This window comes from Pipra filicauda, unplaced genomic scaffold (genome assembly GCF_003945595.2).
Source record: "Pipra filicauda isolate LSUMZ 115617 unplaced genomic scaffold, ASM394559v2 scaffold9_size5747161_pilon, whole genome shotgun sequence".
Lineage (NCBI taxonomy): Eukaryota > Metazoa > Chordata > Aves > Passeriformes > Pipridae > Pipra > Pipra filicauda.
The window spans coordinates 2,045,171-2,105,202 of NW_024105198.1; the positions used below are offsets into that span (position 1 = coordinate 2,045,171).

The window sequence follows — 60,032 nt, forward strand, 5'->3', positions numbered from 1 at the left end:
AGACTAAAGGTGCTCCTCAAACATATTGAATAGATTCAATTATTTATTTCCTGTGGGGATTCCTGTAACCATTCATTTTTAATGGAGCCTAATTAAGAGTTCCCCAACGGGTTTTTTACTTTTGTAAATATTTCAGATGAGCTCGGGTTTCCAGGAAAATCCTCCACACACACATATACACAAAAATAAAAAAAAAACCAACAACAACAACACAAACAAAACCGAAGCGGAGACGTAATGCCCTTCCCTCCCCGTCGGCCGAGAGAAACCAGCCGGGCGGAGAGGCAACAAGTGGCCGCGCCTCGCAGAGCAGCAGTATGGGCAGTCCCATTTTCCTTTAGAAGAACACAAACTGGAAGGATCGCAACTCTGCCCTCTCCCACCCTCCAAAATAAAGCAAGGCTCGGCAGCCGCAGGAATCCAGACGAAAAGCGACGGCAGCTCCTGGAGCGGGCGGTGGGACCGCGGCTGCTGCGGGGAGCCCCGGGGGCAGCCCCGGGGGGAGCCCCGGGAAGGAGCCCCGCGCTGCCCCGCTCCGCGCTCCCGCAGCCGCGGGGGGACCGGCCGCGAGCCCGCACAAACCGCCCGGAGACCGCCGACGTGCCTGATATAAAATTTATTGATCTCACTTCGTTTGGAAGAAGGAAGCAAAACGAGGACTAGGAACAGAGAAGGGGGTATTTCGATGACTTATTTGCTTGGAAGGAATCCGGTAACAAAACTGAAACGTTTCTTCATCCGATATGTCAAAACATAGTTCACAGTAAAATTCACAAACCGATTTACATAAGTTTACAGCTTAAGAAAAACCAAGACACACAACTTACTATAAATAAAAGAAATGCGTTTGCGACCCGAACAGCTCTGCTCTCTCCCACCTCCCCCTTTTAAAAAGTCGTGAAAGCTACAGATTGTGGATAGAAACCAAGCGAGGGTCGGTAACAAAACACTTAATAAACCATAACGATATGTGAACAACCGAGTTTAAAAACAAAAGCCTGTGGTTTTTGTTTTTTATGTCATTGCAACGCTAGAAATCAAACTGGAAGATGCAAGAACTTATAAAAACTTTCAAGCTAATAAAACAGTGCCCAACCTAGCCGAAGCCAGGAAAGAAGTTGCCGTGGTTTGAAAACTTCACAGCGGCTTTTAGGAGGCAGGAGTTGTAGTCTATTAAAATAACAGCTTGCTCAAATATTATTTTCTGTCAAAAAAAAAACCAACAACAACAACAACCAAAAAAAAAACCAAAAACAAAACAAAAAAAACCACAACTAACGGATTTCCTTTTAAAATTTCTCCAAAGTTAGTATTAAGTCCGCTAAGCCGAGCAGCACTGCCGTACATCCCGGTGTAGTCAGGGAGCAGTGGTGGGGTTAGGGATTTAGACGGGGAGCCGTCCGGAGCAGTCAGGTTTATATGTGAGTCAGTGGTACGGTGCCATTCACGCCAGTCCCGGCACTCTGGTAGTGCTGGTGGACGCTGTGTAACCTGCTGCCCTGCAGGGCGGAAGGGTCTGTGGCATCCCCCCCGGGGGGCAGGTACATGCTGATCATATCCCGCAGGTCTCCCAGGCAGGCCCTCTGCGAGTGGGAAGTGATGGCCGGAGGCGGCGAGCTGGGCTCGGATTTCACCACGGAGCCCATGGAGCCCAGGCTCATGGCCGTGGAGGGCTGCTGGCCGTAGGCGGCGGGGGACATGCTGTAGGTGGAGGCGGCGTTCATGTAGGTCTGGGCCGTGGACATCATGGGGCTGTACTGCAGGCCCGTCATGTCGTAGCGGTGCATCTGCTGCAGCTGCGGGCTGTTCATGCCCGGGTGCTGGCTGTAGCCCAGCTGGTCTTGCATCAGGGAGTAAGCTCCGTTGGTCCAGCCGTTCATGTGGGCATAAGTGTCAATCCTCTGCCCCACCCCGACGGGGCTGCTCACCGCGTTGCCCCCCCCCGGGGCCAGCAGGTTGCCGGGCAGCGAATATTTGTCCTTCTTCAGCAAGGTCTTGGTCTTCCTCCGGGGCCGGTATTTGTAATCCGGGTACTCCTTCATATGCACGGCCCGCAGCCGCTTGGCCTCGTCGATGAAGGGCCGCTTCTCGGCGTCGCTCAGCAGCTTCCAGTCGGCCCCGAGCCGCTTGCTGATCTCCGAGTTGTGCATCTTGGGGTTCTCCTGGGCCATCTTCCGCCGCTGCCCGCGCGACCACACCATGAAGGCGTTCATGGGGCGCTTCACCCGGTCCTGGTCCGAGCCCGCTCCCGCTCCGTTGCCGCCCCCGCCGCCTTTGCCGTTGCTCCCCGGAGCGGGGTTGCCCCCGGTGTTGCCCGGCGTGGGCTGCGGAGCCTTGATCTCCGTCTCCAGCATGCTGTACATGGCAGGGGCCGGCAAAAGGTGCGCCAGGGCGGCGGGCAGGCGGGCACCTAGCGGGGAGAGGAAGTTAGGAAAAAAAACCCAAAAACCAACCAAACCAAACAAACAAAACAGAAAGAAAAAACCTGCCTGGGCGGCTGCTGCGGGAGGAGGAGGAAGTTTTTCTGCCTGGCAGAGGCGCCGCTCCCCGAGGCGTCGGTGGTGCTGCGGCGGCAGAGCAGAGCGGCTCACACGGACAGCGCCGGGCGATGCGCTATAAATGAGGGGGGGCGGCCAATCAGAGAGCGGTTCCCGACAGCCCCACGCCGGTAACTGACCGGCCGGGGAGGGAGTGGGGGGATCCCGGGCTAGGTGATGCCGGGGGTGAGGGCGCCGGGCCCCTCCCGCCGCGCCCCGCAGCCCCCGGGCCCTACCCCTGCCCCCGGCTCTGAGCGATGGGACGGGGCAGAGGGGCCGGTGGGGCTCCCGCAGCTGCGGCAGTGCCGCGGGGGAAGGAGTGGGACCGGGGCTGCCCTGCGGGGCCGCGGGAGGAGGAGCGGGGCGGAGCGCTGCGCTGCGAGCGGGAGCCTTGCGTTTGCCGGGCACAAAGGGGTTTGGGGCTCCAGGAGGATGCACAGCCCTGTGCCAAGCCCGGAGAAGCTGCCTGGAGACGGAGCGAGCCCACGCTGCACGGACGCCCCTCCCGGAGCGGGTGAAGGGGCGGGGGGACTGATGAGCTAAACTCTTCTACTTCTGAGCCCTCGCCTTGGGGAGAACCCACGTTGCCCTGCCGAGACCGGCCACTGCCGCCGGGTACTCCGTGCCGGTGGGAGCGGGGCAGCCCCGCGGCAGCGCGCAGGGGAGGCGGCGGTGCCGTACGAGCGGGGTCGGGCTCTCCCGGCCATCCCCACCTACACCCACCCCTTTGCCACTTGAGCTTTTCCACTCGACTGCCCTAAAGAAGGGGGGGGGAAGTGGGTGGAGGGGACGGCGCTTGCAAATCCCCCAAGTTTCATGGCAACAGAAAGTTCCCTCCGTGTGAAAGAAAACTTTGGCGGCGGATATGCGAGTGGAGCGGCGCCCACTAGAGCTGTCAATCACGGGCTTCCCTGTCCGTCCCTCCCCTCCCTTTACCCCTCCCTCCTTTCCTCGCCCAGAGGCACGGACACCCGCACCTGCACGGACGGGGCCGGCAGCTCCTTGAAAGCACAGAGGATGCGGCCGCCTCTCCCTGCCGCTCGGGGCCGAGGGAAGTCGGGGCGCGCTGCCCCGTCCCTGCGATTCCTCGTCCTCCCACAGCCTCCGCTCCAGCTCCGTCTGGGGAAGCCGGGCGGTTCTCCGGGCCGCGCTAGGGGAGGAGAGGCAAAGCGAGCCGCAATCTGCTGGGAGCCGCGCTGGGAGCGCCCCGGTGCCGGAGGAAGTGGGGCAGCACCGCCGGGGTAGCTCTGAGCAAACTGCCCCAGGGGCGTGTGGGGCGCAGGGAAGGAGGGTCAGTGGCCTTGAGGTCGGGACGTGTCTGGGCAACACGTCCAGTCCTGGGCGGCCCGGACTGGGGGGATGCTGCCCGGACTGGGGGGATGCCGCCGGCCCAGCTTCCCGGACTTGGCAGGCATTGGTGTCGCCCCAAAGAGAAGACCGCGAGAGCGGGGGGACTGGGAGATCGGGACCGGGGGAAGGACACCTCCAGGGCAGGGCTCCCGGCTGGACCCGGAGGCACAGCCCAAACTGGTGCCGCCGGCCCCGAGCCCGCTGTCCTGGGGGCACCGGGGAGGGCGCTCCGGGCTGGGGGGTTCGGCGGGGGAACCGATCTCCGAGTTGTGCATCTTGGGGCGCTGCCCCCCCGGGCCGGAAAACCGGACGAACATCAGAGGTACTCTGGAAACACCACCGTGTCGTGGAGGGGGGTTTCCTTGAGCGGAACTAAGCGCTGCTGGGACTTAGCGGTTAAATTCACTCGTTTTGTGCGGATTTCTTTTTTGACAAAATCATCTGTTGGACAACGTCGAAGGGGAAATAAATCCCGCTTGCGACCGGCTATGGTGTAGTCAGCGTTTCGTCTTGGTTGTTGTTGGGTTTGCTGCTGGTGTATTCTTGAGTGAAGTAAGTAAAAATTTGGCAACCCAAGGGGACAGGGTAACAGCAGAAGGGTTGCTCCAGGCGGGAGTAGTTCGCTTGTAACTTCTGCAACATCTTGGAAAAGCTTCAGGCAATTGTAATTAACCTCAAACCCCTCCAAATATTTTGACCGCTTCATTCGAGACTTAAGACCTGCCAGGCTGGGCAGGAAAGAGGACTGATATATATACTGACAGTTATTTGATATTACTTTGTATGAACGTTTGTTGGAAGGACTGAACACGCTCGTATGCAACAAAAAGTGTAGCTGTAACAGGGAATTAGAGGACTTGCTGAAAGCCTCCTGAGTGGCGTTTCCTGCGCTGTTTAAATAAATATTAAACCTTAAGTTTCAGACTCCTGTTTTGTCTTTCGTGTTTGTGCTGCCTGAATCTCAAACTATAGATTTTTTTCCCCCCAAAAGCCAAGCTATTTAAGGCTTTCGACATCCAGATTATTTCAAAGCATTCTCTTGAAACATTGCCAATCTCCTTGCAGATGAAAGTATATAATTGGTGGATTTCCACATTTCATGGGTTCCTGTAAAGCTCCCCCTGCACTTGGCTTCCCCTGCTACACGTGTTCTGAGGAATATTCCAAAAGCTGGCTGATTTTTATTTCCAGAAGAAGGGATGAGCAGGAACCCGCTGCTCGAACCCCTCGGCCTCGGCGTTAGTGATGCGTGCGCGGAGGAAGCTCTCGGTGGGATTTCTTGAGCGATTTCGGACCCGAGAGGAGGGTCACAAGCCAGCTTCTCTCCGGGCTTTACATCGGAGCCGTCTTTCCCCGCCCGGGCACGGCGCTGGCCGGGGCTGTCACCGTTCGCAGGTCCCCCCCAGCGGCACAGACGGGGCGGCTCCTTCCCCGCGCTGCACGGCGGCAGCTGCGGCCGCTGTCGCCCTGGGGGGGGGGGACGAGGGACTCCTTCTCCTTGCCCTTAAAACCCCAGCTCGCCCGTGAGGCGAGCCCTGCTGTGCCAACCGCTGCTCTCCGGAGTTACCTGCAGAGCGCTTTAAAAGATCCCGCCACCCCCTTGGCAGCGAACTTCAGCCTCCGCCCGCTCCCCGGGACAGGGGACGGAGCCTGCGGGGCTGTCGGGACGTAGGGAAGGGGCAGGAAGCAGGAGAGGACCCAGCCAGCGCAATAAAGGGGGCGAGGGGAAACCCGATGCCTGGAGCCATTTCCCTAAATTCCCTGCCCGGCGAAGGCCGGGACTCGGAGAGCCCCCTGTGCCTGGTGGGGGCTGGAGAACACTTGGGGTTGTGTAAATACAGTTGTCAAAGGCTTAGAAGCCCTTTTCTTGTTATTATTTATTTTTGTGGGTTACAAAGGAGGGTGAGGCGAGATAAGAAGTTTACAGTACAATCCAACGTGAACGCGAGAGAAAGGAAGGGACCGTCTGCTTTTTACTCAATCAGCGCCTACTAAACAACAGCCATTAACAGATGTTAATTGCAGCTCCAGAAGAGCTTGAGGGAGTCTTGGTACAACGTCAAGGATGATCGCTGGCTTTTAAAGACTAACGCTATGCACGAAATCGGCCCCGTTTAATCCTGTTACTAAAATATCCCCTTGGTCCCCAGCCTAATTCCCGACCAAGATTAGCGAGGACTTGTCCTCGAAACTTGCCCAGACAAGGGAGCTGAGCGCCCCTTTCGTTTGGACCCTGCTGACCCTCGCTACGACGATCCTCCAAAAATGCCCAGCCTTTCTAGCGATGCTTAAAGATGAAAGTTCGCTTGATGCTTATTTCAGCTCAAATTCTTCCTCCGGCAGAATTTTCCAGCGTGGTAAAGTGGCTGCTAAATGGGCCATTTCAGGCTGGTTCCACAGCCCAAGGTCGTTAGGATATATATTTTTTTTTTTTAATTATTCCCCACCTAAGTGTCACGTCAAAACTAACAACAACAACAACAAAAAAACCCCAAACAAACAACAAAAAAAACCCCAAAACAAACCAGCTCGAGATTGCCTGCGAGGCTCCTGCCTCCCTCTCCGAGGGGCTGACATGGCCGGACCGACCTCCCAGCCCGGTGAGAGGGAGAACAAATCATTAGTTCCGACAAACGAGCTCCAACTCCTTTCTCTAACTTCTCCAGTACCTCGCCTCATGGATATCGCAGCTGCACCAGCGTCTGCAGCTGTCCCTGCTGCTCACGGATCCGGGAAAGCAGGAGTTACTTGTGATGACATCATTAAAAATCGCAACATTTAAGAACAAAAATCTTAAGTGCGTGGGTAAACCCGGCCAGTGTCGTTTGGGCACAGATCGATCCCTTTGAACTGAGCCTCCCAGTGCGTTTAGGAGGCAGCGGCGAATGTTGTTTTTAATCAGTTCTCTTCCCCTTCCCCAGCTGAACTTTTATTTGGCTTCTGACAACAATAGCGGGCTGCAAACAGACCTCTCGGAGCGCCCCCTGAATAGACCCTTTTCGAGCCCGGATTGTTTCCACCGCTACAAAAAAACAACCAGTAGCTCCGTTTCTTAATTGGGTTGTTCCTGGCCCTCGTTCATTCAGGTGTTCGCGAGGAATTTGTTTATTAGCCTTTGACAAACGGCTCCTCCTGGCAATCGCCTCATGGAGTTGGCTTCAGCGGGAGCGGAGAGATGCGGGGGGGGGGGAAATGCGATTTGCTAATAAGGACTCTCTCCATCTCCAAGTTACCAATTAAGAGTTGCAGAGGGGACCACCAGCACATGACGACTCACCAGGGCTCGCTGCGGAGCCCCAAGGATTTAGTTCATGTGTTTTCACGCAAAAACACCGAGTAAAAAACGAGCACGAAAAGTGATGCTAAAGAGACCACCACCGCTGCTCCCTGCGCCGGCGGCGGCTGCTGGAGGGCAGTCCGTGCCAAGCCTGGCAGGAATCTCCCGATGCACGAGACAGTAACAGGAACTTTCTGCAACTTCCCTCTGCTGTTCCAATACCAACCGTACAGAACCCCCGAAAGAGTCACCCGGCCCTGGCACAGCCTGCCCGGGGCAGGGGTGGAGTCCCCACCCGCGGCGGGGCTTAAAAGCCGCGTAGATGTGGCACTTGGGGACATGGTTTAGTGGCGGGCTTGGCACTGCCAGCTTTACTCGATGGTCTTAAGAGTCTTTTCCAACCCAAACGATTCTGTCATCCTACCGCCTCAGCTCCCGCACGGACACCGCACCGGGCATTCCCTCGAGCCCCCGGGGAGGCGAGAGCCCCCGGGAAGGGCAGCCCCGCGCTCGGTGCGGGGTGGCACCGGGGTGGAACGAGCGCCCTGTGCCGCGGGGACGGTGCGGGCGAGCCCCGGGTGCTGCGGGCACCGCCTGTTCACCTCCCGCGCGTCCCGGGGGGCTCCGGGCGCTGCAGCCCCTTCCCCCGGGCCGGGGATCCGCCCCCTCCCCGGACTTGTTGCTGTGCTTTAGTTGAGGCGTCGCCGCTCTCTTTCTTAAATAAATAAATAAATAAAACCTCCAAACAACAAACAAAAAAAACCCCCGAACCCAAACCCACCAGCTCAGAGCATCTCTCTTCTGCCCGTTTAAAACTTGGCGACTCTTTCCCCCAGTGTTTTCCATACAGATCCAGTAGCCCACCTTATTTACTGGTTATGATGGTCACGCTCCTGTTTAGGTGTTAGATTGGAAATCAGACATGAATTGTAAAACTCTAACTTGCTAATTAGCTGCAAATAAACTGTTCATTAAGGGCAAATTAAAATCAAAACACACCTTATTGCTACTCTCTGACACACAATTTTGAAGGCACATATTGTTTCAAACTACAGCCTGTATCACTGGCACAGCAAATTGAGATCCTGAAAGGTTTCTCTCCAGGATAAATAATTAAAATATATTCTACTTTAATTGACATTATAGAGGATACAAATGAGATTTTCCTTTTAGAAAGAAATAGCAGTTTCTAAATAAAGCTTTGCAGGCTGCAGAATGGAGGTTTCAACCAAATGAATAGTCATTACTACCTTTTCAATGATGTGGGCCTTTTGATCAGAAAAGAAATTAGCTCTAAAGGACAGACAATAGGAAGCCTGCCCTGCAATAGAAAGAAAATTAGATGGCTAAGGCTCTTAACAACACCTATTTCTATAAACCACGGAGCTTCTTGCTTTTCAATTACAGCTGTTCATTTCATATAAGGAAAGTGGAAAAACACAGGGGGGAATATAAACTCTGTTGCACCAAAAAAAAGCCCGAGTTGGGGCAGGCAGCCAGTCTTCTCATTTCCCCTTTGTTTTTGTTATAATCAGTTAACCAATATTACATATTTTATAATGCTCAGACTATCCAGCATAGGTCAGTCAAGACAGACTGTATTCAGCAAAGGAACTAGTAAAACATAAACTTCAAGTTAGGTAGTTGGATGTTTCCACTGCACATCAAATAATATATTTGGCACGTGCATCTCATACTTGTGTGCATTCTTCAGGGGAAAAAAGGCAAGACTGAAGAACTCGAGGGAAAAAGAATGCTGAATAACACACTGTTATCTTTTGGTTATAGTTAAGAACTAACTCCAGTTCTTCTGAATTGAACTTACTGTTCTTTTGTTACTCTCAGGACTGACAGATTATTTCAGACATGTTCTCCCCACATCACTTTTAAACCATACATCTCATATATTTTAGAAATCATACTCCTGCTCTTAAAAGTGGGAAATTAACTTATTGTGTGATAACTTCAAAATATGGGTTCTCTTTCAAGTTATTTCGTTTGAACATTATTTTTGAACGTTGTTATTTCTCCTGAATATCAAAATAACACAGGTTTTCTTCTAAATCTGAGACACAATCATAAAAACACTCCTTTCTTCCTCCACCAGTTCTCCCTAGCCATATTTTTATGATTAGGTGTAACAAGAGGATGATAATTTGCTATTAGCCAATCAATACACTGTAATTGAAATAATCTTTCAGTGCTAATTTAAACACATAATAACCACAAAGCTTATGGTAAACAAGTCCCGTTCTCATGTTGACTCAGCTGGACTATAGGGATTTCTTTAAGAAATAACATAAAATCACAAAGATTCCATATACCTCTTTTATTTTTTCATTCTATCTATCTATCTATCTATCTATCTATCTATCTATCTATCTATCTATCTATCTATCTATCTGTCTATCTTTCATATTTTCTTCTTTTTCTCTTACTCTTCCATTCTCTTTACTTTTCTCTTTCTTTCTCTGTTGTACTATTTGTTTGGAAATCAGGCTACATGGTTAATTCAAAGGGGTGATCAAATATATATGAATTGGTTTTCCTGTGATAAGGTGTCTTATAATTATCCTTTTCACTCTTAAACAAGTGAGCGTTCAATAAAAATTACTTTCCCTGTTCAGAAAACTAAATCTTGTTTGTCTTCTACCTAGAAGTGATTTTAATATGAAAGACAAATGGCAGCTTTTTATTCAGTGTCTGTGACCCTCTTCACTCCTGCTTTTCCCTGTGATATGTAAGAATAAACAGTAAGATATCATTTAATCTGTTAAGAATGACCTCCCAAAACTGAAGTCACTAATGTCTGTATTTGAAATAATCTCCCTGCTTGAGAGCAGGTAGAGGATTATGATGAATGCAAGTCTCTGCCTCACTTTTTAGTGGAACAAAACTTGTATTTGTTTTGTAAGATTTTAATCACAATATCTTTTTATTTGAAATTATTTTGGCTGAGTGAAGTTACCCCTACGAGCTGGTGGGAAAAACTTCCTCCCTGCAAATAGGCAGCTCGAGTGTCCTGGAGACTTTGTGACTTTCAACACAAAACCCACATGAAGATCTGCATCACTGAGGGGATCAAGAACTTAGGACAACCCAGTGCTGGTGTTCCAGTTCTCAGCTCAGACCTCACAGGGATGTTTTACTTCTGCTACTGCCCTCAGTCCCTGGAAACAAGCCGAGGGTAAAGAATTATCCGAAGGAGAACAAGGGAACCTGAGCTGACCTTGACTCTCAGAATCTGAAAATCTCACCTAAAATTGTTGTAAGTAATTAACAATTACTTACAGAGTAACAAGATTTTGGAGCAAAGCTCTGCTAAGTATAGAGAAGTAGGGAACCTAAAGAGCTTTGAAAATTACAAAAACTGAAAATTTGAGTGGGACTGTGCTGGAGGGGTTGGACATGGTTGTCACTACAAGACATCAATACATGCTCATTGTTAGCAGGGAGAGGTCTCAATTCCTTTAACCATCCCAGTCCATGTGGTCAATCATGAGAGAACTTCACTAGTCCTGAAGATCCTTTTTGCTCTTTTTCTCCCTAACACATATTGATAAATGAGGGCAATTTGTGCTCCCCAGCCTTCTGTAAAGCAAATATGCACATAGATGTACAATAGAGGCAATTAACAGAAATGGAACTCCCTGAAGAAGCAGTTTTTATATGGAGTGTTTCCACGGTACAAACATATTTCTGACCTGAACATGAGTCACAAATAACTGCATAGTTTAAATTCATATTCACCACTCATCCTCTATTTCTATAATGCCTCAAACAAATTACCTGATGGTCCAGGTGTCTCCCAAGAACTGCTCAAATGCCAGTCTTGCTGAAAGAAAACAAAAGGCTACTCAGAGAGTGTAGCATGGAGAGGAAAAGGGGCTTTGGTTTGCAGTCCTGAGGCTGCTGCTGGAAGAATCCTGTTAGGAAGTGAGAAGGAGAATGCTGTGTGATGCAGGAGGAGCACAGGGGAAAAAGGCTTCAGAAGGAACCGTTTAGTGGTTGAGAAGGGAAGCCAGAGAAGGGACACCATGCTGTCTGTGGTTTGTTTCCCTCTTGCTATCTTTTCCTGCCACTGTCCTCCTGGCACACCCCATTCCCACTTTTGCAAAACAACCCACCACTATAAGGCTCAGTTTCTCTTTGAAAAGGATTCCATAAACCCATGGGAAATAGTGTAACCTCACAAAACTGTCATACTCTGCTTTGATTGAACTTGAAGACCTCACAAACAAGGTTTAGCATTCAGAACTGTATTCTACAGAGGTTGTTCAATCTATAGATTGGTCCTATTTATTTCTTAGAGGATATTTGGATTGGAGCTGAAAAATAATTGTAGCTTGTTAAGAAAATAGGTGGTGTATAATATTGTATAGTTTATCTAATTTTAATCAATTCTAATGCAGATGATTCCTGCATCTGGTTTCCAATTTCTGTACAAAAAGTCCACGAAGACTCAAGCCTGCACTGTTTGCACAACAATGGCTCCCAGTAAAGCTGATGGAAAATTACTGGGAGGTAGTTTTGCCCTAGTGTTGCCCTGAAAAAACACACTGTTCTTACCAACAGTGTCTCTGCTCCTCATTGCAGGTTCAGTTGAGCTCAACTGCAGAAGAGTGGCAGCGCTCTCACACAAAGCACTGCAACATTCATATACAGCCCTTACATAAAAAGAGGACCTTATTCTTCTATTATCCAGATTCCATAAAATAAAGTGAACTGCAGGTTCCATTTTGATGATTTTATAGCTCTTCCTGCCATGATATTTGAATATAATATAATAATCCTTACAATTTTTACTCAACAGAATTCCATGGGAGGTGAGGAAGCACTAGCTCTGTTTACAGATGAGAGATTCAGAAAATCAGCATAATAATAATAATAATGTGTGAAATCTCTCTGAAATACTTAGGAAATTGTGGAACTAGATTTCTTGGACTAAATCAGAAATCAGATTAGTCCAAGGCTTGATAATTTTGCATATCTGTAAGTGACCACAAATATCACAAGCTGAAAAGTACTCAGAGCAAAGGTGAACTAACAGAAATTACAGTCAGATCTACATTTTGTAACTCCCTGGGAACATTCCAAATAAGACAACAGGACAAAAGAATCCAGAAACAGGAGAAACTGTTATCAATTCCCTCTAAAGCTCTACACCTTTGTAACCTGGTTCAGTAATATGTAAAGAATATGAGCTGGGGAATGACTAGAGTGATGTAGAAAATATTCTACTGCAGTATTTATAGTACCAAAAAAAAAAAAAAAAAAAAAAAAAAAGACAATGAAACTTTCTAAAGAAAGTTTAAAAAGATGAAACAATAGCAGTTTGAAAAAAATCCCAAATCATTTATTTCAAGCCCTCGGGTGCTCCTCAAGTGCTGCCACAGGAAGCCCAACCACCAGGTAGAACATTGGCATGGAGGGGAAGAGTGCTTCTGTTTTCCCCCATTCAAAACTAATCAGGTGCCATAGAACACATTTAAATTTCAAGTGTTACTATTCCTTTGGATTTCCTTCATTTTAAGTGTGTGAGGAAACTGAGACCTACAGAGAAAAGGTGTCTGTGCTGTCCTATAGCATGAAAATGCACAATCACAATTAAGCAACACTCAAACTTCCCAAACTAATCATTTTCCATTGGCAGCTGTTACACCATGACTGGAGATTAATCAAGTAAAGACCTGAGCTTGAACCAACTGCACATTTTTAAGGTTTGCTACCCTTAACTTGGGAAAGCTGCACAGTTCCACATTGAAGTCTGATAAAAATCCTGCTGGACTGACACAGGATTGAGATTTATGCTGTCGTAGTTTACTTAAAAAACTGCTGGAAGATGAAGAGCAAAGCCAAGTTCCACTGTTTGCTGCCACGTGCTAACTTTCTGCTCGAGAAAGGACAAGACTCTCTATTTTGAAACGGTAGTTAAAGACAAACATGATCAAAATTATAGATGATGAGATATATAGTCTTCAGGATAAATTATCTATTGATGCAAATATTAACAAGTCATTACACCATTGACTTTACTGCACCTGCAACACACAGTGTAAGAAAATAAATCCTACTACTTTTTTTTGGGGGGGGGGGAGGGGACATATAAGTAGTGCCTTTACTCAATCTTTATAAAATGAATAGAAGAATGAAAATTCAGTTCAATGAGGTTACCATTGATGGGATGGTTTTACAAGTGGCTTCAACTGACTGTTTCAAACGAGTTAAATTAATAGGTGTCTCCACCTGCATATTCCCTATGAGGAATAGGAGTCCATAAATGAAAATTACAACATGAAAATTAAAAAAAAAGAAAATTAAAAAAAAAAAAAAGAGAGAATTAAAAATTAAAGACAAAAGGTAGCATACAGTATATTTTCACTTGTTTGATATGGTTTCTATGTAACAGGGATATGCCCAGTGATGTTATTAACAGCAACGTGCAATATTTGTGCAGTAGCTTCTTTCCAAAAACCCAGATGTGTCCGTGTGAGTGGAGACTGGGGAAATGACCTTAAAAATGTAAATGACTGAACGAGAACAGGATTGTACAAAATAAGGCAAAACCATTTTAGCACCAATACTGAAAAGACTGCAAGAGAATTTATAATCTGCCTGAGGAAAGAGCAGGATTTATGTGCATACGGGCTGTTAGGAGGTGTGAATGGCCAGCCAGGTTTGCATCAGTGATACCGGCAAACAGACACACAAATTAAGGTCCCTCCTGCATATTCACACCTGCATATGGTACCCATATTCATATGGGTACCACACCCATAAAGTCCAATTGCAACACGCCTAAAGTCAAATTAAATTCTAAACTGGAAGAGCTGGTGTAAACACAACTATCACTAGGTTGCCAACGTGAAAACTAGATCTTTTTATTATTGAAACCGAGCTATAGCTCACTCACACCTTGGGTACTATTGAGGAACACATGAGTTATGATGGATACCTGCATAGTTTGATACCACGAAAGTTGAAATATTCTGCTAGATGGAGGATTTAATCCCGTTTGTTAAGTAAATTACTATCTTTGTTGGCATCGTTCTTGAAGATAAAGAATTCGGTTTTAGAATGTTTCTCATGAGGTCAAAATCAGTTGCATAAGAACAATTATGTTTGGAGGAGCCTCGGAAAAGCCAGGAACTGAACAGGAGCACATCCTCTCGGCAAACAAGATGTCTGAGTACGGAGTGAGATCAAAAAGCGAAGAATTCGCCTGAAATCTAGCAAAGCTTGCATGTGTTATGCAGATAAACACTAAGAGATGTAAATGAAGTTAAAATGCCAGAAGTGCTTTGTTGGAATTTGCCACACAGCTTCCATGAATTTTGGGCAATGTGGGGAGGTGGCAAGCTCATGATATTTTATTGTGGAAGCAGACTACATAAAGGAACTCAAGAAAATTGGAATTATACTCACTCCTTTCTGAAAAAATGAATAAAAATGCCATCTTGAATTCTTACTGTTTTCAATAACTTACTGCTTCCTAATTCATTTCACTCTTGCACTGAACATTTTTCTTTTTTTTTTTTTTTTTTTTTTTTTTTTTTTACATGTTCTGTTTTTTTAGCTAACACAGCTCAGGTATTCTGAGAGTTAAATTTAACTGAGTTACTGCATGACAAATGTTTTTGTTGTCCTTTGATAAGCAGTCAGCTCTCTTTTTATTATTTAGTTGGCTTCTCAGATTATCTGGAGGAAGGAAATTCCCTTTCTCTCTGCTCACATGATCTGTAGGATATTCCTGCTGCTTTGTCATGTGTGCATTTAGCATTCCTGGTCTTACAGCACCTATTTTCTTAAAAATATTTACACATCTTTAGTTCTGCTGTCAGGAGGCCAAGTTTAAGATTAAGATTAAGAGCATCCTCATATGAGTGTAAATCCAATGACACGTGACTGATGCTGAGTTAATTTACATTTATCTCTATACCACTGAAATCAAACCAGAAATGGGAAGGGTCAGACCTTATATCTTTTACTATGTGCTGATTAAAACAAAACGGTCTTTAAGAAAAAGAATTAAATCACAATCCTCCTTAATAATTGTCAAGCTTTAAATGAAACCTAACAGTAAAATTTGATTACAAAAGGACAAAATTGTACTTCATTTTCCTCAGGAGTTGCTTACAGTCATTTTAAAGTCAGTTCACTACCTAAAGCCACTGGTTATCTATATGAAAAGAGTAACTAAATTGTAGGTGTTTCTTTATTCCAGCATGAATTGACATGTTCTAACAAGACAGTTTGTTTGCTTTTATTGTTCAAGAGCCCCAAAGCCTTTGCTGTCTGCTTCTCCACTTGTCTTAAATGTTTGATTAAGCACTGTGAGAATTGTCAGTATTGATAAACTTCTTTCCAGTACATTAAGCACTCTAATCCTTTACATTCCTACTCCATCTCTATTGCCAAGTCAGTCAGCTTCCTTGGCACTTGATTTTAGGCCAATATTTGCATTAGAAATGGTCTATAAATAAAAATTACTGCAATAGCAGAAAAAACTGTTTTTCTGAAGACTTCTGACAGAAACAGTATGTGAAAGGCTCTGCTTGTTCTTCTGTAATCTCAGGAATTAAATAGCTATCAAGTGAGGTGATTGAAAGGGGTAAGCAAACTGAGCACTCCTCTTCCCAGTCTTCTAAAAACCTTAATTTTGATGAGTGACAATGCTGTTTATCTTTCCTTCATGAGATTGAACTAAGCAGGAGGTTTTTGGTGTCTGTACTGTATTTTGGATTGGACTGCATGTTTATTGTGATAATTTCCATAGAAGGAGATTCAAATTGGGCAGTTCAGAACTCAGTATGAACTCTGTCGGTTTTTTGGCACTGCTAGGGCCAGCATTTGGTTTTTATTTTTTATTGTGTTCCTTTCCTCACTGCTCTCAGATCAAAATTTCTGCATCAAACACAGGATGTGTCAAAATCTGCTTTTTCAATGCTTAAGAGTTCAAATTTAGAATGCTATATTGCACAATAAAATATTGACTCTGTTTCACTTTATTTTGGTTTTGCTTCTTTGAATTTCACTCCTGTGAATCCTGGGGATGGAAACACATTTCAGGGCAGCAGGGACACGCTGTAAATGACATACATTTGTATCAGGATTATACAAACATAACACTGGCAGAAAACTTCACTAACTCCTGTTCCATATTTTGTGAAAGTGAAACTTCCCTAAACTCAAACAGGTCATTTGGATGTTGGAATTATTTGGGATTTCAACACTAGAACCACCTTGGGAAATATATTCATACAAGCTTAATATGTCTTTACCTTGTCCCAGCTGGTCCAGAACTGTGCCACTTCCACATGGAATCACTTGTGTGTGGCTTAGACAAGTTTTTATCTAAGGCTGACCAAGTTCAGGGCAGTATTTGGACATTTCCCCCTTTAAAAGATGATTTGGGAATGCAACATGCAACAGAGAACAAATACCAGTGCTTATCCAGGGCACAAGTGCATATCCCACACCCTAACCCTGGCATCTTTACACAGACTTTGTTTCCAGGCATAGCAGCAGGTATTTTTCTGGAGTAAAGGCAAGGAGGACCAGGCTCCACAGTGCAATTTCATATGAAAATGAAGTGAATGAGATACTTCTATCAGGCTCATTTAAAATAAAATAGGAGGGCTGTCTTTTTGTCTGCACTGCTAATAAGAAAAGTATGCCAGAATAGAAGGTAAATGTAATAAGGTATGTCCCCATTTTTCTCAATTTTGCCCAGTTTTCTTTGCTATGATTATGGGTGTCATACATAAATGGCATTTCTTCAGGGTGGATTTATTAATTCTGGAGATGTACATTCTTCCAGTACATATATAAGGATTGACCATTTCTACATAGGGGAAGAGAAAGGGTAGAAGACCTACAGAAAACAGAGGGTGTAGCAAAGAACATTGTGTCTGCAGCATTCTTCATAAATAACAGGAATCACACAGAATTGCCAGAGATTATTTTAATGGCTCGACCCTTATGCTGTTATGGTAATTACAGAGAGAGTTTTAAACTCCTCCACCAGGGAAATTCTGCATCAAAATAGTGAAATTTTGTAATTAATTTCAACTGTTACTCAAAATTCTTTATCAGAACTTCTAGGATTAATTAGCTGCAGTACTTCATTTTCCTTCTGGAGAACCATAAAAAGCGCTTTTTAAAAAAAATAGCAGAAAACATGCAGCATATCTAAAATTGGTGCAACTCCTATTGATTTCAGTGAAATGGTGATGATTTACCCCGAATGAATTCCTGGCTAATCTTTTCCACAAGAAAACGACTTTAAGATGAGAGGCTGGTGGAGAGGCAGGGCCATGCTTTTAGGACAGTTAAGGGGATTCAAGCCTACAGTTTACCTGCTGGGTTAGGGAATCAGGTAAGTTTACACATGTCCAGAGTTTCTCAGTCTGCCCTTTCTCTCCTTTGGGGAAATTCTACCTCTTTGTGTCCTGTTTCTGCACATCCAGCCTTAGGTCAGAGGGGCAGCAGGTCCCTGAGCAAGCAGCTGATGCCCTGATTTCTGCCTGCAGAACCATGGCCATGCCTTTAGCAACCCTGGGGACTCACAGTGCCACTGGAAATCTTCAGGTTCAGAGCCAGGTGCTGAGCAACAGGTTTGCAGAACTATTTTGGCTCCTCCTCTTCAGCCACAGGGCTGGAGAAGCAGAAATCGAGACCGTTGCCTCTGGTTCTGCTCCATCAGCACAGAGCTTGCCCTCACCACGTTCAGCAGCAAAGGCTGAACTCACTTAAACTCTTTTGTCATCAGTTAGTAACTAACTGTAATGCAGATTATTAATTTCAACTCTGTGCTACCTGTCCAAGTGGGATACGATTTGACTCTGGATTGCTGAGTGCACAGGACTAAAAGGTCTGTTTGCAGAGCAGGGGGGCAGGAGGTGTTCTCTGTGCATTGGCTGGAGGTGGAGATTCTCCATCAGTGAGAGGCAATAAGGCATTGCCTGCTTGTAGATTTGGCACCTTCTTGTTCTCTGTAAATTCATATTGTAGCTTAATGCTCACTTTATAGACAAGCCCTTTATAGACAAGCTCCAAGATAATTACTCATATTAAAAGAGCTGTTATTTCTTTACTAGGAATCTCCTCTCTCACTCTAAGGAAGTGTATTAGAGACAGATTAGAGGGAAACCCTCCAAACCTGCTAAACAGTTGTAAACAAAACCACCAGGGTTATTATGCACACGAAAATAATGATACAAGAGTTTTCCAAGCATGATAACATCACTCCTTGTATCATACTAAATTAATAACATCTCTCAGACACCTGCCTAAACCAGAAGTCTTTCCAAGAGACTGAGTACAACCTCTCTCATTAAATCAGCATTCAGGGAGCTAACTAGCAGATGCTGCTGACATGAACCCAAATGTAATCTCTTTAACCTTGTCCTGTGGGGAGCAGACAAGTCATGACCGAGTAATTCCAACTAAATTAGATTTTATGTGAAAGTGTATAATCTAAATTAAATTTGATTAAAATGATTCACTGATTTGTGTTTGCTTTTAAAGGTCCTAATGTAGCCAAGGTGACCAGTTTTCAGTAATCTGTGTAATCAGATTAATTTGTTTTTACATGCTTTGATCGAGATTTTTTATCCTGTAGATTTTTTCGTATTAATCATATTTGCTTGAATATCCATGGATAGATTGGGTGGTTTCTATTCAGATAGAGGCCCACTGTAATTCAATTTTCATTGTGTTAATGGAATCTAACTGTGGTGACTATAGAGGTGTGTTATGTAAAATACCAGGGACTAACTGCAAGGAGAGAATGATCAGTTCATCAATATGGAATGCAAAAGATTGTAGAACAGGGGAATGGGGAAGGACCAGGGGAAAGATCCTTTTCCTCTTCTCCCATCCCCAAAACCCTCTTCGGTGGGAGACTTTGCTCAGCACAGACTCAGGGCAGCAATGGGAGTGGAATTGTGCAGCTGCCTGTTTGTGGAGTGATAAATTCCCTGGGCTTAACCCCTTCCCATCCTCTTCCCCTACTGGGAATTGGGGCAAGTGGGAGGAATCTTGGTCACTGGCTTTATTACATTTTTAAATCTTAATTGAATACTGCTTGTACTGGTTAGTGACTGTGTTCTCAACACTAATCACAGTCTGCAATCAGCAAACAACCTATAGGTACTAATAGGGACTTATTGAATTAAAGTGACAATTTTATTCAATGTATGAAGTCAGGGGTTGCTGTGTGCTGAGTGTGGCTGCTTTAATGGGAATGGGAAGGAGATCATGGGCTCTAGACAAGGATATCTGTAATTTTTTATAAGAAGATGCTGGTGTCATTTTTTCAGATACTGTTTCTTTCTCTCTGGTGCCTGATGGCTTTTTTTTTTCTTTCTTGGACATCAGATATTTCCACAGTTTGATGGCCTTGCTACAAATCCACAGTGAACAGGACTTACTAGAAGGTTACAGCTCATCTTTAGAGACATTAATAGATCTGAAGCAGTGCCTGGCTATGTCAGTAAGAAAAACCTCAGAGCTGCAAAAGGAAATGAAGATGTACTAATAGCAGTCCCACTCAGGTGATGCTGCTGCATAACCCTCCTGTTAAATTTTGGGTCACACACATATTAAACTGCTGACTACTCCAGGCAGAATATTAGAATTAATCCAAGGAAATGAGGTGTTCAGTGTTTTCTCGGCACTTTATTCCTTTAGGCTGCAGTTTTCCCACCCTTAATTACCACAACTACAGCTTTTTGCTCATTTCTCCTCAACAATGACACAACCTTTGTAGACCAGGCATTTCACTAAGCCCCTTTCTTGCCTGTGGAGCAAAACCCTTCAGCTCATGTTTAATTTTAAGTGTGGGAATACCTTCACAGATTTAAATGGGATTCTTCAGAGGCTTAAATTTCAGCATGAATTTCTGCTCTTCTCTGAAGTGGAGCAGAGGGAACTCCCCTCTTCCTCAAAGACTATTGCCTGAAATCTACTCTGTAGTTTTCAATAAGTTGTTTAACATGTTCTCTCCCCTGACAGCATCTCTGGTGTTAAAACTCCTATGAAGAGAATAAAAGCCTGAGTCAGTGAACTGCTCCTTCTCTGCTTTCTCTGCTGGAAACAAAGCAAAGATATTGCACCTCAGCATCTGCACTGGTTCTGAGCCAAGAGTTAGCTTTGTCCTTCTAGTTTTTATTGAGTGGGAGAAGGCAAAACAATATAAATTGTTTCCTTTCTTTAAAGAATCACTCCTCAGTTTCTTCTTAGTGTAATGACTAAAGAGTTCACTATACTTCACTTTAACTTCTTAATCTTTGTGTTGTCTTTTTAATTACCAATTTACCAAACCCTTTTATTTTACACCTGAAAAAAAAATCAGTTCTGATTTTCTATTTTTACTAGGCACAGAGTTCATGGACATTACCCATATTCCAAAGATCCAACATTCAAAATAACCAAAACACAAATAGAAATAGATTGAAACTGTTCCATTTATAGACTTCTGTACCTTCTACCTGTATTTCTGTTGTGCATGGAGCATTATTCTTAAGCAGCCGGGTTGCATTCTGCCTGTTTAACTTCTAATGCCTCTTTTTTTCCCATACCTTGAGGAGCTGCCCTCGTCCTCAATTAAAGTAACAGGATTTATGGATGTCAGACTTAGCAAAACTCTTACCCATAAGGTAAATTTTCCAGGCATTAGCAAGCCCTAACTCAGTGAGTGGGACTTAATCCAACAGGAGTGAACTCACTGGAGCAGCTCTACTTTTGAAAGTCAGATAGGAAAGTTCTTTAGGGAGTGAGGAAACAAGATCAGATTAGTGTTGTTCCAACAAAGCTTATAATATCCCTTCAACCACATTCTCTTTAAGTTTTGCATATTACAAATGATCTTTTGCTGGATCTTGGTGATTACCCCAAACCAACAGTGGAGAAGAGAGAACCTGTAGCTCCTGAAAAGCAAGTATTGGCCAGCCTGGTAATCTCACTTATGTTCATTCACATTAAAACTACAGTTTTACGTTTGGGAAGTTTGTGACCAGAAAAGTTAAGTGCCTTGCAGGATTGTCTTAAATTAAAAAAAAAAAAAAAAAATCACCAGTCATTGTTGCTATAAAGAATAGCCCCTTATTTTTCATATCTAAAAGATTGAACCCTTCATGGTGATTAATAAAGTCTGGTTGTTATCTCCTTCTGTCATAAAAAATGATATACAAAAGAAACAGCCTGAAAAAACACAAAGGTAAAACGCCAGCATGAACATTTGTACCGACACTGCTAATTAAGAGACTTAACTTATTAGTCTTTAAGTAGCAAAAAAAAAAAGAGAAACAAACAAGTACAATTTGGCAGATTAATTTTATGTTCTGCTCTATTTAATCAAACTATACCTATAGTGAAAATGACAAATCTGACTTGTCAGACTATGGATGATAAGAAAGATAAAGGTCATATATTTTAATGTCATAGAAGGTCTTATTAAAGGAACCCTAATTACATTAGGTATCCACGAAACATTAATTAAATACTGTCTGAAATAATTAGGTCCAAGTTACTGATGATTTAATTAAACTCAGTTTTTTATTTTATAAGAAAACTACAGGTCCAGTATCAGTGTGTTGGCAGGATAATGGATAATGTGTGAGAAGAGCACAACAGTGACCTTGGGCAGCTCCCCTGGAAGGACACTTGGCTGAGCAGCTTGTCCTGCTCCCCACACCCCCTGGGCAGGAACACACGGGGGGAACTTGGTTTGTTTCTGTAATGGAGAGAGAGATCCAACTACGACTGCTGCATTGAAGAGGGGAGACACTGCTGCCCTGAGCGTGGAAAGGATCTTTCCTTCTTCCCTTCTGGACTTTTATTGGAGGGAAAAGAGATTTGATCCAATGTAAATACTGCTTTATCAGAGGATTGATAGTTAAGATTGTGTATATAATGTATTATAATATTTGTGTAATATTTGTAATATAATTCCCTTCCCCCCATATTGAGTCTTGTGTCTGCAAAACCCCTCTCACACTGGGGTGAGCTGTGGGAGGGGGGGGCTTGGACTTGGGAATTGGATTTCTGGGGGTCTCAAACCATCACAATTTCAAAGTGGGTAGGATCCAGAAAAAAGAAAGAAGAAAGGATTTAGCTCATCCTCCCAACTTGTGTGAGCTGTCTTAGTCCTGCTGAGATTCCTTGCTGATTTTGGGGAAGATCTTTGCCTTTTCAAGTCACAGGAATTCTACAGCCTAAGGCAGATACCCATCTAAAAGCCTGGATTTACATGTCTACCACACCCTCCAAAAAGTTCCAAACCCTTCTTGTATTCCCCTCTCCAAGGGAACAGTGATGGAGGGAACAATGATTCCTTTGCATGCAGGAGGCTGTGCCACCTCTGGGGTTGTACATGGACAAAGAAAGAATGGCTGGGGCAGCTGGGCTGGCAAAGGGCTCTCCTGATCTTTTAGGATGAGGGAAACATTGAATGAGTGAGACATCATCCCCTACTGAAAAGTGCCACAGAATATACATCAGATTATATAGGGGGGAAAAAAAGAGTATTGGAAAGGCAAGAAATATGTACAGTGAGTTTGTGTGTGGAGTGAGGCAGTGAAGGCATTTGGAAGATAAAGAGCATTTTCCATACCATGAGTGGGAACACAGATCACATGGAATTAGAGGGATGGACTCTATAACTGGGTTCTGATCTCTCACCTCCACTGGCAGGATCTAACTCTTCTCATAGAATCATAGAATAAACCAGGTTGGAAAAGACCTCTGAGATCATCAAGTCCAACCCTGGATCCAACCCCGCCGTGGTTCCCAGCCCATGGCACTGGTCCAGTCTCACCTTCAACACCTCCAGAGATGGTGAATCCACCCCCTCCCTGGGCAGCCCATTCCAATGGCTGAGCACTCCCCCTGTAAAAATTTCTTCCTGATATCCAACCTAAACCTCCCCTGGCACAGCTTAAGACCCAGACAAGTAAAGTTCACACTTCAATTTCTCCTCTTGTAAAACGAAAAGGAGCATCTTTCTTACTTCATAATTATGAGTAATTTCTAATGCCTGTGAGTGTTACTCCTACAGAGCAATTCTGTCAAAATGCAACATGTTGTTTTGAGAGTTCTGAGGCCCAGAGGCAGCCTGGTGCCTGCAGGGAAGAGCCACCCTTGGAGATCAGCAAACCCCAAGGGTTACACGACACTTTAAACATCCTCCTTTGCACATATGGACAGTGCCAAACTAAGGAAAAGCTTCCAGTGTCCATCGTCTGAACAACTAGAACTGGTCACATGTAGCTAAAGAGAACAGGAGAATCAAGTTGTAATTCAGACTTGCAAGCTTTCTAAACATCACATGCCACAGAGAGTCTTTTATTTTTAAAAGGCAATTAACTTGTCCCCCTACAAATAAAAAGATTTTTAAAAATGGAAAATACCAGACTAGAAACTTCCTACATGTTATATTGTACAGAGTAAAGCAGATCCAACAAAGATTTAATAAGATTTGACCTATAATAGGTTATAATAAGATTATAACCTATAAGATTAAACCTATAATAAATAAGATTTAACCTATCTTATCCTCTTAATAAAGTTCTATGAGTTTTAGCCTTGGCTGAAATAAAAAGATCATTGCAGAGCCTATTAAAAATAATAAAATAGAAAAATAATACATTCTTAAACCCACACAATTTTGTCACAACTATCCATTGCCAGGGTATTTGGGTTGTTTTAACCACAGGCATCATCATGACACTTAACAAATGCCTGTATTTTCAAAGAGTATAAATTACTCCAATGTGCTAAGGAAATGCTGAGGTGTTGACTTAGCAACTAGTAAATACCTTAATTAAATCCAGAAGAGGATTTTGCAATAAAATTAACAATTGGCTCATCAGTTGGACACTCGTGAGAGGATGGAAGGGTTTCTGTGTTGTGTGGGTAAAACATGTCAGCTGTACCTTTCTTTTTGCTGCTGCTTTCACATCTTCCTCAAGGTCCTCAGGAAACTTTTCTCTTGGGCTTTCTCACTTTGGAATCTCCTTTCTTTAAACACCAAGACTGAAACATAAAGAAAGTCCAATTTTAGAGTGAAATGGAATTTTGTTTGTTTTTACAGAGAGCTTTGTTTGAGTAATTCAAGAGACAAAAATCAGAAAAAGTTTTGTTCTTTTCCTCTGCAAACTCTGCAGTGACATTATGTTTATATTATTATTATTATTATTATTATTATTATTATTATTATTATTATTATTATTATTATTATTGTATCTGGTTTATTATGTGAAATAGTCCTACATTTTACCCTACCTGAGTGCTTGTCCCATCCATGTAATACTACCTGTAAAAAAAATCCTTAACTCCTTCAGGTAAAAATAAATTTTCATTATTAAGTTTTTCATTAAATCCTCTTACTTTGAGTGTTACAGTAATCAATATAACAATGGCATGAATTGACATGTGCATAATGTTTCAAAACTATAAAAACTCTAAACACACAAGGTACCAATGAGCAATTTAGCAAGCAGACCTTCACCATTAATGTGTTGTTTCCAAAAATTCTGTTGCCACTGCTCAGTATCAGAGTACAGGTATAAAAATGGCAGTTTTTCTTCTTAAAGCTTGAATTTCCACTCAAATAAATTGCCTTTTGAGACTTTTTTAATACACTTTCTAAACCAGAGAAATCTTTCATCTATTTGACAAGAGTATAACTGAATGAATACCTCTAAATAAGGAGTACCTTGGGAATTTGTCTTTACTTTTTCTTACTGCATAAAAACCCAAAAGGTCCAAGTAAAACCTATTAAATGGGATGCATGGTGAAGGCATTAATTAATTTTTTTATGTAGAAGATGATGGGCTGGGTCCTGCTCTCCTAACCTGGGCAAAAGACAGGCTGCAATGGAAATTCTGCTTCTTTTACTTCAGCTGGAGCAAATCCTACACAGCAGCATCCCTTTATGTCACTGTAACAATCAAATAACTTAGAAAAGTGATCTCTCAAATTAATTCCTTCCAAAATCACATTAACTGTCAACAAAAGAGATGGAGAATGAAAGGAAAATAGCTGCTTGTGTTTTACCTGTTTTGCCACCTGTTAACTGCAATGAATGAATAAACTGAACCCTGTTGGGGAATCCTTGGATTTCCTGAAAAGAGGGTCTAGAAAACCAGCTTTCAAAGATACATTGGTGACTGAGTTCATAGAAGTTAAATTACAATTATCCCCTATGCAAAATAAAAATACATACCGCTGTGAAGGCCACCAACCAGTTAAAAACCCAAAAAGATGCTTTAAACAGTTTTAGTACCACAAATTCTAGTGAGAAATGAGCTTGCACAGTGACAATAACTGGCAAAACCTGTTACTTGAAAAATCCATTTGCAGCATTTCCCCCCAGGTATTTCAAAATACTGCTTTTAGACTTCAAAAGCAACGCAGATCCAGTACAAATTTCTTTCTGTGAGCAAAGATGTTCTGCTGGAGCTGTTTCACAGCACACACAGCTACCCCCAAAACTGGAAAAAGGCTGCAAAACAACCGAGCAGGAGCAGACCCACAATTAACAAACAAATTTGACCAGGCAGCTGCTGGATCTGTACTTATTTTTACCTTACAAGCACTTACCTGATGTCTCGTGCAACGTGTTATAAAGATATTTCCTAAAAGATTTTTGGCCAATGAATTACGGAGCTGAAATGGAATAACGAAGGTAGAAATGTGTCCCGTTATCAGTCACACACATTCAAGCAGAAAGCCAGTGCAGCACAGTAGATAGAACTATAAGCTCTGGGATCTTCTCATTCAACCAAGATTGCTTCATACAAAAGTTGACAATACACCACTGAAAGCCATTGTTGATATTCAACATTTTTTAAATAGCTGAACAGAATAGACAATAAGGCACGAAGGAAAACTCGGACAGGAGGCTGGCCTGGAGTCTGGGTTCAGAAAGGAAAAAAAAAACATTAAAAATGGACAATAAATATGTGATGCCCGTTTTTTGCCCCCCTGTGTGTCAATTAGCTGATCTGTACCAGGCTGAAATTCCACCAGTTTTAAAGGAAGAATAAAATATGAACCATTTTTTTCCCCCCATCTAATAAAGTCTGGGTGCAGTTTTAAATGTTGGCACTGAGTGAGACACATGTTTCCATGGTTCACATCCACCACGAGCTAATGGAAATTAAGGAATTTGTAAAATCACTGGAAGATCCTCCCATTCATTGTTAGATCCCTCCATCTAAGCTGAGGAGAACATACATTTCAGTCCTTATATCAGAAAAAGGATTCATGGGAAATGCTTTTCGAAATAGTGAAAAATCAACATTTCCTGTTGCTGTCTCTGAGGCCCCTATTTATTTCCTCAATTAAAAGAGGTCAGATCACAGTATCCTGAAAATTCATAACATGTCTGCACACAGCAGACAAAGCCTTATTCTAACAACTGGGGGTGTTGGGTTTGGACTGGCTCAGGTTTCAGTGCCAAAAGGGGAAAATTCTACCTTGTATAACTCTGTAAAACTGTGTTATGATAAACAAACCTTATTTTTTTTCCACTGGCACACCTGAAACACCTCGTGTGGATCATATTAAAACCAGTATGGTTAGCAGCCAGCAAAGGATGAGTTTAAACAATTTTAATTTTTGATAATCTAGATATTCCAGCAAAACATTCTACTTTACTCTGGCTCAGGACTATGTTTTTCTCCAGCTCTGCTTTGATTTTCATTGTGTGCTGCTTCACCCAAGCAATTTATACTCAGTACTGTTTTAACCATTTCTTTTTTAATGAAGAACTGTCAGGTCATTTCAGGCCAGACCAAGTAGGTTATGATGATGAATGTTGGAAGATCAGTTTAACATGTTGGGGTTTTTTTTGTTTGTTAACCCTGTTGTATTATCCACTAATTCTGCTCCTGAGTTTAGAATGTGGAAGGTAACTGCCTTTTAAAGTACATTTTCTCCTCTTGTTTTCAGCTAGTCCTGTTAGGTGTGCTGCTTGATTTTAGACATCACCTACATTATTTAGACTTCCTTGAAGAAAGGAGTTTACTTGGTTTGTGTCTTTGCTACATCTGGGCTGCTCACTCTAGTAAATATCTGAAAATCTGTCCAAAACTTGGCACCAAGAATATATATTTTTGTCAAAAAACATATTTTCAGGTGAGTATGACTAATGCAAGAATTGCTCAACAGATGACTGTGAGCAGAGTGCCAGGGGAGGAATTCTGAGCAGGGAAGGGAAGGCTTGAGTACATCCTTCTAAATGACTCTTACTGAGTTCCCCTCAAAGTGCTTCCCCTAAAGGCAAGGACTGAAACCAGCTGATGAATACTTTGCACTCCTGCAAAGCACTGGGGCTGCAGCCCTTTTGTGAGTCAGAGGGGCCTCTAGGAAAGTGCCCATTTTGGCTGTATTTGACAAATTATCCATGCTGACTTTCTGCAGAAGTCACCAGCAGAGTGGGAACAGGTTGATTTTACCCCCCTTTGGTTCAGAGTCCATTACAGGGCATTGCTACAAACCAGGTTTGCCCTGACCTTGTGAGCAGGAGCTGTGAACAGGAGTGGCCAAATCACTCCCTCAACCACAGAAAGCCACAAGAGCTGGAATGAAAACTGCCAGGCCTGACATCCTTGCACCTGGAATTGTCCTGGCAGTCCACTTGATGCACCCTTGGATGTCAGAATTTACAAAGAACAGATACAACTGCACAGGTTTTCCTAAAGCTAACTCGTACTGAATCCTGCAAGGTGTCCAGCCCAAGGTGAAAGACATTTTCCAAGTAAAAAAAAAAGAAACAAGTTTGATGCCTTCATTTGTATCACAAAGGAATCAAACAAGCACAGGGTGCTTTGCTGTACAAGTGGCCTTCAACAAACAAACAACAAAAATACAAGGCCCTTACAACAAACACGGGTAGAGCCCTTCCCAAATCATTGTTCCCAAAGCCTAGCCATGATGATGATGATGATGATGATGATGATGATGATGATGATGATGGCCTTCAAGTGTGAGTCACACAACTCCACCCACCCCCATTTCACTGAAATCACCAGCCCTGATTTTCAGCAGTTCATTGGTGATGGTGGAAATCTTCGTGTGCTTGCAATAAGTCTGCAGGATTGGGTCTAAACCAACAGGAGATATGACACCTCTGTTGAACCCTGTTCCCTCTCTCCTTGTTCCTGTGAGATCACTACAACAACTTTCCACAGGAAATCTAAACATCATATCAGAATAATTTGCTATACCTTTTTAGATGCCTCTCTTCCTTCTTGACACTCCAACTGAACAATTTTCACTGTGCTTTGCAATCTAAGCAATTACATGAACGTCTGGGTTTCCTCAGGGCAGGAAATCTAAGCAGCTCTGGCAAGGTCTTTTTATGCAGCAGCACTCCTGTGAAAAACCCAGTTCTAAATGCACTCGACTGCACTCCAAAAGTACGTGAGAAGAAATTGGGATATGAACCTGAGCTCTTCTTACACCTTATCCAAAGCTGTGAACCACAGAGCACCTGAGCTTTCAGACAGGCAGAAGACTTTAAATAAGGAAAGGAATCCACCATTAGTTTTCCAGGTCAGGTTCCTCCTGTGTTATTACACAGACGCTACAGACACACTGTCTGTTTAAAATTTGCCTGTTCTTAAAAGGATAAGAAATTCTGTTCTCAAGCCCCCAGTGTTTCACCCAGTGGAATTCTAAAATTGTCAGTAATAATTCTGTAAATTATGTCTACAAGAAAATTGCAGTTTTACCCTTCTGAAGGGAAGGATTATTTTACCACACAGTCCAGTGTTCACCTCTGAAAATCACTTATTAGGTTGCTCAAATTCACAAACTGCAGTTGTCAGGGCTATCATAAAGTTGTATGCAACATCAATTTAACGATAACATTACACTGGTTTTCTCCCTGGTCCTGCATGGAGCCTGTGAATTGGTGGGAAAGAGATATTCAATCCCAATGTATTCCTGAACAATGCAGAAAATGACAGATCTGCGTTCTGAGGACATAACATCCACCTTGTCCACATTTCATTGGGATCCTTTCAAACCACTGCCAATCCCACTTCCAGATAAGTACAGGACATTACATGTATTCAGAAACTGTTTAAATTATTTTAAAAGTTTTAGGTTACTGCTTTAATTGCAAAGTCTTAATTTTCCCCTCTTACTAAAGCCATGATACGGATTCCCCTCTCATTGTTATAATTTTCTGTGATATAAGCCTGCTATAATTTAGCACTCAACTGCACTGAATCCCGTTATGAAGTCTCATATCACACAGAGTATATCTGAGTATAAAACATAAAATGCTTAGCTTGTAAGGATAGGGAGCTTGTCACCTCTTTAATTTGATCGCTAAAGTAAAATTTCAGATTAAAGTTGGACTATAATGGCAAGATAATGCTAAATATCCAGATTTTTAAAATGAGTGACACACCGTGCATTTCAGAGATAGAGATATGTGTGACCTTCACAGAAGTTAATTAAAATATGGAGGAAAAAAAATCAAACTGCTTTTTTTTTTTTTCTAGGAAGTGTGTATTTCAAATGTCCCTGGCCCTAACCAAGAGATAGGGTAGTGCAACAAATCTGCTATTTCCCATATAAGGTCCCCTTGAATAACTTTCCTCTGGAGATTGGCACACTGAGGATGCCTCTGACACTCTGATTTTTACATGTTTAACAGAAATTCTCTTTTGCTGGTCCAGATGTGACATTGGTCTAGGCTTTGAACATTTTATCAATAGAATCTTAGAATTGTTTAGGTTGGAAAAGACCTTTAAGATAATTGAGTGCAACTGTTACTTCTGTCTAATGATTTTTTTTCCTTAATGTCACTATCTTAAATTCACAGTAGTAAGTATATTGCAGTGATAAGTACACAGACTCCCTGGTTTACTGAATTCTTTTACAGCAATAAGAACAAAGTTGGAACAGTTTCAGAAGGGTTGACTAAGGGGAATCTATGACACAATAAACAACTTCATGGTCAGGTTGTAGTTCCAGGTGGTGGGAGGTCAGTGTACAAGAGCCATTAGCCAAAATATTCCAACAATCTGAGGACTAACTGGTGTTCTATGGAATGTCATCTTAAACTTGAGAAGCCTTTTCCAGTCTAAGTCTTGCCAAAGTGTTATGATCCTGTAAAAAGCTTTAGTTTCAATGAACTGACATTTTCTGATGAAAAAACGTTTTGTCTAAACGTTCCTTGATAGCACTAATGGTGTGTGTGTATATATATATACATATATATGTTTGTATGTATATATATATATAGGTTAAATAAAAGATTTGCCACTGCTAAAAGCCATATTTATAAAAATGATTGCAAATACGTTTCAATTATGGGAAGGGAAAAATTGCTAACAATGAGTGGCTAAAGACTTGCTGCTCACATAAAGACACACTTTTTTTTTCCTGGCACAATTGTGGAGCCTCAGACATGGGAGGTGGGCTTGGGGGGAAAAGATGCAATAAACAGTGGACTCCCTTTTTTTACAATGAATTTTCATAAAAATATCTACAAAAAGGCCAAGTTAGCAGTGTTGGATATTACAATGTATTTGATTAATTTTTTCTTTTTTTTAATATAAAATTGTCAGATAATCTTGTCCCGCAAAAATACTACATTTTAAAATTCACCGTGGAGCTGTCAGGCTCCCACAGCCTCTTAGAGCTGGAGCTGGTCCTGAGCTTGTGCTCCTTGTCAAAATTTAATGAGACGACCAGTTCTAAAATAATTGAATTTTCATATCAGAGCGAACCAGGATTACTCAGACAATAAAAATGCTGAGTCCTGTACTGTTACTGGCAAATACCTTTTGCTTTGCTCATGAAATCAGTATGTAAATGTTCAGGGTTTGTATTTAAGGCATCTTATGCATTTAGAGTTGTAGTACTGGCAATAATTTCAAATGGTGCCGTTGATAAGTAGCTGTTTTTTTTTTTTTTCCATAATGTTCAAACTGTAATTTGTTTGGCGAATCAGGATAAGCATTTGGTTTATATTTTATATAAATGTTAATGCGGCCGCAGTTTAATTATATTTCTTAACTTTTAGCATTTCAAAAGTAGAATTTGAAGGCCACTCCATCAGATTGTCTTGCTTCCATGGAACACTTCTATGGAGCACAGTCCCACTGACTTATGGCTTTAAGAAGTGGAACTGCCCAGGAAGTCGGTGCTGCTGCAGATGCTGAATCCATGTGGGGAGGCACCAAGAGCAGCAGGATGCTGGACTTATTCCTCAGCCTGCAGGTTGAAAAGTCAGAGGCAAAAGGTCCCCATCAGAAGCACAAAAGGATTAAAAACCAAACCAAACCAAAACCCTGTCCCTAAATGGGGTTATTTACAGAAAGGCTTCAAGCAAAACTAAAATGTGCCTCAATAATTCAGTGATTGCTGCTACAGAAATGTGGAAATAATTGGACGCATTCTCAAGAAGCCCTTAGGCTGAACGGTACTGACATCTCTTGTTCTTGTTGTCCAGAGGTTATTTTGAGGTATAAACCCACAGGAATAAGGGTAACTAAACTTTTCAAGCAGGCCAAAGGTCAGTGACTGTCCCACCATGCTGGTCTGCGTGAAGTTGTGCTGAATGTTGAATGTGTGGCAGACACATATTTGACTGTGATTCCCAGGGAAGAGCTCCTGAGCAACTCCTGACACATAAAAGGCCTCTGATCCATTTTCACAGGATGCTTTCCAGCCCATCTCTTCCTACAAAACACACCAACTCTCCTCAGTATTAACACCTAAAGCAGAGTTAATAATACACACACAATTTTGTTTCCCTGTCCAGCTCACCCAATTTAATGGATGTTCACGTGTACCTGCCCAGACCTGCTACAGAAAAACCTACAGAAGAGAGGGAAATTCAGACAATATGTTTCCAAACACAAAGGAGTCTGTGGGACAAATTTCCATCTCTGATAAAAGATGAACTGGAAAAAAACTCTCAGCCGTGCCTGCAGTCCTGCACCTTCCCAGAGCCAGGGAGGAGCCTGCACTGCCTGATGGGAGCTGTAGTTCAATCCTGAAGGCTGAATTTTAAGGAAGGAAGAAATGCAGGACAGAGGCAACCTGTAAAGGCTCTTGCAAAACCTGTAGAGCCAAGGGAACATCTGATTGTTTTAATTACAGCAATATTACTTGGGAAAGTGATTATTCACAATCACATCAAATGGAATTGTGTGTTCGAGTGCATTTGTTTTCCAGCCTACAATCTTAACCACTTCCTGAGTACATAATTGATATTTCCCTTTTTTTAGAAGACAACCTTCATTGATATTTCTGCAAATAAAATTTACTTGATAGCATTGTTAAAGAAGCCTTGTTTTATGTCATGTTTTCCATCAGCCAAGCATGGAACCTCAAAGCTGCAGATAGCTCTGAAAATTGATCGTGGCACGTTTTATTAATATAAATTATTTGTATAAGGCTGCTCAATCTGCCTGCCGAGTGGCCTAATATTTTGCCTTTCACATGAAGCCCATGGATATTTAGTCAGAGAGAAGGCTGCACAGACTCAGGGGAGGTATAGTCATACCAAAACAACAGTATATAGAAACCCAATTTTTGATATGCAGAATAATGAACAGTAATTTCTCTGTTTCACCTGGTGAGTTATTTAACAATACAAATGGTAGACTAGAAACTGGGAAAGAAGATTGAGAACCAGAAGAAAAAGCTCAGAAAAAAAAAATTAGAAAACTGAGGGAAAGGGGACAACATGCGAGGAACATCATTTCTCTCAGATGAGGCTTTTTTCCATCAAGAGGTGGAGTGAAATAATATGTATACTGTTCCAAGTTATTACCAGTTAAGCAGTCACAGAATCATGGAATGGTGAGGGTTGGAAGGGACCTTGAAGTCAACTTGGGCAGCTTCAGGCTGTCTCTGTCTTTTCTTGTTTGCCTCATGTCATCATTTCCTCAGACTTAAATTTAATGTTGTTTCTGGTGTGATGGCACCTGAGCTACCACGTCCCACTGATCCCTGATTAGGAAAGAATATCATTTTTAATAGGAAACACATCCAGTTTTTTTTTTTCCTCTGTTCCTCCTGAAAGCTTTCCTGGTAGGAATGACTTTAATACCTTGCATATTTTTCTCCCTCAGTTATGAATGCATTTTGCCCACTGAAAATTGCTGCTGGCAGGAACTGTGTGTCAAGTAATCAGGTGTCACCTCTGTGCACTGGAGAATGTTCTAAAAGACAGCACCCCTGAGCAGGGGACAACTGCAAAGGTGACTCATGAAATCAGCAGTGTGTTATTTTCAAAAAAACCCTGAAAAAATATGTGAGATGTAAGAGACACAGAAGAAATAAAATCCTGGGACAATTTCTTAAAGCCTGTGAAATAGGGAAATATTGCAAAGTGAGATCAAATTCTGTATTTCAGAACGCGAGTTTCTACCCAAATACCCATTCACAAGAAAATAAAACTCAAGAACAGGCTCAAGACTGAAACTTTTCACACAGATACAAAGCAGGATAACTTGGGAAGGCCCTAGAGTGGACAATGAAAAAGTCCAGGTTCCATAACAAGAGGTGTTTCCCACCTTGGCTAAAGGATAGTGCCTTGTGTCAAAAATAGTATGTTTTCTCGGGTTTTGGATGGCCTTTTTTCATATTTCCAGCAGGAGAAGCTGTACCAACAATGATATTTGTGCAACTAAGACTATTGCTCTTTTTTTTTTTTTTTTTTTGATGAGCAGTGGAACTTACAGAAAACTTGATTTTATGTTAAAATCCCAAATGGACACAGTCAGCTGCTTTCACTGGCTCTGCTGCAGTGCTGGTGACATCCAGAACTACCAGAAGAGTAACTGAGCCAGTTTTGGGTTACATTTATACCAGCTGCACAGAACAAGTGGCTTTTGTAAGTGCAGAGTTCTGCTAATTCACATGAATGCACTGGCTTTTGAAAGTCTGGCTAAATTGTGATGGAACAGTTAAGAGAAGGCAGGTAAAGCTCGTTAATGTGTTATTAAACAGTTTAAATTCTCTAGAGATTCAGACTTTTCATCTTGAACCTAAAATTCAGTGTTGCTGCGTTTTGTAATGATGCACCATTACACCTTCCCCTCCCCTTTAGCATTTCCATTGGAGCAACTTCTCTTAAGAGCAATTGTGTAAAACCACATCATTTCTGTGTGCAGTTATGACCTTACTGGGGGGTCAGTGAAAGAATCCTCATTGGGATGTACCAGCTGAAATGTGCATTTTGCCCCATGGCTAAAAAAGGCAAAAAGAGTCACTAATATGGTCTTTTAGCCCCTAAAAGAGTTTAATAGCCCATTTCCTTATCTTAGATCAACTTTATTATAATACAGTAATTACACAGGAAGGAAAAGTAAGGATCAGCCACATTTAACCTCCTTTGATCTCCCAGGATTCTCTGCACTAAGGGCTCAAGGAAAGGCCTTCACGGACTTCCTGATAACTGGATGAGTGATTATCCCCCTTGTTAATGGGCAATGATATAGAAAACTCTTCCATATGTACAGAATATTCATGAGGGGGCTGCACAAGCCGAGATAAGAACAGAAGATGCCACCAGCAATCACTTATAAGAACACTGTGAAAAAACACTCCTGCTGGGGGACACTGTTACACTTGGGGTTTGTGGGTGAGGGTGAAAGCAGGGCAGAGCCATTGGTGTCCCACTGGCAGCATAATTTGGAGGCAGAGTCTGCTCCCCATGACTCGAGTTTTACCAGTTAAGGGCACTTGGCAATGTGATCTTCCCATGGAAGGTGTCCTTGCCCATGACAGGGGGGTTGGAAGTGGATGATCTTTAAGGTCCCTTCCCACCAGGACCATTCTGCCATTCTGGGACTCTTTCAGCTGCCACATGCCCGTGGTGTTCACCTGCACCTGGAATCTCAGCCTCAAATCCACCCAACCGAGACAGAACATAAATTAATGCCCAGGTAGTACAGCAGGGGTGGAGTGGCTTTCTTTGGGAGAAGCCAAGAATGCCTGAACACCTGAGGGGCTGCCCTTCATCAGGGAATCAGAGAATTGTGAAGGCTGGAAAAGACCTTTAAGACCATCAAGTGCAACCTGCCAACCCAGCAGCACCACCACGCAGCACTAAACAACATTGAGCTTTCTTTACACACGGCCAATACAATTTATTCCTTTTTTTTTTCTCCCCCTGTATCGATACGAACGTAGTTTTTGTAATTTCTAAAAAAAAAAAAAATGCTCTAGATTTGAAAACTGTTTCTGCAAAAATCCTTTATCTGCCTCCCTTCAGAAGTGCAGCAAATCCCAATATGATTTATCGGATGTCCTTGCTTCCGAAAGGCATTGTGGCTACTGAAATAATGAACTACTTGAAAGTCACATTTAATTTACTTCCAAAGAAACAAGCTAGCATTGCTCAAGGTTGCTGGGGAAACAGGAAAGCTGCTTTAGGTCAGTTTGCAGCAGAGAAGACCTGCTGATATTTTGCAATTTGCACATGGTCACCATAACTTTAACAATCTCTTATTTTCAGAAACCTATTTCTGACTTGGTGTTAAATATTCGTCTTCATTCCCACTGCGTGGCCTTGTTTTCAGCTGTGGATTCAGACTCATAAATCTGACTTAAAAATAAGCAGGTTTATCACAACTGTGTCCATATGTCTTCTTTGGGGGCCCATTTATCAAAGAATGCATCCAATTTCAGCCCAAGAGAAGCCCACAGTAGGCACAAAAATCTCATTTCTTGGGCTTCTACAGTACCAAGGTTGTGTGCAATTTCAGCTGATCAGACCCTTTCCAGAACCTTTTATTGGTTCCTCTTAGGCTTTCCTGCCTTAAAGAAAAGTTCTAATAGTTGCCAGAGTTGTAAAATTCAGTTACTGTGTGCTCTGCTACAAACAAAAGGAAAAAATCTCATTTGAAGGCAACGTACCTGAGTTCTGCTCATCCTCCTCCTGGAGGCAAATCAGAACCCCCTTTCCCTTAGGTTGCAGTAGACAGGTGTGATTTCACATGCACAGGCAAATTCATTCCAAATTTACTCAAGGCTGCAGTGGTAAAATGACTGGACCAACAGACATAAGGAAGCCTCTCGTGGCAGCAAGAGAAGATAACACAGGTCTGCAGTGCTCAGGCCTGTGCTCCTTGCTGGAGGAGTTTTCTCCCAATACCCAGTGTCATCCTACAGGTCAATCTGCTAAAATCATGTCAGTCATATAAGTTTCATGTGCAGGAATAAAAGAGTTATCTATACCTTGCCATTTAATTAGTATGATATTTATCTTTTGCAATCCCAGGTCTACAGTGAGCACAGCTTAAAGTTCAAAATTAACCAAGAAAAAATATTAACCAAAATTAAGGTGCTTAAAATAATTGATGGTGTTGAGTTCAAATTGCTCTCTGTTAGTCTCATAGAAGCACAATTTAGAGAGCAGCCTAAAGCAAGAGATGCACAATATCTGTAATGTAGAGAGCACATTGTCTAATGTACATAGTAGACTGGAGAATTGGATTTTGGGGCTCTCAAACCATTACAGCAGGAAATCTCTGGTCCCTCAGGGCATGCATACCTGTGCTGCTGCTGAGGAGGGCAGGAGGGGCTGCCTCTGATGGGCAGCGCTGGAAACCTGTTGCATCCTGCTCAGAGCTCACCCATCATTCTCTTGCAAATGTAAATGTCGCCGTTGCCCGGTGAGACAGAGGATGAGAGACTCGACAAAAGCGGGAGTGCATCGAGAGTGGGACCCTGGACAGGTCAGTGGAGCCGCCCCACTGCAGGGGCTGCTCAGGGGGGTCCCCAAAACGGGGCACTGCCAGGCTGCTCAGGCACAAGGAACTCACCCTTCCCGGGGCACTGATGGATTGTCAAACACAAAGGATCCAAGGAAAGCCCCTCTTTCATGGGGCACAGAGCCCTGCGACCAAAGACACATTACTGATGAAATTGGTCACAAAACTGAGCCTGAGTGGGCAGCCAAACCACATTTTAGAAAGAAATCCTGATGACCATTTGCTGAACAACTCTGATGTGGAATCCCGGACCAGGAATGATTCTCTAATTAAAATTTGCTAACAAGTATTTTACAACATAATTCTAAGACTTTTGCTCTTGGCATTGTCTGGTGTTAAAATCCCAGAAAAGGAAGTGAGTTGTGCCAGTGACAGTATATTCCTGTAGTTTGATGCCATTCTTCGTTGCTTAAAAACTAACTGAACTTTTACACCAGATTAATTAATGTAAAGTGGATTTTCTGGGAGGGGGAAAAAATGAAAAGGAAGATAGCTCATTAAAAAGAAAAAGATCAGGAGCTAATTAGGTCTAGTCAGCCCCAGAGTTGACTCACTGAGGGTCAGTGCTGCTATACCTAGGTTTATTATGCAGTAAAATCAAGGTATTTTATATTGATTGTGATTTTATCTTAAGATACCTGATGTGTGTTAGCTGCTGTGAGGTAGTGCCCGCTCTGAACAACAGCTGTAGCCTCACTAATAATCAGCACATTTGTTTGCAGACATATGAAAAATTATGTACTAATCTATTGGATACATGCAGATTAGCAGTGCTAATTCACTGATTTTAGCCAGGTGCCAGTTGCTTTCTTTGCAGTGGATTGGAGCATGATACATCATGTCAGAAACAAAGTACAGGAAATATTAGCTAAAATCCAATCTTAAGAGCAGAAGGCTTTCCCTCAGCCCTGTTAGCACCTTACATGTGTCATCATCTCCCTCCTCTTTGTGTTGCTCCTCCTTATTTCTCCACAGTTTCTGAGTGGAGACAGTTCTGAGCTGTGAATGAGCAATTCCAGCCTGGCTCAGGTTCTGAACACTCTGGCCACACCTCCCAAAGAGCTGAGTGTGATTTTCTGAAAGAACAACCCAAGGGAGTATTGCAAAACTTGGGTTGTTTTTGACCACAGCAGCAAAGAGCTCCACTAAGGAAAGTACTGCTCTGCCATCTTTAAGATAAATTCATTATTTATCTGGAAGACAAGCTTGCTTTCTTAGAGGAAAACCTCCTCCACCGCTCAGGAAAGGACATCTGAGTGTTTGATACCACAGGTCTGTGAGCAGCCAGCTTGGATTCCTTACACAAACAAAGGTCAGGAGCTCATTTTTTACAGCTCCTCTGGAATACTGGGTTGTTCCCCAATACTCATTTGGACCATGTAACACCGAGGTCTGGCTGACCCTGGAGACTTTTATGGCAGATTCTGTACAAACTGAGAGCAAAAGGGTTCCTGATCCACAAAACTTCCAAGAAAAAGACACCAAGGAAGGAAAAAACCCACAGATACACCTATGCTTTACCTCATGGGATGCCACACAGACCACACAGCCTCACAAAATTACTTCTTATATTCAGAATAGTTTTCACCCAGAACTTTCAGTTTTCCAGAATTTCATCTGTGGAAAGACAAAGAATAGAGAGAGTTCTAGAAAGTGGAATTAAAATGGAGATGCTAAAGGATGTTCTAAGATGAAAAATCGAACTTGCTGAGTATAAATTGGTTATTCACTGATAGCTAATTTAGAGCATAATCACCTAGTCCTACCTGAAGAGTAAATACATTATCATTGGGAAACATTATCCAGTGGAACAAATATAGGAACTTATAACAGTATTAAGAGACTAAATTAAGAGATTTCCGAGAAATCAGAGCTTTGTGCCAGGAAAAGTCCACTTATCTACTGTGAAATGTTCACATTTGTGGAGTGCAGCCTCCTTCATGCCATCAAGCTGAGCCTGCAGCCCTGAGAATTACACACACTCAGGACAGGGCAAAAATAGGTAATTACTATCTCTACATGATGCTATTGTACAAATTAGTATATCCTGCATCTCTCTGAAAAGAAAATGAGGTGTGTGGTTTTCTGCTGTGTTGTAGACTCAGCAGACAATAAACTGATCTCTCATGAGAACACAGCAATGCCAAGTGTTGCCTTGTGCCAACAAAGAAAAAGAAGGAAAAAGAAGAAGAAAAAGGACAAAATGATCAGGGAAAGCATGGAATTCAATGGAGAAAGTGATTTAATTGTGTGGGGGGAAAAAAACCAATGTTCATATGGAAAAAAAAAAGCTCTTCTGCGGAATTGAGGGTTTATAACAGGTAATGGAAAATAATTTTTTTTAAAAAAAGCCATAAATTTGACTTGATAATGTCAGTTTAATTTAAAATGCTGCTAAGTCTCCCAGTGTACATTAGTGTGCATGTTAAGATTGGTGTGTCCATAAAGGCACTCCAACAGCAACACACAAAGCCATGCTAATAGGGTTAGGTGCTCAGGATATAAGGTAACATAAGTGCCATTTGATGCAAGAGTTGCTAGGGAAGGCTATTTTTTTTTTTCCTGTCTCTTAATTAAGTGAATTTAGTGCTTTTGAAAGGTGCCAGATTGACAATCCTGGGACTGAAGTACTTTATTCATGGAGCAGCCAGAGCCCAGGGAAAGTTTCGTCACCCTGCCCCTCAACCTTGACCTGCAGGGCTCACCTCCAGCGATGAGCAGGGCTGGGGACTCACTTTCCAAGCGCCTTCATTCTCTGGCCTCTCTGGGGAGGCTGCTGATAAAGGTGCTAATTAGGGCCAATTGTGATGGAGGGTTTTGTGCTGTGAACACCTGTCCATTAAGAACTGAACTGGGAACACCAGCTTTTTTTATTTTTTTTTTCCATACGGGGCCCAGCACAGCCTCTAACAAGGGAGGATTTTCTGAGCGCTGCTGACCCGGGGCCAGGGCTGAGGGAACATGTACAGCAAAGGCAGCTCGAGCACTGCACTGAACCTCACCCAACTCTTTTTGAAGGGAGTAAATGGGAAAAATGGTTTTTAAAATATAATGTCCATCCTACTGCTTTGGTGACTCCTTTCCACAACTCTCCTTCTTGACTTCTGCCTCTGAGGTGGGTCTTCTTTCAAGCCTGACAGACTATTTTAGGAAAACATGAAAGACCAAAGAAAGACCAAAAGAAAAGGGTAAAACCAAAGAAAGACAAAAATTAATTCAGCAGAGCAATTAATGATGTCTGGGGCTGCCATAAATCTGGAGTATGAGAGTGCTTGCACAGCCTCCATTCCTCTCTGCCATGATCCTGTGGAGAAGGGGGATCCATGTCCATCTGAAAAATGGAGCAATGGGAAAGGATTGTTGTTGAATAAAACACTTCAAATGACCAAGCTGACTTCTGCTTGTTTTATGGCTTCTTTGAGGACACTTGTTTTGAACACTGTGGTTTCCCAGAACCACACACAGTACCTAAGTTGGATGATTGGATGCACATAATGACATTTCACATAATTTCTTGTAATTCTACTCTGATGCAGCTTTTATTCCTTGGTGATGATAACCATTACCAATCTAGAAGCAAAAACTCCCCCAGATCCTGAAACTTTTCTAAGTTCTTTCCTTTTTACTTGATTTAGCACAGGAAAGTCAAATAAAAGTCCCGCTGTAAATAAACTGAGAACTAAGTTGAGGCATCTAGATTGACATATACAGCAGAGTTCATTTTAAAATTAAAGTCTTTAAATGGGTATGTTTTGTTTCTTTTTTTTTTTTTTTTAAATTAGAAAAGGCTGACTCCACCTCTGTAAAGGTGCAATAGAGATACACCAGCTTAGCCTTCTTGACATCAACAAACAGGCTGAAAAAACATTCTCAGGAGAGAGCTAATCTCCTATCACAGTTGAATAGCAGTGCCCTGATGGGAAAGGTTTGGGTGAAAGTTGGAATGAGAAGTGTCTGTAGCTGCTTGTGGCAAAACAAGCTTTTCTGCAGCACTTTTGCCCCCTGTCTTAAGTGTTTCTACTGAGTGAATAGCGGGTGCTTCATGTGACTTTCCTGCCGAATGGAGCATCTCCTCAGCAGGAATTTTGGGCTGCCCTTACCTTCTGAAAGGATATGCAAAGGTGTCCTGGCTTATGCATTAGTCCCATCTAACTTTCCACGTGAGGATGACACGGTGATATGGTTCGAAGCTGGCTCCCTGCCAAGTCTCCAAACCTTACCACAAAAAGTCGTGTCCGTCCCGTCCCCCCACACACACCTCAGGGAGAAGAGGGAGAAAAACAACCAAGAAAACCCGAAACGAGAGAGAGACAGCTAAAGTGATATATATATAAATATATTTACACTTATGTTACAGTTATATACAATTGAAACGTATACAATTTCACAAGGGAAAGGGAAGAGGGAAGGGAAAAGGAACAAAACCAAAATAATATATATATATATATATATATATCCCAATTAGTAGCCCAATATCTAGCAACTAAAAGAGTTAGCAAAGAAATATCTCACCACTCTCCTTGGGACAACCCAGAGTCGCTCTGGAACGACCCCCGGCAACCTCCGTCTCCCAAGGTCGGGAAGGCCCAACCAGGCCTCGCTCCCCAACACGGCAACTCAACAGCAGGGAACCTGCACCTCCAAGCCGCCGGAAGGAAAGAGAGCGAAGGCCTCTCCTCCTTTCTTCTTATAGCCTGGCTTACGAAAAAATCGTAGGGAATACTGGGTAAATCTGGGCCCTTCCTTGGTTACAAACTGGTCACCAAGGAAGGCCCGGACCAAACTACCACACGTGGTCTGATAAAGACTGAACAGAGTGAGGCAAACCAGCACCAAACCCCACAAATCTGAGCTCACAGCAATCATTTCAAGTGCCATCTGCATTAAAGGGCCTCACCTCAGTGTCAGACATGGCATCACATCTGATGAGGAGGCTGTTAAGCCACTTTGGGGATATTTCTCTGATTTTACTCAACTTTCCTGTGAAAGCTGAGAAATCCCCTCTTGGTTCCCCCCCAGTTTTCAGCCTGCAACAGGTGACACCTGTACCTGCACATTCAAATAGAGACAATCATGTATGAGGTTCACTTGCTCTCTCAGCTGGTACAGCTCAAATGGAACTGCCACATGTAGGACCTTAAAATAAGATTAAGGGCCAACATATGAACTTGTGCTTTGAAATAGATTTGTAGTCCACCAGTTTGGAAGTAAGAGTCAAATACTTACATCTGACCAGGGACAAACCCATATTTGCATTTCAGAGGAATAAGGCCAAGGCAGTAATGAATTTCTTAAAGACTGTGACACCCACATTAAAATTGCTCTGAATAAGTATTAACTCTGCTTCACTTCCATCTTTTGCATTGAGGTCACACTGGGGCATCATTGCTTATTTTCACTAAACAGCCCCATGGAAAGTGATCTGCAGCCCAGCATGCTTGGAGTACTTCAAGACTCCAACTTCAATATGAAAATTCAGCTGTAATTTTTTCTGGCCTGTTAATGCGCTTCTGTTCTGGCACCCAAGAAGGAAGCCATTTGCTATATCCTTAGTAGCCTCCTAGATTTAAAAAACTAAACCTTAGAATATTTAAATTTAAAGAAAATAGGGGGAAACTGTGGAACAGAAAGCCAGGAAAACATCAGTCTTCCTCCAGAAGCTAAAACTCAAGATAGGAATACAGAAAAAAAATTCTCATCCTCCCATTGCACAAAGGGCCCAACTCTTACCATTGGTGCTCATCTTAGGAAGCATCTCTGGGCATCTTCCCCCTCTCATGTCCTAGGCATTTTATGAGCATTCCTAGATCATGGGTTAAATTTTAAAATAAACTGACACAGAATTTTTAGGATGGTGCTGGGAGATAACGAGGTGTTCGTCACAGTAAATGATCTTCCTACAAAAAGCTGAGCACTCTGGTGACAATTAACAGCTACAGAGAAAATTAAGAGAGGCATTACAGGATATCAATCCTATGAATACTGACATTGACATTCCTGCTGTCAGCTGACAAAAAAAAAAGTAATTAATTGTTATGGCAGATAAGGTGATGAAGACACACAGACACAAAGACCCACAGACAGCCTGGAATGAAAAAGCAACACATGCAGGACAAGTCCTCTCTTTAAAGAGTCATTCTCAGTGCTAAGGCTGATTTGTTGAGGACAAAAGGAATAGCACAGATGAATCAAGGTCAGAAAGGTGAGTAAAAATAAGACAGTTATTATGTCTTTTTTGAAAGCAGAAGCAGATTAGAAAATAGGTCAGGAAGTGCAGGAAAAATGTTATTTGTATTCTGTGGATTTGGAAAGGGCGGGCACAACTGAATGCAACGAGTTTGTAGTAACCTCTTATTCTACTCCTAGGCAATGATGTATTCCATATTATTTCTTATTATTAGTAGTACTACATTGTATTTTTAAAAAGATTTCCCTTCCAAAATCAAAATCCCGTTGTGATGCTGTAAAATTGGAGAGTAGGAGAAAGTTTCTGTGGTGAGGAACCTCTGGGATGCGGGAGACAAGCAAAGAGGGGCAGTGGAATGAGGAGGTTTGTCAGGAGTCACGAGGCAAAGCAGAAAGCAAAGTTTGTCTCTATGTCCCAAAGAAACACAGACAAACTTAACAGAACCACTGAATTTTGCCTTTTTCTCAGATGCCTCCAAATTGTTGTCCAAATACAGAAACTTCTGAAGTCGTTTGGAAAATGGAAATGCTTGATCTTATCCCCTTCCTGCTGTCTAGATTTTAGCCTGCATTGCTCAAGAAATAAATCCTGAGGTCAAGTGTGCTGCTTGTAGAGGTGTCCACGAGGGGAAAAAGGCAGAGAAAAGCGACCAGTCCATTCCCTCCCTGCCCTTGAAGCTCAGACAGATCTCGTGCAGTGGCAGAATTCTCAGGTGTTCTGCCTTTCTAAACTTTCATGGATGAGAAGTCAATGAAAAAAGCCACACTTTCTTCCCCTCTGAGAGCCCAGAACCCTCAGATCACCCCCCAGGGCTTAGATCTGCACCCCTCCCTTTCCACCCACTTCAAGGGGGGTTTATTTACTTCTCTTTTCTGCTCTTGTATTAATGCAGAAAAAGGATGGGCAAACAAACCCAACAATTGCTGCTGACAAGGAGAACAGGGCAGCGAAGCAAAGCTCTCAAAACCATGCCCAGAAATACATATTTTAGTACAGAAAGATTTCTGACACAAAAGGAAGATCTCTGATACGAAAGTGCTTGATTAAAAGAAATCAGGCAGTTTTAGTTATTTTAGAAACTGACCCCGCAATATCTTTTCCTTAAAATGAAGTAACACATTTTAGGTACACACATAAAAAAAATGACAAAAATGAGTGAATTTCAAGTCGGGGTGTGTGTGTGTGTTTGTTTTTGATTTGTCGTTGTTGTTTTTTCAAAAAATAATAGTAGTAAATATATTTTAATTCGATTTGAATATCTGTGCACTGACATGAGAAAGCAAAACATTTCCACAGTAAGAGGCATTACTTTTAAAACCAGATCATGGCACTGTGAGGTTGCCTTAAGATTGCATCTTTCTTTAATGATGTAAGAAAAGAGAAATGCAACTAAATTTTTACAAACATACAACAATGCATTAAAAGTCTTAAGAATGTTATTGTTTAGCTTTGAAGGACATTTAAAATAAGTTTTGCTTTTGAGAGCTTACTGCCTTTGCCACATACTTCCTCCAAATTCCTGCAGCATGTAAGGGAAATGCTCTCCAGAATGCAGATTTCCTTGTGGATGTGTGGATTATTCTTCCTTAATCTCAAGTATCAATGACTGGAATCTTATCCTAAATAAGGAGCTGACATGTGTAACTAATTTTCAAAAGAACTTTCTTTAAGCTTATTACCAAAGCAACTGCTTTTATTCTTAAGGTTTGAATAATAAACGTAAAGGTAATTCCTTTATCACCCTGCATAAAGTCCTTTATTACACTGTGTACTAGCAAAAAATATAAGTAACTTCTAAAACAGTCACAAAACATTGCTTCATTGCTTTATCACTTTATTTCTAGCCAGTATTTCTCATGGAATAATGTGCCAAAAAGTTTTCAGTGTGCTCTATCTACAATTAGACACACTCAAATTAATCGTTACTATTCACAGAAAAAATATTCAGCCACTGTCTAAAATGCAATAAAACATTTATCACAGTTGCAAACCTTGATTCTTGAGCTTTGGCTGCGTAGATTTTGATTTTTAATTTTTATTGCTATCCTTGGCTTCCAACCCCTTCGTGTGAGCTTTCAAAGGAGATAATCAGGGCAGAAGGGAACTAATCAAGATTGCAGCAGAACGAGCATATAGGCACAGTGTTCACAATTTAACAAGCTTAGTGATTAAAAAGTTCTGATCATACAATGATTTGTTTCCGTGGAAGACAGAGCTCTCTCAGGATCATTTTTTAACACAATAATTTATAAGCTTAATATTTCGCATAGTTTTGAAATTAATTTTTTTCCCCTCAATACTTGTTGGTGTTTAATTTTCATACGACTGTTTTATTGAGCTGAGATGTAACAATGACACTTTAGAAACTTTCAGGTGCCTGCCTTTCTTTACACTGGTTTACCCATAAATGATGCAGAGAAATGGAAATAGAAAGTCCTCTAAAATATGAACTGCTCCTGTACAATGAAGTTATTAAAATTGCAGATACACAGCCCTCGGGTTAAGCTGCTCTATAATAACAGTAGCTGTATTCAGCAACTACAAAGGAATAGTATAATTTCTTTTGGAGGCAAAGACATTCCTGGGTGGAAATGAACGCAGAAAAATTCTCTGGTGTGACAGGGGGCAGCATGTGAAGAGAATCCCAGCAGAACATTAATCTGAACAGGAAAATTAGTTTCAATACTTGGTGCTATTTACTATTATTTTCTGTTCCCTCGGTTTTGTCTGGGAACAGCATTTTGCAAAGGACAATGCAGGCTGAGTTGTTTTCATGGAATCTCAGAACAGTTTGGGTTGGAAGGGACCTTTAAAGTCCACCCATCCAACCCTCCTGTGATGAGCAGGGACACCTTCCCGTGGCTCAGCCTGCTCAGAACAGCCAACCTGACCCTGAAGGTTTCCAGGGCTGGGGCAGCCACAGCTTCTCTGGGCAACCTGTGCCAGGGCCTCCCCACCCTCACTGTAAGAAATGTCTTTATCTAGGCTAAATCTACCCTTTTTTAGTTTAAGACCTTGTTCTGTTGCAACAGGCCTTGCTGAAAAGTCTGTCCTCATCTTTCTTATTGGGAGTACTGGGAGGCTGCTCTGAGGTCTCCCTGGAGCCTTCTCTTCTCCAGGCTGAACAACCCCAACTCTCTCAGCCTTGGTTTATAGGAGAGATGTTCCCCTCTGATCCCCTTGAGCCCCACTCTTAAACCTTGACATAATGATTTTCTTTCTTGCTGTGGGAAAAGGTTTCCTAGGAAAACCTAAAAAAGAAAAAAGAAATTAAATAGTAAACATGGAGTAACTAGAATGAGATCTGGACAGAATAAAAGATGCAGATTAGAATAAAGACATTTAGGACAAAAAGACAGTGGAATTAAATATTTTTATGAATTATTTTACTATTCACTCATTGAGCCTAAATGGGTGGAATCATATATAAGTGTTCTTCATTTGACTTATCTGCTCAGCCTTTTGACAGTAGCTCTATCTGTTTCTGGAAGGAGTCAAGGAAAACACTGGGGGTTACACAGCACTTTACAAAAAAAGTAGAAGATAACCTACCTTTTGCCCTTCCTTCTTTCCTTCCCTGCCCCTCTCTCTGCCTGGGACAGTCAAATTAAAGTTGCTTACAATTTCAGGCCAGAATATGAAAAGAATTGAGTGAATTGAGCTTCTGGAATCTTGAATAATTAATATATATGAAGTATGTTGCTTATAAAAGTTCTATAAATGTTTTTTGCTGTTATCCAGGCAGGGACAGTCAGTGAAGTTACCACTGCCATTTAGAAGGTTTGGGAGATCCTTATCTCTGAATAATCCTTTAAGGATTATTGTAATTAAGGGACTAATCCTTAGATGCTTCTTAATTTGTGTCCATTTTAAAATCGAGTACCACTTCTTTCATCACAAAAGAGAGAAGAAGAGGTGAAAAATGCCAAAGGTTTAAACATTAACAGCCTTTCCTGTCCCTTCATTCATCTGAGCAATACAAACCAAACCGAACTGATGGAACTCTACTCCCCCCCCCCCCCCCAAAAAAAGGACACCGATAAAAACCAAGAAAGGCTTTAAACATGGAGAAAGGCCTCGATGGAAAGAAAAATTCTGGGTGCAGACAAGGTAAATGCAACTTAAGGACACACGTTTTAAGCTGCCAGTTTGTGAATCCTCAAATGCCTGCCTGCATCAACCCTCCCCGACAAGAAATTGCCCTTCTCTCCATCAGAGGCCTGTTTTAAGAACACATCAGTGACGGCAGTTTTTCTGTCCACTCCAGCATTTATATTTATTATATATTTATTATATATATTATATATATATATTATATATATATAATATATATATTATATATTATATAATATATATAATATATAATACATAATATATAATATATAATATAATATATATTATATATTATTTATATATATTTATTATATTTATTTATTATATATTATATTTATATTTATCTTGTTAGCTTGGAAAGAGTGAATTGGACAACCCAAGTTTTAAAACGTAGCAGAGGGGGAGATGCTAAAGGGATTAAAATAACGATGCGCAGCTGTGAGGCTTCATGAGCTAAAGAAATGTTGAGGTTCGAGATAGGTGCCATGGCTGTGGTGCACAGTCAGTGAAAGGAAACAATGAGGTGGCACTGCCAGGCTAAAACCCCTGCCAGCAGCATCCCGGCTGTACCTGGTGATCAGCTGCAGTGTTTAAAGAGTGCTCATTCCCTCTGCTCGCGGCGGTCCTGCTCTAAACAGTGTAAAGAAGGAGGCAGGAAAATGCTGCCAGGCTTGGGAACAGCCTCTGCCTCTTCCCAGTTCCACTCCAACCGATGTAGATCTTGGGCGAGGCACACCTGTAATGCCTCTGTCTCTGCAGCTGTGAAATGAGAACACTTACAAATGTTTGTACAGGAAAAAATAACAACCCACCCTAGGGATCGTTATTATGGGCAGAAAAAGAGTGAGAAACCAGCAGTTCCTGCAGCTCGTGCTGTGTTAGACTTGTGTGAATGCAGAGCACTGGAAGCTGCCTGAGTTGGAACAGGGGCATAGCAAAGCTTCAAACACTGGGAGAAATACGAAAAAAAAGCTCACTCTTGTTTATACCCTCTGGAAATAGCATATCTGAATTTTTTTCTCCCTGAAACATGTAAGTATCACAAAGATTCCACACTGGATTTTTTGGCAAGCCTTTGAGGGCAAGTGTTCAACATGTCATTACTCCGTGGGCTCCATGAGAGTGATTGCTCCGTGATACACATTTATCTTTGATCTGATGTAGTTTACAGGGTTGGGTTTTTTGTTGTTGTTGTTGTTGTTGTTTTTCCTTCCCCCCCCCCCTTTTCCTTGTGACAAATTACATTGTGCTTTATGGAAATGTAACATTTTGTATGAATGGCCCGGGAGCAGCCACGTTGCATGGTAATGAGCAAGACAAAGTAGCTCCGCTCTTATTTGCAACTGGCTCAGACCTTTCCATTAGCAAATTAATATCTGTTCAAATTTATTTACTAATATATTAGGAGAAGCTTCAGGCTAACCCCTGTTGACCCGTATTGTACAGCAAACAACTGTAGCAGTGAAAATAATTAATAGAATGTATTGCACCTCCTGCTTGTTTCTCCATCACACCTCCGGGTCAGCTGGGTGGTGGGTTTGCCATCTGCATTCTGTTGCAAGGCCACACTTACTTAAAAACTATCAATTATATTTTGAAATGACTTCCTTTAATTGAACTCTCTTTATTCGAGGCGTCCCCTGTTTTTAAAGCTTCTGAAAGCACATGAATGATTTTCTTTTTTTTTTTTCCTTTTCAAAACTTAAGAGGAGCTTTCTGTATCACCAGCAAAATGCAACAGCACCTCCTCATTACATTAGTTATTATCATACCTGTGTCATTGAGGTGGAAAGTATTGCAATTAATTTTCCATTTTCTGTTGTGCTACTGTAATGTTGCCCAGAGAAGCTGTGGCTGCCCCAGCCCTGGAAGTGTCCGAGGCCAGGTTGGAGCAACCTGGGATAGTGAAAGGTGTCCCTGGATGAGTGGAAGGAACTGGATGAGCTTTAAGGTCCCTTCCAACCCAAACCATTCTGTGATCCCGTGGATGAGCTTGGTGTGGTGCATCCATTCAGAGAAACGTGGGCTGCTGATGCAAACACGGCTTGTGGGAGCCCATTTTGGGTGAACAGGCAGGGAAGCTGCAGGTTCCATCACAAATGACCACTCTGAGCCTTTACACTCTGCAAAACAGCCACTTCAGAGGTCTTAATCTAGTTTTTAAAGGACAAACTGATTATGAGGAAAAAAAAAAGGGGTTGTGAGGAAAAATTGCACTTTCCAACTGCACAGAGAGTGAAGGACTGAAGTTTGGGGGCCAATAAAATCCATGATGGGCATGTGTTCATGCTGCCTTTGTATCAACACAAATAGCTGCAATAAAAGCTGTCATGTGGTGATCAGCTGGGAAGTCTTAGCCCTACACAACAGACACAATTTTTTAAGAAGGAAGCCAACCTGTCACTTCAACATGCCAGTGAAATATTTTTTTGTAAACAAATTTGCACATTTACGGATATGGTGACAAATTTCACACAATGAATGTAGGCCTATTTTATTATTGTATGAATGAAGACATCCATGTCATGTGGAAAACAAATTTCGAGATGATTTACTTAGTTTTTGACAACTTGGTTTTTGTTTAAAAGCAAACACTGAATAAATGTTCTAGAATATTAGATCATCATCCTTCAAATACGTTTAGAAAAAGAGATTGTTAACAACCCTGTTATCACTATTTCTATAAGCAATGGAAAATCTTCTCTAAAATAACCAGAAAATCTAGTCTGACTAGGTATTTTTATTATAATGTATTTCATGCCTAGAAATAAGAGGATATTAGTCATTATGGATCACTGTTGACCTCTTGTGGTCCCGTTGCATGGTTACACCGAAAACTCTTGAGACTATCCAGGAGTTAGATTTCGATGCTCCCTGTGGGTCCCTTCCAACTCAGGATATTCTGTGATAGCCAGGAAATCCCTGGAACACTCCCCTTAACCTTCAAAGGAACAAACCCAGCACCATTTCTGCAGCATAACACTGGAACATAAATTATAAATTCTTAGTAAGAGTGTTTAAATTAGCTTAAACAGTTCAATACTAAAAAAAAAAAAAAAAACAAAAACCAAAGATCCATTCAGAGTAAAATTTTGGGGGTTTGGAGGAATTATAAATGGAGTGTCTAGTGCTAACACCGTCCCATCATCAGGAGCACGTGATTTCTTACACTGTGCAATGTCACAGCTATCCAGCAAGCCTTGCTCCTTCAGATGTGACATTAAAATCTCACTGTCAGCAGCCAGGTCTTTCTTTTCCAAAAAGGAAAAAAGACAAAAATCACAAAAATTACAAAACAAAACAAAAATTAAAAGGGATACAACACAACATGATGTTGTTCTTCTTATCTTATCTTCTTATTAAGTCTTCAGCTAAGCAAGAAATAACAATTAGCAGCAGGAGAAGGGGCAGTCACTGCTGTGGGGTGGGATTCCTGTGCCCCGGGGCTCATCCGGAGAGCAGCGAATCCAGCAGGGATCTGTCCACTGATCCCAGCAGTCTCAGTGCAGTTCCATTGTGTTAATTTATTTACAGGGCAGTCTTCACCCCAGCAGACCGGTAAACACAGCTAATTATTTACTTACCATTTGTATCAACAGCGTGTTCGAACTTGTTCGTTTCTCAAAACAAAGCTCGGGAGGGCCGGTGCTTTGTTTTGGAAGGGAAAGGGGAGAGGAGGAAGATGAGAAATAAAAGCGTGAAGAATCAGATTACTTTCAGGACTGATGAATCCAGTTTTTAGGCTCCTCCACAGGAAAGAAGCTGTTCTAAATAATCATTCCCTCTGGAAGCTCTGCTGTAACTTTTTGTGCTAATGATCACTCAGAATGCTGCTGCCAAAATCATTTTGCTGCTTGAGGATTTGATCACAGCGTCCTTGAAGAAGAACACATTTTGGCTGCTCTTCTGTTTAGCTGATACAACAAACCTCATTTTCCCATCATTTCAGATCAGGGTATTCTGAGTCTCTGCTAGAGCTGTACCATAAATAAGAGCATTTCATCATTCCTGTCACAGCCTCAGTGACTGCACATATCTAATGTTCATCTTGAAGCTAAGGCTACTTATAGTTTAGGAGCTTTTTTTATGGTCACTTCCTTTACAAGTCTGCTCACATTGCAATTTTAAGGCTCATCTTTGCAACACTGAGGTCTCCAGCCTCAGGAGATACACAGGGATATTATGCAGGATACACAGGGATAGGGACAGTGAAGGCAAGGGAACTGAAACACTGGGAAGATATGTCACATGACCACCTTCAGAGCAGATAAAGCTCTTGATTGATGCCTCTAACACTTGACTTTTGGATGGCCACCTGCCCAGTTGTCCCTCTTTGGTTCAGACAGGTTTCATTCTTTGTTCTTTTTGGTTTTGGAACGTTTTCCTCTCATCTCTTTTTTTCTTTTAGATTTCTTCTTCTCGGGCTTCCAAACTAAATGCTAGAATTGGTTAAGACCTGAGGAGGTGTGACAATGAAGGAAATGGGAAGAACTGGCAGAGTCTCATTGCCCTCACCTCTCAGAAGTAGGAAGCCTTACTGGGCTCTTGGGCTGCCGAGCAAACAGATGTTCATTTAATTATTTACCTCGTTAGGGTTCAGGGAATCATAGAATCATATGGAATCATAGAATATTTTGGGGTGGAAGGGGCATTTAAAGGTCATCTAGTCCAACCCCCCTGCAATGAGAAGCAACCTCTTCAACTAGATCAGGTTGCTCAGAGCCCTGTCCAACCTGGCCTTGAACACTTTCAGGGATGGGGCATCCACCACCTCTCTGATCAACCTGTGCCAGGGCCTCACCACCCTCATTGTAAAACATTTCTTTCTTAGATCTATAATATGTCCTCTATAATATATAATATATATCTCTGCATTCTGTTCTCATGTATTTTCATATTTATTAGGAGCAAGTGAAAAGGCACACGTGAAAAATTAATATAAGCTGATTCATCAGGCTCAGTAAGTCATTTGAATGCTGATGGAAAAGTTTAAAGCTGGATATTCACTTGAAAATAATTTGTACCTTTTAAGTACAATTTAAGTCATAGTCTAGCAGAGCCCAGTGATGAGCAGACATTTAGAAACTCCCCTTGGCATGTTGTCTGCTCTCTCACCAGGGAAAACAAAACCAAATGTGTTAGTGAACAGAAAGAAGAAACCAGCAATTTTTAAAACTGTTATTAAAACAAATAAACAAAGCAGAAGCCCCCTCCAACTCAATAATATCAACCACAATATTAGGGAGAAAGCAGAATTCTGCTGAGCTACACATATTTGCAAAAAATCTTTGAATTTGCACTTCTAAGCCAAGCAGGAGCGAGGAGAGCTATAGGTGACTCCTTGGGGTTGTTCTTCCCTGCTGCAGAACAGCCTCCAGCACTGCCCCAGGAGCTTTCCCCGTGTGGGAATGATGAATGGGCAAACAGGAATCCTCTCCTAAAGAAACAAATGTGATCCTGAACTGACTCAAAGAAATTTAACTGTGGTAATTCACAAACATGCCACGAGATGGCAAATTAGGATTGCATTGGGCACCTTGTACTCTCACAGCTGCAGCGAGGCTGTCACAGGAAAAATCAAATTACAATTGCTGGGAGGGGGAAGGTGCATTTAGAAGAACTATTTGTGAAATCTAATCTTCCTTTCAAGGCTGAAAATAGTTTTGAAACTATTTCCTTTCTCTATTTTTGAACTTGGTAGGGCTCTCTGACACACTTCTTCATGGAAAGGGTTGCCAAGCATTGGAACAGGCTGCCCAGGGATGTTCACCATCCCTGGAAGTGGTCAAAAAATATGTGGATATGGCACTTGAGGACATGGTTTAGTGGTGAACGTGGTGGTGGTGTTGAGTTGATGGTCTGACTTGGTGACCCTGCAGGTCTTTTCCAACCCTAACGATTCTATGATTGTATTTTCCTCAGTAGTTTCTGTTTTGTTTAGGTAGCAAAAATAAAGACCCTCATATGGCAGTTATTTAGTAAATAATAGCAAACTATCCAGTGAAACAGACCCAAAATTACAATTGCAATTGTAGCCAATTCAAATGACGAAATTGCAAATAAATATTTGGGGTTTTTCTCTTTTTTTATTTCTTGGGGGCTAAGCCTGGGTTGCTGTAGGAATACGTGTCAGGAAACGTTCGGTATCTTTGAGCACACATTTGTATCCGAGGGGATGGAAGCTTTCTACCCTCTACCAGAACTGCTCGATTGCCGAAAATCCGATGGCTTTGGTGACACTCTGGGTTTTGCCCACAAGGGGGGGTGTTCAGGCCCTTTAGTTCGTGGGAGCCACGGGCGCGTCATTCTCGGCTCCTCGCGAGGAACACTTCCAGCAGCACAGCCTCGGCAGCTTGCCCCAGAACTGGGGCCCCACCACCGAAGAGCTCGTGGTTTATTGTTAGATGCTGAACACGGCCTTTTAACCCCATTTTGCTCCTTGAAAATCATCCTCTTGAGAAGATGCAAGGGAACAAAACTGTTCTTCCAGGCTCTTTGTTCTGCCATCGAAGAGTCTCTGCTGATTTTTTTTTCCCCTGTCGCTAACGAGGAGGATCTCAATCCCTGCCCGGCACTGCTCCTTCGGGGTTTTCAAGACAGGGATGATGGATGCTCTGGCACACCTGGCACAGGTGACCTTTGGACCTGAGGAGCGACCGCTGATATGCACTGCCATGGATACGACAGCAAACCCCGGCTGCAGGAGCCCCCATTCCTGGGCTCTCCCCCATTCCCGGGCTCCCCCTCATTCCTGGGCTCACACTGCTCCTGGGCTCCCCCCAATCCTGGGCTCCCCCCGATCCTGGGCTCCCCCTGATCCCAGGCTCCCCTTGCTCCGGGCTCCTCCCTGATCCCAGGCTCCCCTGGCTCCCAGGTTCCCTCCGCTCCCAGGACTCTCCACTCCTGGGCTCCCTCTGCTCCCAAGCCCTGCTGCAGGATCCCTCACTCCCAGGCTCCCTGTACCCGCTCCCGGCCTGGCTGCAGGACCCCAAGTTCTCGGGCTCCCCCCTTTCCAAGGAAGCCCAAGACACGGCTGAGAGCATCGGCCTGGACGTGCCCCCCAAGATACCGTGGCCACGGGGAGATTACTGGGGATTTTTATAGGGGTTAAAAGGGACTAATCTCATCAGGGGAGAGCAAAGCAGCAAATCCCCCTGTCTCCAGCCCTGTGGGAAGCACAGCCACGGGAGCAGATGAGTGGAATGAGCCTCACGGAGCCGTGGGGTCTGGATCATCCCCGAGACACATCCAACATCCCCGTGAGGACAGAGAGCCATCGGGTGCACAGGGAGCAGGCTCTCGGTCCTCTCCCTGATTTCCCCACTCCCAGGGCTCTGCATCTGGGGCTGGGAGGATGAAGTCAGCCCTGGAGCCTCCGCAGGCTGGAAGTGATTTCACCGAGCTGCAATGTACAGGGATTAATTCCAGCACTGGAAAGCCAACATGGTCCAACACTGGATACATCACAGCCTCGTTACTGGGCTCTGGAGCGGGGCTTGATGAAGTAATTTCCCTTGGGTTTAGCACTTAGAAAACATATATATAAGGTGTCCTTCTTGGGTTTGCCTGGGGAGCGGTGCCCCCCCATTCCCAGCCACCCCAAACTGGTCTTTCTCAGTCTCACAAGGACCCCTGTGCTTCGGGGGGGCTCCCAAAGAAAGCCCAGAGGGGCCGTGGCACATGATGCTCCCGCAGTGGGACACATGAAATGAGGCACAGTTTGGGTGCACGTGGGGGATGCCATTAATAACAAATAACGTAACGCTCCCAGGCCGGCCCTCTGGAGGTCTCATCCCACCCCGCAGCTGATCCAAACCTCCCTCCTGCCATCTTGAGGCAAGATCCTGCTTTTCCTCAGCCTCCAAATCCTGCCAGGAGCCAGTTGATTTCCCTGCAGTATCCCACGGCTCTGCCCTCGCCCCGGGGCCGTTTCTTTCCATGTTCGCTGCTCGAGCAGCTCAACGCGATCCGGGAGGGGGGGGGGGGCGGATCGGGCAGATGGAAAGAGAAAATCTTCTGCTTTTCTGGCTTCTAGTAAATACAGTTTTCCAGTGAACCCCAAAGGCTGCATGTGCAGCCCATCCCAGCCTGCTCAGCCGAGGGGAGGCAACACCACACTGGGGTTAATTTTAGGATGGAAAAAAAGGATTTCTGTCTCCCTGTTTTCTCTTGTGGATGCTCTTGAGTGGTAGTGCAGAATTTCTTCTGAAACTTGAGCAGGGTGAAGGAAAATAATTTTCTCTCTGTTTTGTTTTTCCTATATAGAAAGTATTCCATACGCAAAATGGTTTAATAAGTAGACCTGTGAGTTTTAAATTGAAATAAAACGATTCTCAGCAGTGCTGATGCTGTCACTGGCACGGATGGAACCACAGCCTGTGACTCCCCTTGTGGTTACAAACAGCAGGGACAGACCTTGGGCTTCTCAGTTCCTGTCCATGTGCTGGCTGGGTTTTGCTGTCCCCACAGCAAATCACTGGGTGATTTACTGCTCATCCCACACCCTCAGCAACCTTCCCTGGTCCCAAACACCCTTCAGTTGGGATTTTACCCCGTTCTCTTAGAATTCTAACAACTCCCACAATGACACCTCTCTTTCCTAAGTCCTTATCCCTCCTGGGAGCCCTTGCAGAGACTCCTTTCCCCCTCGGCACAGAACCTGCAGAGCACTCCCAGCCCACTTTGCAACCTGAGAACTCACCAACAAATTGCTTCCACACTCCAGCCCAACTTCAAACCTGGTGCAGTACAAGGGTTAACCAACTTAAACGTTTTAAAGAGTCATGAAATGGGCTGTTTCCGCTTCCCATCTGGCTTTTATCAATCCTGAGTCGATTCCAGAAGTGCTGAGACACAATCAAAACACACAATCTCCACAGGCAGATAATTCAATTTAGGAAATGAGTTATTTATGTGCCCATGAGTAAATACGGTCCTGAGCAGGGAGATATTGGCTGCTGTCAATGGGATAATGAGGGCCAGGGGAAGCAGAGCCCCCCAAGATGTCCTTTTGGGGTGCACGGGAGTGGTGGGGGATGAGGGTGCAAAGGTGGGATGGGACGTCAGGAGGACCAAGTGTGGACCATCAGCAACGTCATGGACAGGAGGAGGGGGTGGCCTTTGTTATCTGGAGGTGGCACTCAGTGCTCTGGGCTGGGTGACAAGGTGGGGATCGGGCACAGGTTGGACTCGATGGTCTGGGAGGGCTTTTCCCACCTCAGGGATTCTGGGATCTCTACAACCACCAGCTGGGTGGTGGCCTCTTCTCCCAGGCAACAAGTGATAGGACAAAAGCAAACAGCCTGTTTTGTGCCAGGGGAGGTTTAATTGGAGATCAGGGAAAAATTCTCCCCCAAAAGGTCAAGCCCTGGGAGAGGCTGCCTGGGGTGTGATGGAGACACTGGGAAGAGCCAACATTGTGTGTGCTCTGTGAAGTGTCAGGAAAAGGGGTCTCCATGGAAATAAGAACAGTATTTAATTAAAGAGAGGAATGAACTCACCTTTGTTGCACCATCCCTATTTTCCCTCCCAGGAACCCCGTGGGAGTGATGGGACCATCATGGCCGTGGGAGGGAAATATCCCTGTTCTGGCACTTCCCCTGAATGGGATGGAGCCAAAAGCCCTCCAAATGACACCTCCAAAGGGATTTTTTCCTCCCTTTTCTAAGGCTGTTTAGGACCAAGTGGCCTCATCCCAGCTTGGTGCTTCCCAAAGAGCTGCTCCTGAGCAATCAGGATTCAGGAGATCCTTATTTTCCCGGGGAAGTGCTTTAATCAAGATTAATTTTTTCCGGTTTTCAGTAATCCTAGCTCTTCCTGAGTTTTCCTCAACTCTCCTTTTGGATGAAATGATCAAATTTCCAAGGCAATTAATGAAGGGATGGAGCACAGGGATGGGCAGCAGGGAACAAGTGACACTGGGCTGGAAGGCCTGTAGGAATTGTCCCTATGGAATGTTGTCACACAAAATACATCACTCTGAGGCACGTTGTTTTCACCTGAGGCCTCACGGAGCTCGTGGTGCTCACAAACACCTGAGTCCTGCTCTCAGGAGCCGTGATCCAGAGATAAATCTGGATTAGCAGAAGAAGGAACTTTGACGTGGATTTAGGATTTAGTTGAATATCCCCCAAATCTCCTTTACCTTAAATCCACCTCGTGGCAAAGTGCTGGGACAAGTTACAGGCACAAGGGGAGCTCTGAGGGGATGGGGAGGAGCTGGGGGGGCACATCCCGACCTCGGGCACAGCGTGACAGGCTTGGAACCATGGAAGGGACCACCCAGGGGTCAGCTGGGACAACCTCCTGCTTGAACAGGAAGGGGTCCCTGGAAAGGGAAGGGGGGCAAAGGAAAATGGGGAAAAAGAAAGGAAGTGAAGAAAGGGGAAAGAAAGTAGAGATAGAGGAAAGAAAGTGGAGAGAGGGAAGCAGAGGAAACAGAAAGGGAATGGGGAAAGGGAAAAGGGGGGAAAGGAAGTGGGAAAAGAAAAATGGGGAAAGTGAAACAGGGAAAAGGGAAAGGAGTTTGGAGAGAGGAAAGAAAGTGGGGAGAGGGAAACCAAGAAAAAGGAAGGGAAATCAAGAAAAAGTGGAAAAAAAGGAAAGGAAGTGGGGAAAGGAAAGGAGGGAGGGGGAAGAAAGGAAAAGGACCTGGGGAGAGGGAAGTGGTGAAAAAGGAAAGGAACTGGGGAAAGGGAAGAAAGTGGGAAAAGGGAAGTGGGGAAAAAGGGACTGACCCCTGCCCTGAGCAGCCCTGTGGCAGATGGGAATGGGATTTAAAACCCACGTGTGCATCCAGGGAAACCACTCTGCCTCATGTCTGTGGCTCAGCTGCTCGTTTCTGAGGCTGTGAATAAACACAACCAAAACACTTCCTGTTCAGCAGAGGCAGCTGTAGGATCATGGGTTTCCAAAAAACTGTGAGCTTTGGTGAGGCTGGATCCTTCCTGTCCTCCAAGCAGTGCCAGAGCTGCCCCAGCCTCACATCCTCCAGGGGAAGCAGGAGGAGGCGCCGTGGTTTTCCTGTTCCAGTCGGGATGCAGCAGCTGGGCTGGAGGAGAATCGCTGTGACGTGACATGAGAGCCACAGACAGCAGCTCAGGAGCCAAGAGGGAGAGCAAAGAGCAGGAGAACTCGGACTCTAAGAACGTATATTCAAGGAAGAATCACCGAAGCATCCGTTCAGGACACTGGGAGTTTTCCCTCTGAAAGCCATCCCAAAATAATCACGCAAGTTTACAGTTGCATTTTGCGTGATTTAAACATTCAAAAAAGGCTTTTTGTCTTTTTTGCCTCATCTTGAAGGAAATGGTGTCCCCGCAGCAGGAGGCACCTGCAGCCACAGCCCCAACCCTGACCCCAGCTGTGGCTGTCCCCAGCCATAGGAAAGGCATCGTTCCCCCTCGGCATTCCCGGGATTGTGTCACCCTGTAGCAACTCACCTACAGCCAGAAAATGATAAATCCTCGCACAGCTGGTGGAGAAATCCAGGCTAAGGAGGTCTGGAAGTGGATTATTGAATCCAAATGGCTCCACAGCCCAGGCCTGTCTGACTTGCTAACCAGCAAACTTCACGATATTTCGGGGCATGACAAAGTGCAGCACTGCAAAAGCTGCTCCCCAAGTGCTCCTTAAACACAGCAGGAGCTTTTTCAGGGAGATTTTTTGCTGCATGATAGAAGAAAAGAGAAATCTTCATCATTTGTCTTCCATTTTGGTGCAATTCCTGTAAGTCCTGTCCTTTTTTGCTCGGGTGGCTGTGGCAGGATGGTGGTTTCAGAGCGAGCCTGGGGCTGCCCCTGCCACTGGCATGAACCAGAACTCAGCAGAGAAATTTGGAGGAGGGGTTTGCTGCAAAAAAAATCCCTTAAAAGGTGAATTTCAGACACACTATAAGATACACTGAGCAGGTATCGTGCAGGACCGTGGTCCCTGAGCATCCTCGGATGGCCAGGGAGAGGTGTGAGCTGTCCCCCAGTGTCACACTGCTGCCATCAGTGATTTATAACAGAGCAGAAAGGAGCAGAAAGCCACTAAATCCTGACATTGGACCCTCATCATCCGATATTTGCACTGGCTTAAGACTTCCTGTTTATCTCCAGCTGTGTTACTGAACAGGCACTTCAGCTGTTCAGCCCTTCCAAAAATAGCCCAAGTTTAGGTCAGCATGAAGACAAGAGTACTTTGACCTTTGCTTTGCAGGAATGAAGATTCAAGGATGAAAACCTGGGGACTGGGTTGGCTCTGCCTTGCAGTGAAAATCCATATTTGTTCATCCATGTCCATCCCACATTTTAGTCACACAGAGAGAATCTGTTCCCTCAGCCTGGATGATTTTTTCAGAGGGTGATGGTCTGCCAGGAGCCCACAAAAAGCATCAGGTTGCTATCCCAGGTTGCTCCAAGCCCTGTCCAACCTGGTCTTGGACACTTCCAGGGGTGGGGCAGCCACAGCTTCTCTGGGCAACCTGTACCGGGGCCTCCCCACCCTCACAGCCAAGAATCCCTTCCCAATATCCACCTATCCCTGCCCTCTGTCAGTTTGAAGCCATTCCCCCTTGTCCTATCCCTGTTTCTGGGAATCAGGTTCCTGATGTTGCCACATTTGTATTGACAGAGTCATTTAATGGCTGATGCCACTCCGGGATATTTTCCACATAAAAATCCATATTACAGGTCGATGTCCATCGTGATGGATTTTCCCTCTGTAAGTCACTGCCCTGCTCAGCTCCTTTCCCTGAGCTGCTGGCCCACACCTGGCCAAGCCCCAGAGCAGGTGAGTTGCTTTAAACATCTGGAACAACCCATCT

At 43.3% G+C, this 60,032-nt stretch overlaps 1 protein-coding gene and 1 long non-coding RNA gene across 3 annotated transcripts; both read right to left on the reverse strand.

The window, feature by feature from the left end:
* Positions 1-601: 601 nt before the first annotated feature.
* LOC113989862 (transcription factor SOX-3-like) lies at positions 602-2,790 on the reverse strand. Its single transcript, XM_027724764.2, has 2 exons — positions 2,490-2,790; positions 602-2,410 (listed from the first exon to the last, which is right to left on the reverse strand). The coding sequence occupies exon 2, from the start codon at positions 2,361-2,363 to the stop codon at positions 1,416-1,418; it is 948 nt and encodes a 315-aa protein (XP_027580565.1). The 5' UTR covers positions 2,364-2,410; positions 2,490-2,790; the 3' UTR covers positions 602-1,415.
* An 8,065-nt stretch (positions 2,791-10,855) lies between these two features.
* On the reverse strand, positions 10,856-41,482 carry LOC120322549. 2 transcript variants are annotated; one of them, XR_005562318.1, is made up of 4 exons: positions 41,437-41,482; positions 38,446-38,541; positions 24,102-24,201; positions 10,856-10,999 (listed from the first exon to the last, which is right to left on the reverse strand). It is a non-coding gene; the product is annotated as an uncharacterized LOC120322549 (long non-coding RNA). The 2 variants fall into 2 exon arrangements; XR_005562319.1 differs by lacking the exon at positions 10,856-10,999 and adding an exon at positions 19,843-20,201.
* Between the last annotated feature and the right edge of the window lie 18,550 nt (positions 41,483-60,032).

Coding starts and splice junctions, on each gene's coding strand:
- LOC113989862 (XM_027724764.2), bottom strand. CDS start 2,363: ATGTACAGCATGCTGGAGACGGAGATCAAGGCTCCGCAGCCCACGCCG.